Source organism: Caretta caretta, chromosome 1, assembly GCF_965140235.1.
Source record: "Caretta caretta isolate rCarCar2 chromosome 1, rCarCar1.hap1, whole genome shotgun sequence".
Taxonomy (NCBI): domain Eukaryota; kingdom Metazoa; phylum Chordata; order Testudines; family Cheloniidae; genus Caretta; species Caretta caretta.
Window position 1 is genome coordinate 39,579,879 of NC_134206.1, and position 72,089 is coordinate 39,651,967.

The 72,089-nt window shown below is 43.3% G+C and overlaps 1 protein-coding gene and 1 long non-coding RNA gene across 2 annotated transcripts; one reads left to right on the top strand and one right to left on the bottom strand.

The window, feature by feature from the left end:
- Window positions 1–15,596: 15,596 nt before the first annotated feature.
- Window positions 15,597–18,592, bottom strand: LOC125620963 (E3 SUMO-protein ligase KIAA1586-like). Its single transcript, XM_048817275.1, has 2 exons — window positions 18,346–18,592; window positions 15,597–18,248 (listed from the first exon to the last, which is right to left on the bottom strand). The coding sequence occupies exon 2, from the start codon at window positions 17,284–17,286 to the stop codon at window positions 16,144–16,146; it is 1,143 nt and encodes a 380-aa protein (XP_048673232.1). The 5' UTR covers window positions 17,287–18,248; window positions 18,346–18,592; the 3' UTR covers window positions 15,597–16,143.
- A 7,484-nt stretch (window positions 18,593–26,076) lies between these two features.
- On the top strand, window positions 26,077–30,972 carry LOC142069388 (uncharacterized). Its single transcript, XR_012665192.1, has 4 exons — window positions 26,077–26,317; window positions 28,423–28,475; window positions 29,070–29,136; window positions 29,909–30,972. It is a non-coding gene; the product is annotated as an uncharacterized LOC142069388 (long non-coding RNA).
- Window positions 30,973–72,089: the final 41,117 nt, after the last annotated feature.

A 72,089-nucleotide genomic window follows, 5' to 3' on the forward strand; every position in this document is an offset into this window, starting at 1 on the left:
TCCAAGGAAAGTTGTGCCATCCCCATCACTGGAGGTTTTTTAAGAACAGGTTAGACAAACAGCTGCCAGGAGTGATCTAGGTATGCTGGGTCCAGCCTCAGCCCAGGGGACTAGATTAGATGACTTCTTGAGGTCCCTTCTAGCCCTACATTTCTATGATTCTATCCTTTTGCTCCTCAGGATGTGTGTATAGGGGCTCCTATTGATTTCAATGGAGGAAAACTTATTTTTACATTAGTTCTTAATTATAAATAATTCCTATGTATTTTTAATATATGGAAATCCAAAGGCTGCAATATAAAAATGAAAGTGTTTCTAGATCCAGATTACATAGTCCTTGATTTAGCAAACCATCTAAGCTTGTGTTTAACTTTAAGCACTTCCTGAAGTCCAATTGACTTCACGTATTTAAGTGGGACTTCAGCATGTGCACAAGTGCTTGGTTGTATCAGGTATATCTTGTTTATTACATATTGCTGATGCAGTAGCAATTGGGCTTCAACAGCTACAGAATCAGAGAGTAGAGAGCTGCTAACTTTTAAAAGCCTGAAGTAGTCAGATCTCACTCACACATTGCTCATTGGGAAGAAAGCGGTCAGGACTCATTGGATATAGAGTTTTTCACTTCTAGGATACTGTTGTGAATCCTAGCGAGGACAGGTAGTTACCAGAAATCATGACCATCCAATGGCTGTTTGGTGGCTTAAGCTAGATGAATTGATAGGCTCTCTTCAATTGCTAGTGCAATGATGCCCATCAAAAACAAAAAAAACCCACCCACTACTACAAGTGGTGTCTTCACTGGTGTTTTCAAAACAATGGCCAAGGAGTCAATCAGCATGAAGATACCCCTAAAGGTATTCCTTCTAGGGTTGACCTACACTGTTGGGGTAAAGTGAGGAAGCTTGTTCTATACATTTCTTGTCTACACAGTATTCTATAAACAAAGAGACTATTTCCCACAGCGGTCATAGGAACATAGAACTGAAAGGGACCTCTTGGGTCATTGTCTAGGCCCCTGCTATCACTTTCACAGGTAACTCCTTCCAGAAACTTATCAAGCTTAGTCTTAAAACTAGTTAGGTTGTTTGCCCCCACTACTCTTATTGGAAGGCTGTTGCAGAACCTCACTTCTCTGATGGTTAGAAACCTTCTTCTAATTTCCAGTTTAAATGTATTTATGATCAGTTTATACCATTTGGTCTTCTGCCAACAGTGTCCATTAGCTTAAATAACTCTGCACCCTTCCTGCTGTTTATTCCCCTGACTTGTTTATAGAGAACAATTGTATTCAGAGTAACCAGGATTTCTCGGTAAACTGGGCACAAGCAAACAATATGCATTTTTTTATACACCTAAGCGTAAATGTATATATCTAGGAACAAAGAATGTAGGCCCCACACACTTACAGGATGGGGGACTCTAGCCTGGGAAGCATTGACTCTGAAAAAGGGTTGGGGGTTGTGGTGGATAATCAGCTGAATGTGAACTCCCACTGTGACACTGTGGCCAAAAGAGCATATACAGGGGAATCTCAAATAGGAATAGAGAGGTTTTACCTGTCTATTTGGCACCGATATGACCACTGCTGCAATACTGAATCCACTTCTGGTGCCCACGATTCAAGAAGGATGTTGATAAATTGGAGAGGGTTCACAGAAGAGCCATGGAAATTATTAGAGGATTAGAAAATATGCCTTATATGCCTTAGTGACAGACTGAGCTCCTTGAGTCTATTTAGCTTACTAAAGAGAAGGTTAAGGGGTGATTTGATTGCAGTCTATAAGCATCTCCATGGGGAACAAATATGTGATAATGGCTCTTCAATCTGGCAGAGAAAGGTATAACGATCCAATTGCTAGAAGCTGAAGCTAGACAAATTCAGACTGGAAATAAGATGTATATTTTTCTCCATCATTGACAAAAGTTTAAATCAAGGTTGGATGCTTTCCTAGAAGTCGTGCTTTAGGAATTATTTTGGGGAAGTTCTATGGTCTGTTATACAGGAGGTGAGACTAGAGGATCACAGTGGTTTCTTCCGGTCGTAGAATCTATGAATATCCCCCCTCAGCATTCATTTTGCTTGGCTAAACTAGTCAAACTCTTTCAGCCTCCTCTCATAAAATAGGCTCTCCATTCTCCGATCATCCTAGTTGCCCTTATTTGCATCTGTTCCAGTTTGAATTCACTCCAGTACATTTCATAAGCAATTTTTAAAGACCCATCACGTATCCTAATTCTATATTCTCATAAAAAGATTCCTCAGTACCATCCACAGACAATAGTAACCTCTGGACTTCACTTCCTGCATCCAGAAAGGAGATCTCCAGCTATCGTGCTGAAAATTTAATTACTGATAAAATGTTCCTGTCAAGGTTCCTCCCCCACTCTGAACTCTAGGGTACAGATGTGGGGACCTGCATGAAAACCTCCTAAGCTTACTTTTACCAGCTTAGGTTAAAACTTCCCCAAGGTACAAATTAATTTTATCTTTTGTCCTTGGAATAACCACTGCCACTACCAAACTCTAACTGGGTTTACTGGGAAACGTAGTTTGGACACGTCTTTCCCCCCAAAATCCTCCCAACCCTTGCACCCCACTTCCTGGGAAAGGTTTGGTAAAAATCCTCACCAATTTGCATAGGTGACCACAGACCCAAACGCTTGGATCTGAGAACAATGAAAAAGCATTCAGTTTTCTTACAAGAAGACTTTTAATAGAAATAGAAGTAAATAGGAGTAAAGGAATCACCCCTGTAAAATCAGGATGGTAGGTACCTTACAGGGTAATTAGGTTCAAAACATAGAGAATCCCTCTAGGCAAAACCTTAAGTTACAAAAAAGACACACAGACAGAAATAGTCATTCTATTCAGCACAATTCTTTTCTCAGCCATTTAAAGAAATCATAATCTAACGCATACATAGCTAGATTACTTACTAAAAGTTCTAAGACTCCATTCCTGTTCTATCCCCAGCAAAGCAGCATACCGACAGAGAGAGACAGACCCTTTGTTTCTCTCCCTCCTCCCAGCTTTTGAAAGTACCTTGCCTCCTTATTGGTCATTTTGGTCAGGTGCCAGCGAGGTTACCTTTTAGCTTCTTAACCCTTTACAGGTGAGAGGATTTTTCCTCTGGCCAGGAGGGATTTTAAAGGGGTTTACCCTTCCCTTTATATTTATGACAGTTCCTCTTACAATTTTTCAAATTATGGGGTGATTAATTCTCTCTTTTTCCCCCCAAGGGTGGGAGTAGGCAAGTATTGTTAATGGTGAATCCTAGGCTTAAAGGAAAATCTGTCCTAGCCCTGCTTTATCCGGGGAGTCCATGGGAATGGTCCCCTGAAAAATATCTGCAATTCTTAATCCAAAAAATGTTATAGGATTATAAAATAAAACCCATAATAACAGAGAAAATTACAGCTTCGCTCATATGTAAACTCTAAAGACTAGAGCAGGACTTGAAGAACACTCTGGTCCAGACAACCATTGACAACGAAAGTCTATATCAACCCTAAAGAAAATGGAGAGATGAGACAAAGATGCATCAGAAAAAGAGAAGCTGCTGCTGAAGACAGAGGAAAAAAAATAAAAGGGGGGGGATGAGAACAGGGATTATTACAATAAAAATAGAACCCTCAACACATCTTTGTTTAAAAAGAACTAGTGAAATAAATATACTGTTTCAGCTGTTTTTTCCTGCAAAAACTATTTTCTACTTCTCTACTTTTTGTTCCTTCTCTTCCCCTCCCCCCTCCAGTTTCCTGCATTCTTACTCTTCTTATTTGAGTTAGCCATTTATGATGCCCCTTTCCCCATACACTTTTGTTCAACACATGAGAGGAGAATGCAAGTAGAAAAAGTCTCTCTATTCTCTTCAGGTTCTCGTACAGCCTTCCTCACCATACTATCGGAGTGTTTTTGCATAGTGCATTAAGAGATGTGACTAACAGCTGACACATGTGGTTCTCTCTCATCCTCTCTCCAGGAGGGAAATCGTGGGTACAGTATAGTGTTTTGATAGAGTCTTTTCCTATTTTTAAAAAATAAATATGTTCCGGCTGCTCTGTGTTCATTAGAGAAGGCAAGAGCAAAGAAATGTGTGTTGTACTTGGAGTGGAAAGTGGTGAGGTTTGTGATGGTCTTTAGTTCCAGTGAGAGTTAATTCCATGGTCTCAAACCAGCACCCCAGAAAGCTCTGTCTCCTGCAAAGGTAAGTTTTACTCTTATGGCAGAAAGTTCCATTATGCCAGAGGAGCAGAGTTGTCAACCATGGTCATTGTCCCAGAGCTTTATTCCAGCAGTTTGCAAGCTGTTTTCAAGCCCCTGGGGTCTGCAGACTATATCTAAGATTTTTCAAAGGAGTCCACGCCTCTGTTCAAAGTTTTTTAGAGGTCTGTAAATGAAAAGGTTGAAAGCCACCACTTTAGTCAATCTTTTAGGTATGCTGTGCCCAGGTCATTGGGCACCTTGAAGATAAGGACTGAGACCAAGACTTGATACTCTATGGGAAGCCAGTGTAGGACAGGTTTGTTTTGCTTGTGGTAGCCTGTGTTGCTGAGGTGACATACAACAGCATTCTGTACTAGTTGGAGTTTCCTAAAGACTGATGGCTTCATGTCCCGGTGTTCATGCATTGCTGTAGTCTGCAGGTTAATGTCAATGAAGTATCCAGGAGCATTCCTGAACTACAGATTGAACTGACCAATTGTGGACATGAACCTTCAACCAAGGACGACTGCATCATGGCCGCAAGCTCTCCAAAGTGCTATTCTCTGCCCACCAGCATCACCTCTGTCTTACTCAGGTTCAGCTTGAGCCAACTGTTCTTCATCCATGAGCTGATTTCGCCCAAGCGCTGGGCCACCTTTGTGTTAGTGCTCTGGTAGTCATATGCAGTGCAAGATAATTAGAGCTGTGTGTCATCTGCATATTGCTGGCACTTGAGTCCACGTCATCTAATCAGTTCTCCTAGTGTCTGTGTAAACTTTGAGTGGCCTGGAGTTTACTATCCCTCTCCCAGCGCTTCAACACAACTTTTAGACAAAGTCCATGGGAGACCCAGAATTCAGCCACTGGGGATTTTCAGCAAGGATTGCACAGGGTCAGCCTCCTCACAAGGAAGCCCAGAAAGAAGAAGAGAAATGAACTTAAATCCTAAGTACCAACTTTATAAGAATAAAGATAATAGCTTAATTTCTACTAAATGAGGCTACTTCATGATCCACACACAGTAGCTTCACAGTTATATATAAATATAAAAAAAAAACAAATTAAATCTAAACAGGTCAGTCCTCACAGAAACACAACGAGTTTACCTGAGACACGGTTAGTGTTTGTTCATCAATTCTGTACAGTCTGTTGAGTCAAAAGCACTGTAGCAAAAACATCCCTCCTGTTGTCTGCAGAAGTCTGCCATTGGAACCTCTGGTGGACTGTGGAATCACTCAATTAGCTAGTTACCTAATTAACCAACCAGTCTTACGTGCATAAATGAATAACCCCGTTACAAGAAAAACACAAAACTGAGAATAGCAAAATATAGATGACTTTTTCTGTACCATTGCATTTAAATAAGAAAAGAGCTTGTGAACCACACTGGTTAAGACAATTTGACTAAAACAATTTAGCTAAAAAAATCAAACATTCAGAATATACAATTAAAAGGAAAAATTAATTTTCTCTCTCAATTTCCCCTTTCTATAACAAACATTGCCAGTGCTTCCCTGTTGGAAAGTTAACAATATCACTAACATGGTATAAAACACTCCAGAGGTAGGGGGGGAAACAGTCTGCTTCTGCAGTTAAATTTCTCTGAGCCCAGCACATAGGTCATTTGTCCTTTTGTAAAGTAACTGCCCTGACTACTTGCCCTCAGTGCAGTCTATTAATCCAGCTACAGGAAGCCTATTGAGCATGCCCAAAACTACCATACCCAGTTCCAGAAACTTCTGGGCATGGAATGCTAACTGTGCATCTGCAGAGCAACAATGAGGCAAACACATTCCTCCACACGCACACACGCCACCTTCATCTCTCTAGATCTCTTTAAGACAGCTCTCTCCTTATCAGGCATGTGGTTACACTTGCATCCTATTTGTGCAGTGTCCATCACATAGGACACATTTAGCTCTGCCATGGGCCAGCCTGGTCTTGTGGACTTAACTTTCACCAGTCCTTTAGTTGCTGGGCTTGTCTCTTCTCTTCCCCCAAAGCCCGTGACTGAGTAATAGTTCTTCCTCTCTTTTCTCCAGCCAAGACCCATATGGCTTAGTTGCCAGCTCCCTCCAAGTCACTTGGTAGCATCATAGCACTCTCTAGTTCCTGAAATTTAGACTCACATGATCAATTTACCTTTGCAATGGAAGAAATGTTAACCCTTCAGTGAAATTTTAGATTTTGTGGAATCTGGACTCCTCACCTGGGACAAGAATCTACACAGCTGTGCAGTGATTAACATTTGTCTACGTAAGCACTGTAGCTGCAGTGTTAAACTTTTTAAAAAATATAAACGTGAAATTGGAGTGATGCAGTGCAGAGCTGGAAACAGAAAAAGCATTTGATTTTTCATGGGAGTACGTTGGGTTCTGAAATGAAGCACAGCAGATGCTGGAGGAAGACTGCCCAGCTCTCCGAAGAAGTCACATGCCTCTGCACTGTTGTGTTCTGGCGAAAGGCCTGAGCAGAACTGCGTGTAAAACAGTAGCCAGCAGAGAGAAACGTTACCTGAACTTTTCTGAAGAACATGCTGATAGAAACAATACCCACTGAAGGCCTGCAGACTGCTTACTGCAGAGCCCACCAGACCTGTCTCAGCGGGGTTGACATAGCCCAACCCATTGTAGCAAACAACTAATATCAACCCTATCCTAACGTCACCAAAGCATATTTCAAGCAGTGCCCTCAACAAAACAACCCCTCCATTAATTTTCAGTAGTTACAAAGTTACATTTGCCTCATTCTAGCAGTGCCTGGTAACCACTGTAGTTAAGGTGAAAAAATACTTAAGGGCACAACTGTGACTTTGCATCAAGCCCTGAGCAAGGGGCAGCATATAGCTGCACTGCCCCAGGAGCAGACTGTGCCACAATCCAGTTCCTAATCTAGCTCCTGGTTCTCCCAGTCTCCAGGGGGAAGTAATCTGTACCAGCCCTATACATGTTGTAGTTCGCATGCCAGCTCAAGGCTCTCCCTATTCACTGTCTGTCCTGCCACTCCCCACCCACATACACGAGAAGGGGAGTAGCAGCCCATGGAGGCTGTTTTTCTCCTCCTTTTCCTGTGAAATAGGTAGTCCATGCAAAGACGAAAGAGGCACTTTACTTGACCAGTAAGGCAGCTCACAACTGCTCCTTAAGGTTACAGAAGTATTAATTATAACCTGTTTTCACATGCTTATGACTTTCTGAAAAATGTGTCTATGGGTTGATATTTGCCATGCTTATCAGCCTGGGGTGTTTGGTTTGGGGCTTTTTAAAAGGAGAGGGGAGTTTGAGCAAAGCCCTTTCATCTGTTTTTGAGTTATTGTGGGAGAGTGTGTGATGAAAAATATGTGTCCATTATAGAAAGAAAACCAAAGCTAGAAGCTGAAGCCTGAGATGTGGCCGGGGCATTGCCCTCTTTCAAAACTTTGTTTGGCTTGAAAATAAATTGGTTTTGATGTAACTAGGTCTGACAATATGAAAACTGTGCATTGAGCAATAGCGAATTGTGTTAAGCCTACATGTATGCACCTACAGATTGATGCACGGTGAATGTGTGAGCAGATAGTTAAGTGTGTGAATAATTAAAGGCCTGAGGCTGTAAGGTGCCAAATACCCTTAAAGCCCATTGATTTGGTACCCTGCGAGATCAGGTTCTTAGTGCACAGCTGGAAAAAAGAGGCAAATCACACACACAAAGAACCCTATTAACGTGGGAGTACAAGGCCCATTAGACCTTTACTGCCATCTAACCCAACTCTGGACTTGGCCATCCAACCCAGAACACTGTCGTCTCGTGGCAGAAGCTGTCACAGAGTGATTCCACCCTTGCTCTATGGGAGGTTGTTGTGGAGTCACTTATGGCATGGGAGGCAACAAACTCATGCTAATAAGCTCTCTGTCCCCAGGTTACCATCTGTACTTCTCCGGCCATGGTGGTTACAGCATAGGGCTATAGTAATCACTTTGAAGCAGCTGCATGGGAGATATGGACAGAAGTAGGGTCCCAAATATATGCCCCTCCTCCAGACAGAACTGGCATCTCTCCAGAAGGGTTATGAATGGGTGTTTCTCCCCCCATAATTGCCACTGGGGATCTTTGCACCAGTTGCACTATCTTCTCTCCCAGCTGATGAAGCCAGCTAAGGCCGTGAAACCCACAGGCCCAAGAGCTGTAGAACAAGTGCCTTATATGCACAGCAAACATATTTTTGTCTTTTGTTTTTAAAAAAAGACCCTAGACCATTAAAGCAAAAATTGTTAAAGCAACAAAAATGAAGGAAATGGTAATGTTAGTGCACGTGTTTAGTCTGTTCCTGTAGTTCTTATTAAAAATGCTGTTATTATTGTTTAAATCCAGGGGTGGCACCAGCCTCTTCCCGGTGTGGGGCGGGGAGGGAGGCTGAAGTGGGCCAAACAGAAAATGGGGGAGCTGTGCCCCCCTGGCCACAAGGCCGTGCCCCTCTCTGTGACCCCACCCCCACCATGGCCCTGTCCCCTGGTCAGATTGGAGGCCAGAAGCAGGAGCTAAGCAGTGTGGGGCGCTGGCTGCTTGCAGCCGGTAACGGCTGCCTGGGCAGGGGAACCCAGCTCTGGAGTTAGCAGAGCCCACAGGAAGCAGGGACTGTGGGGAGCAGGGCCCAGGAGCCTGGGCTGAAGCAGGTCAGTCCAGGCTGCTGTGGAGAGCCCCTGACCCTCCTTTAATCCGGGGTGGTGCACTCCGGCAGGCAGGGATATGGGCTGGGGGGTGTTCTCGGGCACCCCAGCCCCCTGCCTGGCCTTACTTCTCTGCCGCTGCTGAAGCTGGACGCCAGACTAGCAGTCACAGCTCCCTCTGCTCTGCCTTTAGAGCTGGATGGCTGGAGAGCAGCAGCTGCTATGGGGTGGCTACAGGGAGGCTAAGGCAATTTTGGGGGTGGCTGTAGCTCCCACAAGTCCCCCCCCCCCCGCACCACTCCTGTGTAAATCATTAAAAATGTATGCCATAATATATACCCAGAGGCACAAAACCTCACCCAAGGTCACATGGCAGGTCAGTGACAGAGCTAGGAATAGAATTCAGGTCTCATGAGTCCCAGAGTAGTGCTCTGTGCACTAACCTACACTGCTACATTTTCCTGATTCTGTTCTTAACCGGGCAGATTTAACATGCCATTAACAGTCTTTTGCATTTAATAAAAAATACATTAAAAACCATTGCTAATTGCTTTAGCAATGAGATTAAAGCCCTTAGGACTGGAGAGAAACATAGTAACAGAGCCTGATGAATATCAGGGTTCCAAAATGTTTGTTTGTTTTTTTAAATGCATTTATTTTTGATGGACACAAAGGAAAGAAAAAAGCCACGGGGCTTACATTAGAGATAAAGGCAAAGTAATTTTAGGCAGACGCAAAATGAATATTAAACCAAGCGTTGCAGTTCTCAGTGACACTGCCTAGAACTAGCCCTGCATCCCATATTAGATGCAATGGCTTTTAAAGAAGAAATGAATCAGCGCTGAAATGCATGGCTGTAACACACTATAGTAGTGGTCACAAAATTAAGAATGCAATTGGAACACACCATGGAATGCTCAAAAATAACCGTTTGGTATCAGAGGTGTGTAAAGAAGCCCTCGGTTTCCCTAAACGGGTCAGAACCTTTGAGGGTACATCTTCACTAAGAAAAAAGATGTTTTCTAAATTCATGCTAGCTAAAACATGGTAACCACTACACGGTAAAATCCTAGTGAAGACAAGTTTTCACACAAATAGTTTTCACACAAGTTAGCGGGTTGAGGAAGCTGCCGCAAAGTCTTTACCTCAACCTGTTAACTTGTGAAAACTGCAAACTCCCTTGTCTTCGCTAGGTTTTGACTGCGTGTTCGTTACCACACTTTCTTAACTCCTACTAGCTAACACACTTTTTTTCCTATTAAAGTCAAGGCCTGAGAGTTTTGATCCCATGTGTTCTAACACAGAGCATCGGAGGTATCCACAATACTGAAACAGATGAGATGCCCTGACAACTTAAAGCTAGAAACAGCAATCACCAACAGTGCCATTGGGTAGAGGAAGATATAAAATCACCTTGTATCCAGTTTAAAATATAGAGCTTTCGGGGTCTGGATCTCTGTTGCCCTGCACCTTGTATAATCATTTACATCAGTGCCTGGGGGTATATAAGGCTGCCCCGTGGTACTGGTATTCAGTTTTCACTCACTTTGCACCAGTGTAAATGACTACACAAGATGTAATGAAACAGTGAACCAAGCAGATAGAACATGCACTGTTACTGCAAAAGAGAGGAGGAAGAAACAAGAATACTGAACTTCTATACTATGCATCTTGGGACTGAGCTGACGTCCATTGAAGTCAGAGGGAATCTTCATCCTCTAAGCAACAGTCCTGAAAAAGCTAAGGTGCATCACTCATCCTTCCAACCATAGCCAGTCAGCTTTGCAGTTGTTGGACAAACAATATCCTAAAAGCAACCAAATGGTATAAAATCCAACCAATCACTGAAGTGTGTTGAAAATCAGAGGATTTGAAACTGAAATAGTTGTAGTGCATGAATTTTGAAAATAAATGGCCCCCTGATACTCCTGAGCCCCACAGTGTTACCGACAGTTGCAATTTTATCATGAGTTTCATGGTCTTTGGTGTTTTTTCTTAAAGCCCCATGTCCTGGAATCAAGTGAGAATGCCAGCTTTCATTTAAAACAAAAAAATAAGGGCTTGTCTACATGGTCGGGTAATCCACATTACAGGGGAGTGATTTCTAAAGCGCACAAATGTGTTGTGCATTAATTGGTCTGGGTAGATGCTGTTCGTGCTGTTTCAGCACTATGTTAAAGGGTACTAGGGAACCTCTACTGTGCACCAACAGGGTCTACATGGACCAATTAACGTGCATTTTAGAAATCACATCCCTATAGTGCAAATTACTCTACTATGTAGACAAGCCCTACATTCTAGCTCTCTTGTTTGTGGAGAAAACCTAAAAGTGTCCAAAGTGAGTTCAACCTAAAGGTTCAGAAAGCAAATGTTAAAAGGCCAAAAATTATATATAAATAAAGTCATACTTAATTTGCAAAATTGCAGATCCCATAATATTAGGCTTCAATCACAATTTTGATTTAAATAGCTTACTTTGCACAGGCCACAGTTTTGCATACATTTTGAGGTTTGCAACACACTTTTTTCCCCATTAGTATAGTAGAACCCCATCTATCCGAGCTGATAGTGCCTGGGGTTTGGTAATATAGTATCAGCAAAATGTCTGGTTATCAAAAATGAGCAGGCATGATATAATACTTGAGTGATTCTATAGTTCCACAATCTTTTCTTCAACAAATAGGCCTTCTCTGGGTTTTCCAAATCACTGCAATGAATTTGTTCATTAAATTAATTAAGTACTGCAACTATATTATTACTTTTCCACTATTTTCCATGTCTTGTCCGCAACTCAGCCACAATTATTTGACAATCATCCCACAATTGAAGTATGGCCAAATTTATAAAGTCTCATGATTTTTAAGAATCAATCTCAAGATTTTGGGCGCCTGACGTGATTTTTGAATGCTCAGGGTTGGCAATACTGCATTTAAGTACAGATGATTATATGAAACTGCTAATCCTCAATCATCATGATAGAAAGTCTTTCATGCTCTACCCACTGGAGTTATTTTTATAGCTGTTGGTTGGTTTTTAGTTATTTTTGTTTTAAATTGCTCTCACTTAGCAGCAGTTTGATGTTATTTAGCACACAATTAAATGGGGGAAATGTATTTAGTCTCAAAACCTTTGAGAGACAGGAAAATGCAAAAGTTACATTTCCAAAAAGCAATGTTAACTTGGTCATATTACGCTTGTTGTTTGTTTTATTGTATACATTTTAGACTATATAACTACAGATTTAACTGAAAACAGTAACAGGAAATAATAATGCAGCAGGGTGGCATTGCTTTTGGAACCTAGATTTTTACAATTCTAGACTTTGTAAGGTTTTTTTAAAATAAAAAAGGTCACAAATCCCCAGAGAGGACTATGTTCATGTCAAGTTTAAAATGCCAAACTTCAGCCATTTTGGCTGTAATTGTTTAAAAAAAGAGAGGTTAGAATTATTTTCATTTATTATTAGCTATTTTTTATATTACATTGGTGAATAGAGACCTCGACTTAGGTTGGGGCCTTGTTGTGCTAGGTGCTGTACAAATATATGGTAAAAGACAGTCCCTGCCCCCAAAGAGCTCACTACCTAAATAGATATGGAAGAAAAGGGTAGGGGAATGGAACTATTATTATCCTTATTTTACAGATGGGGAGCGGAGACACAGAGATTAAGTGAAAAGAAAAGGAGTACTTGTGGCACCTTAGAGACTAAACAATTTATTTGAGCATAAGCTTTCGTGAGCTACAGCTCACTTCATGAATTGCTGTAGGGCACGCAGGAAATTGGTGGCAGAGCCTGAATTCAAATCCTGACTCAATCTAGAGCCTTAACCACACAGCCTCTTTTTCCATCTCACAGTGGGAAAAGTATATTCTTCTCTCACTCATAACTAGGACCCAGCGAGGTGAAAAGGTCTGAAGAAGAGCTCTGTGTAGCTCAAAAGCTTGTCTCTCTCACCAACAGAAGTTGGACACTGTATATATAGGTAAAAAGGAGACAGAGGGAAGCTGACTGAGAGCTACAGCTGCCCTGAATCATAACCCAGCTCCAGGAGGAGAATGAGGGACTCCTGACTTGGGAAGAGAGAAAGTTTGAGCTATAACCCAACTCGGGGAGGAGGACTGATGACTCTTAAACTCGGGAAAGGATGCTTGTTCAGTATTAACTCCAGGGTTACAAGAATGGTTGGGCTCTGTAAAATGAGATAAGAAATGAGACCCTGCAAACAGGGATGTTAAAAGACACCAGAGTCCCACTCATGGGACCTATTCAAGGCAGCAGAACTCTGAGGTCATATATTGTGGGCCTAATTCTGCTTCTTGCTTACACTGGTGTACGTTGGGAGTAACTCCATTTAAGTTTATGGAGTTATGCCTGTGTAAGTCAGAAGAGAATCAGACCCTGTCATATTCAAGTCTGAGTTGTTTCTTTGCTTTTAATTTTAATGTTTGTACACCTGGTGTGATATTGGGAGCCTCCCTTCTTCCTCTTGAACACAAACCTCTGAAGATGGAAGGCTGGATAGGTAGTTTGCTGTTTAGAGAGCAAAACTGGTAATGTTTGGTGCTACTGCACTATTATGATCCCAAGAACCTGGTGGGCAAGATTTAGGGTGGAGTCATCTTTTGGGTAGATGAAAGCTGCCCCCCTGCCCATTTTTTTGTGCTTATTAATGCTTATTTTGTTGCATTCAGATACCATGGTGATGTGCAGAATATATTATAGAGTAGACTAGATGAGATGATAGCTGGACATTTTTCTTGTAGGGTTAAATTGTGATTTTAGAGAGAGCCTTAAGCAAAGGTGGTGTGTAAGCTACAAAGTAGCTGGTAAATAGCCCTGAGGAAACACTGACTTAGACTCATTTCTGAGTAATAATTTCTCCCCTATTTCTTCCTCGGTCTGGGGCAAGTAATTTGCTGTTGTCCTATACCAGCAGGAAATTCTGACATCCCCACACCCGCTGAAATGCACTGCCCACCAAGTAGAGGGTAGGGCCAAGACTGACCCATTTCCCCACTCCTCCCTAACCACCTGCTCCAGAGGGAAGCAAACAGACATGCAGCACCTGCTTACTCCTATGCACCTGGGCCGAACATCTGGGTAATCCATGTACGAGGAGCTCTAATTCCCCATTGCCTCTTTGCATGGGCATGTAGTTCAGGTCACAGTCTAGCCCTTAGCAAATGCCTCACTTGTATTTAGCCCATGAAAATAGTTCTGACCTATTTGTACTCAAGAGGTAAGAACTAGTGCAGAACTAATGCAAGCCTCCACAGAGAAAGTGAAAATTAGTGCAAATTCCCCATTGCTCTTTAACCTGCAAGCAGAGGAGAGACATTTTCCTCTCTAACCTGCACTGTAGATGTTTATTGTATATTCTCTGTTCATTCTTTGGGCGGAAAAATACAGTGATGCCAATGGGTGGAGTTCCCTGACCAGCATGAATGCAGCATTGATAGATTCATAGTTTAAGGCCAGAAGGGACCCCGAGGCCATCTAGTCTGATCACCTGTATAATACAGATCATAGAATTTCACCCAGTTGCCCATGCATGGAGCCCAATAACTTGTGTATGGTTAAAGCATAGCTTCCTGAAAGGCATCCAGTCTTGACCTAAAGACATCAAGAGTTGGAGAATCCTCACCTCCCTTGGGCAGTCCTTTCCAGTGGTCAGCAGCCCTCACTGCCAAAACCTTGTACCTCATTTACAGTCTGAACCTTCCTACCTGCAGCTTCCTGACATTGGTTCTTGGTATGCCTTTCTCTGCCAGCCCTAAGAGCCCTGCAGTACCTGGCATTTTCTTCCTGTTAAGGCACCACACAGTACAATCAATTAGAACTGTACAGAGAATAAAAATTCCATTTCATGGAGGATTTTGAAATTTGGTTTTGCTTCAGTTGGGAATAAAACCTCAAAATTCTAAAACTCTCTGGAAAAAACCCAAAACCCTTTGTTTTGGATTGATAACATACTTAGTTTTGACAAGTTCACTTCAATGTAGACTATCTATGTATATCTATATATATTTATCTATAGATTGATAAAATTAATACAAAGTAAAAAAATTGAAAATGTCATTTTGAAAGGAAAAATTGAAATACTTTGTGCTAAAGTTGTCAAAACATGATGTTTGCACATCATCAGAACTTTGTTCCCTTTTTCCTCTGAAAAGAAATTTGTCAATTTCACAAAGTGCTTTGATTTCAATCGACCTGCATTGTCAGTGAAAAAGGATTCCATCTAACTTTTTCTGACCAGCTCTACTCTCCTGACAGATGTGGGCCTAACAGATGAAGCTCTTCAAGTCTCCCACTGCAAGGCACTTTCCCCAGCTTCAAATAATTTTTGTGGCTCTTTTCTGAACCCTCTCCAATTTTTCAACATCTTTTTAAAATGTGGGCCCCAGAACTGCATATATCAGGGGCTCTCAAACTTCATTGCACCACGACCCTGTTCTAACAACAAAAATTCACTACACCACCCCAGGAGGAGGGACTGAAGGTTGAGCCCAATGGCTTCAGACCCAGGCGTGGGCAGTGGGGCTCAGGCTTCAGCTTCGGCTCTGGGTCCCAGAAAGTCTAAGCCTGCCCTGGAGACCCTATTAAAATGGGGTCCTGACCGATGTTCCTTCTAATTTTTGACAGGCCGTGTGTGCAAAAAATGTCTTCTGTGCAAATTTTTGAAGCAGAGTTCAAATTTGTGCACCATGAGGCAAATGCTCCCAAGCGAGTAAAATGCTTATACATTTAAAAAGTTTTAATTTGCAATTTGTGATAAAAATAGTTTTACACTATGTTATTTTAGAAATGTCATTTTAAAATACTTAGAAAAAGGAAATTTAACCATTCTTCATGAAGCAGAAGTTAGTTTTAAGCATTATGCTTTATGATCTTTTTTATAGAAAATCACGAGCATATATCAAGCACATATTAATCATGATCATTATCAGTCCATAGGCTTCTGCCCATTGGTGTCCACTTTCACCTTTCATTCTATACACATGTCCGAAAAGATTTTGATAAACATATAATAAAGACAATTTAATAAATATGCCCATTATGTCAATTTATATGGGTTTTCAGATAGAGACATCATAAGTAAAAAAAGAAAAACAAGAGTTTGTGTTTTACATTTAAAATTTTCCTAAAAAATATCAATAAATGATTATCAGCCAAGAATAAGATATGTAATTACAAATGCATTTTAATTTCCTTATTGGTCGAAATGTCAAGGACCGCTAAACTAACCTTACTGTTTTTCCCTGCGATCTTTTTCATTTGCCCATTCAATATAAACTGTCCAGATCTATCAGTCCTCCATCCAGATGGTAACTCTTAATACACACCAGCATGTCCAAATGATCTACTTGTAAACGACTCCGTAGTTTGTGTTTTAGAGTGTTCATTAAGCTAAAGCCATGCTCACAGTCTGCACTTGATGCTAGGAATGTTCCTCCAATATCCATCAACTTTGCAAGCTCCTGAAACTGTTCGTTCTGGTGAGCAAATGTCACCATATCTGGGAAACTTAAAACCAATTGGCTTTTGATTCTTTCGGTTAGTGCAAACTTGAAGTCATTGTACTGACTGACTATAACAATCTCTTCAGCAATAAAGTCTTTGTATTTTGAACATGGGGATTTGACCTGATGAATTCCAAAATTGAAGTCACGTTTAACTATTGCTTCACAATCAAAAGCGGACCACTCCTGGACTTCATCCTCTGGAAACCTGTCTGCCAAATGTGCACACAAGATGTTTATGAAAGTTATTATGGAACTGGTATCAATTTCACTATTTTCTTGAGAGCTCATATCTAAGAGAGCCTTAACTTTGTCACTCCATAAGACTGAATCTCCAAGGTACTGTCTTCTGATCTTCTTCAGTTTACCTCGGGCAAGGTGAAATGCTTCAAGAGATGTAAGGTCCCATTTCTGGAGCAGCGTGGATAGTGAAGCCAGCTCCAACAAAACGTCATTCAAAACTTCTAATGTTATTCGGTATTCCATGGTATTCAGCTTTTTGTGGCAGTATTTAGAAACTGGATCAGTATCTTTGTCTTGCTCAAAATATTCCAGAAGAGGATGATAGTTGCGAATAATTGCTCCAAGTGCAAAGTGCCTAGATAACCAGTGCACTTCACTGAGTGGCCTGAAAGCCACTGACTCACATTCAGAAGTATCCACTCTTTCCTGAAATTTGCATTTTCTCCTGGATGACCGACAGAACACTGTGTAGACAGTTCTCATTAAGGTATCGATGTCTCTTATCAGCTTGACCTCTTTCCATGCTTCAGAAATCCCCAAGTCTTCCCGGTGTGCAACGCAAGGTTGCTGGACTAAGTGTGGAATATCACGTTTCAGCTGAGCCGCCACGCCATTGAGTTTGCCCAACATCACAGAGGCACCATCAGATGTGAACATCAGCATTTACATTAGATCAAGTTGGTGTTTCTTATAAAATTCTTTGATTGCAGACACTATTGAAACGGCATCACATTCTTGCAATCATAATAGTCCACCAAACGAAGTTTTATAGTCTGCAGAATTTATGGATCTATATTTAAAGTAGAGTATCAAGTATCTGTTAATGGATATATCAGTGCTTTCATCAACTGCTAGAGTATGAAACATTGCTGATGCTATTTCATGCATGAGGTCATTTTGGACAATGCAGTTGATAATTACAAGACATTCAAAAGCATAATTTTTACTTCTCCAGCTCGCTGGTATGCGCACATACTTTTCCATATGGTCATTAATATCCTGAACAGAAAGCACTGAGCTGTTCATTCTAATAGACAACAACACACTGTCAATTAGTACCTTGATTTCTTCTGGGTTTGAGCGCTTGCATTCAAGATAATTTGTCTCCTCTGCTTTTCAGCTGGACTTTCAAGAATCATGCTAAGCAATCCGCTCCATAAGGAAGGGTTTTTGTTTCTAAGTCTTGTTACACCATCTATATGAGACTTACTTGACAGATAACACTTTAAGAAATCCAACTTCCATACATCATTCCACATTCTTCCTGTTGAAAATTCTCCCGAAGCTCTGGCATCTCAACAATATACACATCATATGTGAATGTGTGAATATTTCACGAAGGTTAATAAGCATTACGCTCTGTGACTTTGGTGTAATCATCTCTATAGTCTCATCCAGCCATCCAGATTTAAATGAAGTCACTGTTCTTTTATGCTTTAGACATCTAGACAGTGACATTTTGGGATTGATATTTTTACCAGATTGGTTTATTTAAAATTAATACTTTTATTATATGGCTACTATTTCAATGCACTTGACAGTGTGACTCGACAAACGGGCAAACGGGAGATCATTCAGATCAGGATACCGGAAGTTTGTGCATAGCTCCGATCACGTCCATGCATCTGCGGCAAAAAAACGTGGAAAAATGGTAAAACAGCATGAGTAAATGTATGAAGTCCAATGCCTTTGAAAGATTTCAATCATGAAAACAACACTTACCTTTGTTTATTTCTGGGAAATCTTTGCAGTTCCTTAGCAACTACGGCCAGGCATTTTGACTTATTCGCACATATTTGAGTTTGTACACAGCCAAATGAACAGACTACAAGGAGATGTGTGGGGTCCCGACCCACACTTTGAGAACTGCTTGCATACAGTATTCCAGTATATTCCAGAATATGCATCGTCATCTGCAGTGGAGACTGAAGAGAAGTTTGCATATAAACTGATAGTTTCATAAAGCTCTAGCAGTGGAAATATAAAAGTGGCTTATGGAGCCTGCATCATACTCCTACAAGACACTGACATGACATATTATAACATCTCCTTGGAAACCACTGCAGTGTGTGGGCTGTCAGTACATATAAGCCATTCTACAGATTATATATTGTGGAACTATTATAATGACAGTATGCCATGAAATCAGTCAGTCAATAGGACTTTGCATTTTGCTTCTTAATGCCTTTCTATATGGCTCCTGCTAAAAGTACTTTCACAGTGATTAACTTTCTAACTTAAGTATATGGGGTGTTTGAATCTCAAAAGAATGCAGCAAACAGTCCACATTATGGACTAGGACTAATAAATGATTTCTAATTTAGCATGTATAGGTCATCCAGGTCCCAGTTCAGCACTGACTGCAATGGGACTTAGTCACTTCCTTAAGTAGCCTGCTGAGTATGTGTGGGATAACATATGTGCTTAAAGTTAAGCATGTATTTAAGCGCTTTGCTGAATTGGGCCTATGTTAGATATTTAACCTGATTAAACTGCTGCTTTATCTGGCTTTCTAGTCTCAGACATATTCGTGGGACATTTCACATTCAGACACTGAGACGCAGCTTTATTGTTTTGGCTTTAAGAAGCAGTAGCATTTATTTAACTTTTTGCGTATAGGGTCATAGATCTGCATGGTGCTTTATATACAGCAAAATGAGACAATCCTTGCCCCCCAAACCATACAATCTAATATGTGTACGACAAGACCTCCGTAATAGTATCTCCTCCTGCATATATACATGCAGGAGGAGATGATATGGGGGGTGGGGAATAAACAAAATAAAGTCTTGACGTTGCTAGTTTGGTAGAGTATGCACCAGGTTCCATCTTCATTTTTAAAAAGTTACACCATAAAGAAGAAAAACAAGGCGAACCCATTTTTTTCTCCTCTGAGGTTAACTTTAACAAGGACCAAGAGTTATCACCAACAAATCCCCTCCTCTCCATTTCCCCACTACAGAAAATAATGATTTCTTCACAAATTTTCCTTTCTCGCTTTCCCCAACACACACTGTTACTATATACTGTTTCAGTTCAGAAGTTCAGTGAAGCAAGTTTAATCTGTGTGCCAAATAACAAAGCTGTAACAAACTGGCTAGCATGTCTGGCCATGATCCAAAACTCATTGAAAGCAATTAAAAGATGTCCATTGTCTTCAGTGGGTTTTGGATCAGGCCCTGTGTATGCACTGCTCTCTACTGGACAGAATAAGACTTACTCAACTGAGTCACTGGTAGAGCTGGGTGACATTTTCTTGTGCAAAACCGTTTTTTTTTTTTGGCCAAAAAGTGTAGAATTGGATCCATCAGAACAATTCACGGCTCTGTTTGATTTCGCTAATTGTTTTGGTTGGAAAAACAATGTAAGAAGTTTGGAAACAATTCATTTCATCATTTCCAGAATGAAACATTTCAGTAGTCATTGGGGACATTCTGTTTGAGCTCTGCTTGATCACAGAGATTTAGAGTAGAAAGAACTGATTTCTGTGGCCATGATGTGCAACAAAGTGACAACAGTTACCTTTCTAGATGGCCAAGGAAGTGCTGGAATATGCTATTTCAATAAGTAATTTAATTCATATTTGTATAATGTTTAGAAAATATAAAGCTCTATAGGATTAGGGTTTAGGACCTGATTCTGCAAAGATTGATGCATCTGCTGAACTTTACGCACTGACTAATCCCATTAGCATCAGCGGGACTACTCACAGTGTGTGAAACTAAGTATTTGTGTAATTCTTTGTAAAAACAAGGGCTTGAATATCACTATTGTTATAAGTATATACTCAGAGCCAATGTGAGATCATTTCAATCACTGTTGGAAATACGGCCCCTCCTGCCCAGTCTCCATTATAATGTAATTAATGTACTGTTCAGTAGGAAAAGGTGCAAGAAAATTGCTCAGATAACATCTAAAACTACAAAGCATCAGAAAGACTGACATGTATCGCATTGAAATGGCATACTTTTTGCCTGCGTGCATATAATTTAGTGGGTAATTTAGTGGACCAGCTGCAGTGAGGACAGAGTGGATTCTGTAGAAATGTGGCTTCAGTACATTCACCACAAAGTGATCTTTTATTTTTATATTTTGTGAGTGTAACTCTCCTGGAAGGTGCTAGAGCAAAAGCACTGGAGAATGAAGTCTTCTGTTCCTTCAGAGTGAAAATCATCCCTGTGCAGAGGGACAATACAAGGTCTATGCACCAACTAAATCCAAATTAAACCCTATTTTTAGGGCTTACAGACGTGGTGCACAGGACTTCTGCTGGCCCTTTCCACAGGTATGAATTTCATTCACACATCGTGGACAAGCAGCAGTGCTAACTTCTCCATCCCATAATACCCACCAGCATTGGTTGACCCTACACAGGCAGAGACCACCTCTAGGGCTGAGGGAATGGATGGTATTTTAACTTTTTCAAACCCATTTTACTATAGTGAAATATTTGCAATGAAAATAGGAACTGTTCAATGAATGACAGCAGTCCTGGGACTTCATGGGTGAGAAAATCCCTTGTTCACCTTTTATATGAGGTGTGAGCTCATGGAAACTTGGAGCACTTTGCCATTCCCCTCCCAAACACCCAATCACCATTTTAAAACTTTACAATGTCCCTCAGTGGATGTATATTAGCACCACTCCCCGGCTTGCAGACACTTTCAGAGAAGGTGAATTAAAAGCGTGAAAAAGAAAAGACAATAAGACAGCGATCAATGAATAAGCACAAAGAAAAGTGGTGCTGGGCAGCCTGTTTTCATTCTGTTGCAGCTCTGTAGGCAACATCCTTCACTGGGGTATCTAAGAACTGGTCAAATCATTGCACAGTTGTTTTACAGGTGGAAGTAACATAGATGTTTACAGTTCTCTCAGCCTTAATAAACTAAGGTGTAATTAATAAAATAGGAAGGAAATGTATTTAAAAAAATAAATGGCTGAAGTTGACATTGAACAGTCATTAATTACTATTATTTACATTATAGATTAGGGCTCCATTGTGCTAGACATTGTACAAGTAAAAGATTGAGTCCCTAAACTAAGATTGTGAACGCTTAAGACAAGATATTACATATAGGTAAAACCAATAAATCGGGCTGGGGGCTGAGGGAAGGGAGAGAAGGAGACAGCAATGTGAGCCTGTATTTTCATAGACTATCTGTGTGTGGTTTAAGCATAGAGGTTCTTTGTTCTGTTGTTCTAGATAAGCCCTGCAGTGGAAGTATTCACAGCTTGCTTCCTGCCAAGCTGTTATCAGCTGGAAGGACTCTATAGATGTCATGGCAAAGTGAGTGGTGTCTGAGTAGTGGCTTTACTGATCCACCTTGTAGGAGGGTGTCCCACAGATAAGAGGATGCACATTAGAAAGTATGAAGATGGTTCTAGAAAAAGCTGATGGTTGAGGCTGGCAATGTTGGAAGTTGATGATGCAGTACGAAAATAGAGCAGATAGGTAGTGACGTGGCCAGAATAACGGGCCAGGAAGAACACACTTTCCGTACAGTAGTACTTCACTCACTGGAAAAAATACCCATTCACTGTCAATTGTAAGCCCTTCAACGTAGAAACCATCTTTTTGTTCTGTTAGTACCAAGCCCAACAGGGCCATGATCGGGCCTGTAGGTGCTATCGAAAAACAAATATTATTAATGGCAAGGGGACCGATTTCTTTTCAGTTGAGTTCCCAATTTTGGTTGGATGTATTCCTGGAAGTTTCATCACATGACATTATCTTTAATTAAAGATTAATCTTTAATTCCTGGAGACTCCAGTACAATCTTGGCGGTTTGACAACCATGCTTTTCAGGCATGTCTGCAGGATACAGCATCTCCTTCAGAAAAGGTGGGGAAGATTATTTTTTAACTAACAAAACAATGTGGAGTTTTTTAAACTACTTTCTTTTTGTAACATGCTCTAAAGCTTTACACTCTGGAATGTGTTAGTTTAAAGTCAGTGAATCAGGTTAATCAGCCAACCTGCACAGCAGAAACATTTTCAGATTCTGGAGTGACCACTAGAGGATGGTTCAAGACAAGAGTGCTTTCAAATAGCAGTAATGTTGTTAGCATCTCCAGGGATCTTTGACATTGTGCCATAGTCAAATTCATCCCTTGTCTCTACTTACATCAATAGAGTCAAACTAGGGATGAATTTGGCCCACGTATTTTATAACCAGTTGCTTTTACAGACAATGAATTATTCCAAAAGTAAAATACAGCATATATTTAACCTATTTTTCATAAAAATTCTATTGCTTCTTGCAAATAGGTTATATTATATGAATACATGTTAGTATACTCTGTGTGTGTGTGTGTGTGTGTGTGTATCAGCTGGTATATGAAAGCTCGATTATGCATAATTTACAATTCCCTGAAATTGTTTTTGGAGTGTTTTTTCTAATATAAATCATTAATAGCTTTAAGGTGCTTTGTCAGCCTCCAATCATCTTGTTGTTTTCATATGATTTTTAATTAGCTACTTTTCCTGTGACTTTGTCACAATCAACTATATTTAATCTTCTTGCAATTAAACCATGGAAATGTGGAGGCATTCTAAAACCATATTATATCAAATGTAATGTAACTTCATGAATTAATTAGAAGGCTACATTTTCACCTGAGATCCAAGAGGTGGTTCTCAGATAAGCAGCTCAAATGAAGGATTATTTTGCATGAGGTATAGAAATGTTGATCCTTGTGTTGCTTTTTTTTTCCTTTTTATTTCAGCGGGACTAAGGCCAGAGGGGCACCCCAATAATACTGCAGCAAATGGATTTCCAAAAGACATTTGTTCTGTTGGAAAAGGAGGGGCCTTTAGTCTAATGTATTGTCTATTGCCTCGACTCTTGCTGAAATTAAGGTTTGTTTAGGCAAAACAAAATTTCACCTGTTACATAGAACAACTGATGGATGGGCAGCAGCCAATGCAGATATGGAAGCCAGCAAACAGATATTATAGCTACACCCTATATATAACTATATTGAGGCTATTCATCACTAGAGCTAGTAAAATAAAAGCTAATTATTTGTCCAGGAAATTTTGAAAACAAACACATTTTTTCCAATCCCTTCTCCCCTCAAAAAATTATTATAAAATTATTTTGACATGAAAACTCTGACTAGCTCTCTTTAACACCTGGCAGGACCAGGCATTAACTGACTTGTAGCAGTTATCATCAAAGCTTGCCAAATAACTGATATTTTGGGTTGCAGGCAATTCTGGAAAAAAAACCCTATCCTTTTGGGTCAAATGAAATGTTTTGTTTGACCCCAAACCTAATATTTCATTTAAATTTTGAGCTTTTTAAAATTATTTTTAATGAAATTGAAGGCAAAGTAAAATGCAAAATGAAAAGTATTTCAAATCAGATCAAAACGTTTCATTTCAAAAATGAAAAAAGGGAATATTTTGAGTTCTTCAGAATCTCCCCCTCCCCGCCAAAGATGAACAAATTGGCAAAACTGACACACATTTGTGAAATATTTCGGTGTCACTTAATCTTCATTTTTTCACTGGAAAAAAGTTTCAGCTGAAAATTTTCACGTAGCTCAAGTTATCATGCCTTGATAGAAAGTTCTAAATTCATTACATCACCTCTAACTTTTGGTATAGAATGTTATTGAAAAGCCTTTACCAAGACCAATTTGTGTTGAATAGTCATTTAGCTCATCTACTTTGACTCCAGAACAAACATAAATGCAAAGCAGATAATGTTGGTCTTAGTTAAGATAATGATATACATAAATTCAGGTTGGATGATAAGTTTGTGTGTAATGTAAAAGCTCAACACAAGGCAAAAGCAACTATCCAAAGAAGGATACTTCAGAGATGACCTCTTAGCAATAGGAATCTTGGAAACAGGCCATTAAAGTGGATTTCTTTTTCCAAGGATTTCTTTAATGCTGCATGTTATATTCACATCTTTCACACTGAGATGCATGAAGTTCTCCAGGCTTACAAAGTAAACAGTATAATAGAACTTGGACATCCACAGAAACCCCAGTTTGGCTGAGGTTTCAGAAATAGAGAAGCTTTCAAAAAGGGGAAACAGTATCCACATCATATGAAATATTAAAGAGATTCAAGTGAATTCCTAGGAAAAGACAAGTGATTCATCATCTAATCATGCTTCTAATAACTAATGTAGGCTGCAAAAATGACAGCATGACACAAGCTATCAGTTTAATTAAGAAGAAGTAGGATGACATCAGCTATGAAAACAAGGGAGAGGAAAAGATTGTTGGGACAGTACCTTTAGGGAACAAGCTGAAAATTTTAAGCATACGGTCAATGAGTCAGCAGGAAGAATTAACATCGCAAAACATATGGAAGAGAGTAAATCGCAGTGCAGTCTTATAGACTATTTGTGTTGCAGCCTAGCATCAGGGAAGACAGCTCATTCCCATTACCTGAATCTTGCACGTAGTTCATAGAATCATAGGCCAGGGTTTCAACAAGTTTTTCCCCACATAGGGTTTTAAGAGGTTTTATTATTTTTAAGCAATGACAAGGTGCTTGATGTTGAGAGAAGCAGGATGGTCCAGTGGTTAGGTCATAAGCCTAGCCTTGAGACACCGGGGTTCAATTCCCTGCTTCACTATAGACTTTGAGTGTGACCATAGGCAAGTCACTTAGCCTCTCTGGGCCTCAGTTCCCCATCTGTGTTTAAACAAAACAATAATAATAGCACTTCCCTACCTCACTGGGTGTTGTGAGGATAAAGACTGTGAAGTACTCAGATACTATGGTGTTGGGAGCTCTCTAAGTATCCAAGATAGAGACAGAGGCCCAATCCCCAAGAAACTTAAGACAATGGTGAAAAAGGACAAACAAAACAATAGACACAGAATTCACTGGGCAATCAGAGGGTGGAAGCACCACAGAGAGTTTTTTCCCCTGCAGGATCACTTGATTATACAAGACATGGAGCATGATACCGCACAACGTGTGAACACCACAAAGTCACTTCCAGAGGCCAGCCACTAATATCATCAGACCCTTCCCTCAGAAGGCAACTGATAGGTGCTTCTTCCAAAACCAAGAGCAACCTAATTTCACATTAGTAGACTGAACAACCGTGTATATCCCATAGGGAGAGTGTTCACGTGCCAAGATTCAGAAAAATATGCCACACGAAGGCTTGAAAATGTGAGGAGCAGCCAGCTCCATTCCAGGTAGACCGCTGCCTAGAATGAGGCTTGAGCCCACCAGACAGATGAAAGGTTCCAAAATATCAGGGGAGTGTAGCATTCATACAAGGTTCATGCACTTGGCAACATTCAGGGCACACCCGGAGTGTTGTGTAGGAGCAGTGCACACACGGCTCCTCTCCAGGGCATGAACCTTGGAATCTCGCCCAGATGACATGAACCGTGGGAAGCCTCCCAGGACTGGGCTCAAGGCCCGAGAGCAAGGAATGCGGTAGATAGAAACTGGTAAATAAGAATGTTAAACAAAGTCATTGTATTCTTTTTATCTGTTGGAGAATGTAATGCGCGGGGGGAGAGAAAGAATAAAGGAGAGGGTGGAAAGCTGACAGGGGCAGCCGTCGGCAGACCAGCCAGCTTGCTTGCTTAAAGCTTTGTGCTGTCTTGTATTGGACCGCAACAACTGGCACCCAAACGTGGGGGCCTCAGCACTCACCTCACCCGGCAAGGATTTCAGACACGTCACTCATCCACTTCGCGGATCCCGGTGAGTATTTTTCGTTGTGGTAAGTACGGGAAGCTCCCTCTCTGCTTTGCAAGTGCAACACCGCAATGAGCTACAGTATTTGCTGCATAAGGCTCAGCATGATTGCCCCACTCGAGAACTCACTCTCCTGCTACAGGAGGTGAGTGCCCAATGCCCGTGGTACCTTGAAGCCGGAACCCTTAAGCTAGCGGACTGGGAGCGGTTGGGCCAGACATTGCACAAAGAGCCTCAGGCGCCCGTGCAGGCTTTACAAGCCTGGCACCTCTGCCGCGACGCGATACAGCCTGTCACCTCGGAAAGGCCCTCCCTCGCGCCAATAGAGAGGCTGGTGATCTCGCCACTCCCGTCCGCTCCTGCAGCCATCCCCCCTCCTGGCGATGCGACACAGCGTGTCGCCTTGGAAAGACCCTCTCCCGCGCCAATAGAGGGGCTGCCGATCTTGCCACCCCCGTCCACTCCTGCAGCCATCCCTCCCCCTGCTTCGCCCCCAGTGCCTCAATTACTGCTGCCTCCTTTGTCTTCCCCTCTGGAGCCAGTGTGTGATCACCGTCCCCCCGTGGGGCCCCATGCTCCGAGGTCCCCCGGGGGATCGTCCGCGTCTGCTCAGGGGCTTTCGCTGGTGCAACAAATGGTTCACGCAGCGAAGACTCGCCCAGATCTTACAGCAGAGGAATTAGCTGATCTGGTCTCAGTTTGCCCGGTGACCTGGCAGGATGATGGCCAGGGCAACCAGCTTGCAAACTGGGTCAGTTTGCCTTACTCGGTGATCAGAGACGTAAAGAAAGCGATTCGTGAGTTCAGCCTGACTAGCACGTATGTACGTGGTCTCATTGAAGGGCTAGGTACTGGGTACACCCTGGTCCCAGAAGACTGGAAAGCGCTGTTGCGCATGATGCTGACGCCCAGTCAGTATGTTATTTGGCTTAGTGAGTATCGGCAGATGGCGGAACGCCAAGCCCAGGTATATAGAGAGCAAGGTGTCATTTATGAGCACTTGGCAGGGGAGGGCCAGTTTGCTACCATTCAGATGCAGTCTCAACTCCCTCAGGCCGTCTTCCCCATTATTTCTGCCTGCACCCAGCATGCTTTCCGGAAGGTCCCGGATTCAGGCAAGCCTACCAAAAGCTTTGCCAGTATCCGTCAGGGTGCATCAGAGTCCTTTATGGATTTTACCAAAAGATTGCAGGAGGCTATCCTGCGACAGGTGGATAACCCTGAGGCAGCTCAGGAGATTCTGTTAAAAATGGCGGTTGAAAATGCAAACGAGGATTGCCGCTGTGCTCTCCAGGCAGCACAAGCCGCTGGCGTTCTAGAGCTGTCGGACATGCTGCGGGCGTGCCAAAACATCGGCACACAAGCACATAAAGCTGGGGTTCTGGCCGCCACCCTGTGGAAAAGCAGGAAGGAGGGGAAGCGTTGTTATCGCTGTGGTAAGGAGGGTCACTTTCAGCGGGAGTGCCGCTCATCGACGGCGCCCGCCCGCCCCTCAAAGAAGTGCCCCAAGTGTCGGAAGGGCTATCACTGGGCTAATCAGTGTCATAGTGGGTTGGGAAACCGCACGATGGGTCCCCCCCCGAACCCAGGACCAAACGGGTGTGTTCCCCACTCAGACAACTGTTCCTCTGCCTTAAAATCCATAGACTCCATGAGGGCGGCGACTGCCGGAAGTGCAGGGCTTGATTTGATTATGCAGGAGGATGCTGATTTTCAGTTGCCGGGGGAGGTTTGCGCCATACCTACACAGGTGACGGGACCTCTCCCTGCCGGATTTGTGGGTCTGGTTCTCCCTCTCTCACACGCTGGGAAACAGGGTTTTTTTGTCATCCCAGGGGTCATTGACGCCGATTACACCGGCGTTATTAAGGTTGAGGCGTGGACCCATCTTCCGCAGTCGCTCCCACGTGGACGGTCAATTGCACAATTGATTTTAGTCCCCTATCATGTGCCAGCTGCAGAGGATCGAGCCCGGGGCGGAGGCGGCTTTGGATCGACGCTGTCTCAGTCGCCACCTCACGACACGTCCTCTCCACTTGTTGCTCTAACAATGTCGCTCCGCCCCTCGAAACCTGAGTTAACACTTCTTTTAAATAATTTTCCTTTTACAGGGCTGGTGGACACTGGAGCTGACATTACGGTGATTCGTGATCAGGACTGGCCGGTAGGTTGGCCAACAGTTCCTTCTAAAGAGTTGTGGGGGATCGGGGGTAGCAAACCCGGGTGCCAAAGTTTGTCTTGGGTCACGGTCTCTAAACCAGGAGGCCGTGCCCTTGCTACAATCCGCCCTTTTGTGCTCCCTATCCACCTCAGTATTTGGGGCCGTGAGTTACTTGTAAAGCTAGACACCACCCTCGATATTAATATATAATGGCCCCAAATCCTCCCTCACCCACCTTGCCATCCGCATTACCATTGGTATGGCAATCCTTAGAGCCCGTATGAATTGACCAGTGGCCCCTCCCTCTAGAAAAGCTGAAAGCGCTTCATTCACTTGTGCAACAACATTTGCACGCACAGCGCTTGGAGAGCTCCACTAGTCCTTGGAACTAGCTGCTGTTATTTTGGCCTTTCAACTTTTTGCTGATTGTCCCTTTAATTTAATTGTGGACACCCATTATGTTTATTAAGTAATTGATCATTTACCCCTTGCCCTCATTACCCCTCAGGTCGATGCGGACCTTCTTCGCCTGTTTTTGTCCTTACAGTATCTCATCACCACTTGTAATTTCCCTTATTTTGTTGCTCATATTCGCAGTCATACCCCTCTGCCTGGGATACTCACTGAGGGCAATGCGCGCGCCGATCGCGCATTACGTAGTCAGGTAAATTCCCTCTTTTCTGACCCCATCGAAAGCCATTCCTTTTTTCATCAGTCTGCCTCTGTTTTGGCCCGACAATTTCACATTCCTGCTGATCATGCACGTTCTATTGTTCGTTCCTGCTCCCACTGTGCCGCTGCTGCCCCTACCTTTTCTTATGCCGTTAACCCCAGAGGTACCGCAGCGAATCAGCTGTGGCAAATGGATGTCACTCACGTGCCACAATTCTGCCCCTATTCGTTTTTACATGTTTCCATTGATACCTATTCAGGATTCCTCTGGGTGACCCCACAGTGTGGGGAAGCCACTCCCAAAGTTATTCACCATTTGCTAGCCTGTTTTGCTGTTATGGGTCGCCCAAGCCAGATAAAAACAGATAATGCCCCAGCCTATTGCTCCACAGCCCTCTCCACCTTTTGTGCCCAATGGGACATCCGTCTCAAACACGGGATCCCTTATAATTCCACAGGCCAAGCCATTGTTGAACGTGCAAATCGCACGCTAAAAACCTTGCTTGACAAACAATTAAAACAAGGGGAGCTGCGTCTCCGAACCTTAGGAGACATTCAGCAACAATTGCATGTCCTTTTGTTTACTTTAAATAATTTAACACTGAATACAGATCAGCAGACCCCTGCGGATTGGCATTTTCATAAGTCTGAGGTACTGGAAAGACCGCGTGTCTATTACCGTCAGCTGCCCGATCCGCAATGGTTGGGCCCAGTACCTTTAATTACTTGGAGGTGGGGATATGCTGCTGTGTCTCTCCCTGCAGGACCGTTGTGGGTTCCGGCCCGGTGTGTGCAACCGGCACTGAAACAGCATGGCGTGGCACCAGAGGCTGTCGAACCCCATACCGGAGTTTCAGCTGACCTTGGAGGAGAACGCGGTGCCTCCTGGGTCGACAATGGCGGGATGGAGACGGAGGAGACGTAGCATCCCAAGCCAGCCCGTGACATGGGGAGCAGTGAAAGCATTGGTCGCTGCGGCTCAATGAAGACTGGCAGCAAACCAACAGTCAGAGACTCCTGAGACTCTGTTTGTGGCCATTCTCGCCCAAATCACTGCTAATTCTGTATTGATCGTGTGCCTTATGTGCCTGCTATTTCCTGTAGGGGTTGACTCGGGAGCGCCTCCTCCGTTACGGGCCCGAATGACATATAACCTATGGGAAAGATTGACTTTAATAGTAAATGTTACCCACTTTTGTTTATCTGATTTTGTAGCAGCTGAAGAATTGTTAGGTACGTGCCTTATTCCAGTATGTTGTCACCCTGAGGAAATAGGGAATGAGATGATACTCGCTGCTTATGCGAACCTCTCTTCCCAGTACTCTAGCATGGCTAATTGGGGCCCGGCCAACTACACTTTACCTTCTTGGGCTTATTTTTTGCTGTTGCTGTTTGCAATGTATTTCCTTTTTGTTAAGGCTTTGTCGAGACCCGCCCTGGCAGGCTCCACGAGTTATGACCTTGTTTGTCTGGGAGTTAATTGGCTTGCAAAAGCAAATTGATGGCTACCATGAGATGGCCGAGCACAAATAAACAAAAAAGGAGGGGATGTAGCATTCATACAAGGTTCATGCACTTGGCAACATTCAGGGCACACCCGGAGTGTTGTGTAGGAGCAGTGCACACACGGCTCCTCTCCATGGCATGAACCTTGGAATCTCGCCCAGATGACATGAACCGTGGGAAGCCTCCCAGGACTGGGCTCAAGGCCTGAGAGCAAGGAATGTGGTAGATAGAAATTGGTAAATAAGAATGTTAAACAAAGTCAGTGTATTCCTTTTATCTGTTGGAGAATGTAACGCGCGGGGGGAGAGAAAGAATAAAGGAGAGGGTGGAAAGCTGACGGGGCAGCCGTCAGCAGACCAGCCTGCTTGCTTGCTTAAAGCTTTGTGCTGTCTTGTATTTGGACCGCAACAGGGGAGAAGTCTTCATTTGTTTGAGAAAGTTTTGGGAGTGAGGGGGAATAGGCTTCTAGTGGGAAACTGTCTTATGACTTTAACTGCAACGTCATTACTGCTGCTCTGTAACTCTAGGGCACCTGACTGACAGGCTATACTGTGACAAGCACAAAGGGAGAGCCAAATTATATACTCCATTCCCAGCACAGTCATACCACAGAGCGTCCTCATAAGTCCTTCCTTGCATTGTAGAGAAGTAGCTGAAAACAAGAGCTTTAACATCTTTACAAAAACAAAGTTCAGGCAAACAGAATCAAGGAGGCCTTGAGCTACAACTCTAAATGTCCCGCAGGTCTGTCTACATTGCAATTAAAAACCTACCATGCCAGCTGAATTGGGCTCACGGGGCTTGGGATGAGGGGCTGTTTAATTGCAGTGTAGATTTTCCGGCTCGGGCTGGAGCTCAAGCTCTGGGACCCCCCACCTCACAGGGTCCTAGAGCCCAGAGTCTGAACATCTACACTGCAGTTGAACAGCCCATTAGCCTGAGCTCCATAAGCCTAAGTCAGTTGGCACAGGCCAGCCGTGGTTGTCTCATTGCAGAGTAGAGGTACCCGCAGGGGGTTAGCCTAGTACTACTGACATCATCACAGAGACAGTGTACAACTCCCAGGCAACCAAAACTCCTGCATGGCTGTAAATGAAGGATCAGGATCTACCTCTCTAGATCACATGCTATGGCAAATTATTTTAATCTTAAACACATCTCCTAAACATAGCATAAAAATCCAAAGATAAAATCACACTATGGACTCAAGTCCAGACTAGAATAAAGAGAAATTTTAACCAAATCTAGCACCCTGGGGGACCTTACAGTGGATTTAATCTATACTGTGTGCACATCAAGGGCTAGAGAGCCAAGATGGGGGAGGGAATGTCTTTTACTGGACCAACTTCTGTATGAGAGAGAAAAGCTTTTGAGTTTACACAGAGCTCTTAAAACCTGAAGAAGAGCTCTGTGTAAGTTCGAAAGAGTGTCTCTCTCACCAACAGAAGTTGGTCCAATAAAAGACATTCCCTCCCCACCTTGGCTCTCTAATATCCTGGGACCAACATGGCTACAACAACACTACATCAAGGGTTCTCCATTATGTATTTTAAGAAAGCCTGCCAAGCCCTGCTTGCTCTTTCCCCTAGGGTAGGTGCTTCCTAGCCAACAGCTGTAACTACACTGAAGACAAGATGACAAAGTTACCCTGTATTCAGCAAAGCTATGGTCACATGACTCCTTAGACCTTACAGCTACGGACTGACTCATGACGACAGGAAACACCAAGCACATTCTTTTCTGTTGCACATAGGTGCCAAATTTTGTGGCAGTTACATACATTCATCTCTCTTGGGAACCAGAATGTTAGTTTCGTCTTATTCTATGGTCTTAGGCAATCTTTGTGCACTGTTTTGGTTTACTGGAGGCTGTGACAATGAAACCATTGTCAGCTCTAGCCAAGAGTTGTGTCCAGGATTGTTCCACACCCTAGAACACTGTAGCTCACTGACAGCTGCATTTAGGTGGTCAGATAGATATTGGTTACCCAAGCAACCCCCCTGTTATATTTCCTAAACAACTAAGATGTTGGAAGTCTGAGGACAGTTGAGGGGAATAGTTTTGGAAAAATAAAAACTGTTCTCCAGTCACACTGATCTTGCATACAATGTATACGGGTAGAATCTGATTATTAAACTGTTTTAAAGTCTCATCATTTCAAAAAACTGGCTGGCTGATGGGATCTAAAATTTTAAACAGGTATTTTATGGCCCCAGTTTCCCTTACTGAATTAATACTGGAAAATAAGGTGGGCCAGCCCTGTAGAAGTGAAAGTGAATTAACAGACAGGTCACGTAGTTGCAACACGTAGTTCAGTGAGTGCCACAATGTCCCCAGTGTAGGTTCCTCGCAAGCAGCCAGTCACAACTTATGATTGTTTCACATTTAAATGCTGGTGAAACAGATAGTGTAATTGAAAAATATGATGAAGATTATGAAAAGCGATGGGTCAGATCCTGAAGTGGCTCAGATCAGTATTCTGTAGCACCTTAAATTCACATGGCAGTATTCTGTGTATATGCAGTACCTACTTCAAATTTCATTGCAATAGTCCATAAGGACAAGAGATTAGTGTGTTGCAGAGAATGATATTCACAGACTCTCAGTATAAGACAGTTTTCATAACTATGATTATCTTCTTTTAGATTCATATTCTGTAACCTGAAAGAATTCCCCAGTCCTTTTAACTTCAAACTCAGGTTTCATTATGTAGAGTAGCTCCTATTAATCATAGATTTGTTACATATTTAAAATGTCTACCTTGTGAAAAGGTATGGGTTTCTATAGAAACAAGTGTCTTCAGCAGGAGAACAGCAAAGTGTAGCTGGTCAGGCGTAGGTATAATTTTGTATCAAATGACGTCATGCATTTCTACCTTGACAAGGTTAATTGTAAAGTTCGCTTTTTTTCAATCAAAAACCTGCTGAACTGTGCCTGCTGAAGTTAGCCTGAGCACACAGAATATAACTTCACTGAAATGCTGCAGATCACTTGTTATCCTATCAAAATATTAAAAAGTTATGTTTTTGTTTGTTTTAAATATTAGTACAAAATGGGTCATCTTAAATCAGTCTGTAAGTAACAATCATTGTGATAAGAAGGTTCAGTAAAAACCACTGGACCTGATTCACATTTCACTTTAACCAGTTTTACCGCAGTGTATCTCGATTGACTTCAGTAGAGCTACTCCTGATTTTTGTCGTTAATTCAGAGGAAAATGAGGCCCAATATAATTTAACAGCTTAATCCAAAAAGTTCAAGTAACACTGACTGCTCTGTGACACAGGAAGCATGGGACCTAAATTTTGAGCCTAAACACCTGGCAGTATAAGAACCAGAACAGAGTAGAATGAATAGAAAACATTGAATACTAAACCAAATTCACAAGGCTGGCAAGCTAACAAAAAAGCTAGCAGTAGACTTACACAGATGTAACTGAGGGAAGAATATGGTCCAGTTTGGATAAAAATGGATCAAAATACCTTTTTGGCACCAACCTCAAGTACCATGAAAATACCTACAGCCAAAAGACGCTGTTAGTAAAGCAAAACAAAGAAACAAAACTGTACATTTCTATTATTTGTATTATGGTGGTACCTAGGAACCCCATAGTACTATGTTCTGTACTATGCATAGTAAGAGACAGCTCCTGTCCCAAAGAGATTACAATCTAAATAGTCAAGACAAAGGAAGTATTACTATTACAGTTTTACATGTGGGGCACCCAGGCACGATGACATTAACTGACTTTTCCAAGGCCTCACAGGAAGTCTGTGATAGTGCCAGGAATGAAACTTCCATCTCTAGCTAGGAGTGTGATCAAACCAGCAGACAAAGAGGGCACCATTGTAGTCCTCAACCGTGACTACATTAATAAGGCCAATCGACAACTCTCCAACAACACCTTCTATAAAGAACTCAAAGAAGATCCAACACCACAATTTACCCAGGAACTTAAGAATATAAAGCAATCAATTTGCAAACATCTAGAAGATAATAAGATGATAAGTAACAGTCAGCATGGAATTGTCAAGAAGAAATCGTGTCAAACCAACCTGATAGTTTTCTTTGACAGGCTAACAAGCTTTATGGATGGGGGGGAAGCAGTAGACATGGTATATCTTGACTTTAGTAAGGCTTTTGATACTGTCTCGCATGACCTTCTCATAAAGAAATTAGGGAAATGCAACCTAGATAGAGCTACTATAAGGTGGGTGCAAAACTGGTTGGAAAATTGTTCCCAGAGAGTAGTTATCAGTGGTTCACAGTCATGCTGGAAGGGCATAATAAGTGGGGTCCTGCAAGGATCAGTTCTGGGTCCAGTTCTATTCAATATCTTCATTAATGAGTTAGATAATGGTATAGAGAGTACACTTATAAAGTTGCAGACAATACCAAGCTGGGAGGGGTTGCAAGTGCTTTGGAGAATAGAATTAAAATTCAAAATGATCTGGACAAACTGGAGAAATGGTACAAAGTACTCCACTTAGGAAGGAACAATCACTTGCACACATATAAAGTGGGAAATGACTGCCTAGGAAGGAGTACTGTGGAAAGAGGTCTGGGGGTTAATAGTGGACCATAAGCTAAATATAAATCAACAGTGTTGCAAAAAAAGCAAACATCTTTCTGGGATATATTAGCACAGGGGTGGGCAAACTATGGCCGGGGGGACACATACGGCCCTTCAGATGTTTTAATCTGGCCCTCAAGCTCCCACCGGGGAATGGGGGGCTGGGGCTTGCCCCGCTCCATGCATGCTGTGGCTCCATGTGGCTCCCAGAAGCAGCGGCATGTCCCCCCTCTGGCTCCTACAGGTAAGGGCAGCCGGGGGCTCTGCACACGGCCCCCGCAGCTCCCATTGGTCAGGAACCATGGTCAATGGGAGCTGCAGGGACGGTGCATTCGGACAGAGCAGCATGTGGAGCCCCCTGGCTGCCCTATGCATAGGAGCTGGAGGGGGGACATGCCACTGCTTCCGGGAGCTACGCTTGAGATAAGCACCACCCGTATCCTGCACCCCTGACCCCTTCCTGTGCCCCAACCCCGTGCCCTAGCCCTGATCCCCCTCCTGCCCTATGAGCCCCTCCATCCCAGCCAGAGCACCCTCCTGCACCCCCAACCCCTCATCCTCAGCCCCACCCCAGAGCCCGCACCCCCCAGCTGGAGCTCTCACCCCCCACTGCACCCCAACCCCCTGCCCCAGTCTGGAGCCCCTTCCCACACCCTGAACTCCTAATTTCTTGCCCCACCCCAGAGCCCTCACCCCCTCCCACACCCCAACCCCAATTTCATGAGCATTCATGGCCCCCCATACAATTTCCATACCCAGATGTGGCCCTTGGGCCAAAAAGTTTGCCCACCCCTGTATTAGCATGAGTGTTGTTAGCAAGACACGAGAAGTAATTCTTCCTCTCTACTCCACACTGATTAGGCCTCAACTGGAGTATTGTGTCCAGTTCTGGGCGCCACATTTCAGGAAAGATGTGGACAAATTGGGGAAAGTCCAGAGAAGAGCAACAAAAATGATTAAAGGTCTAGAAAACATGACCTATGAGGGAAGATTGAAAAAAATGGTTTTGTTTAGTCTGGAAAAGATATGACTGAGAGGGGACATGATAACAGTTTTCAAGTACATAAAAGGTTGTTACACGAAGGAGGGATAAAAATTGTTCTTAACCCCTGAGGATAAGACAAGAAGCAATGGGCTTAAATTGCAGCAAAAGCAGTTTAGGTTGGACATTAGAAAAAACTTCCTGTCAGGGTGGTTAAGCACTGGAATGAATCACCTAAGGAGGTTGTGGTGTCTCCATCGTTGGAGATTTTTAAGAGCAGGTTAGACAAACACCTGTCAGGAATGGTCTAGATAATATTTAGTCCTGCCATTAGGCAGGGGACTGGACTAGATGACTTCTCAAGGTCCCTTCCAGTCCTATGATTCTGTGAATATCATCAAATCCTTCCCCAAACAACTCCAAGAGAAACTCTACAAACTTATCCCCCATGAACCCACTCCAGGGGCCATCTACAAGCTTCCCACAATACACAAACAAGCCAGACTCATCATATCTGGCCATGGCACTTTCACTGAAGGAATATTGAGACTCATAGAAACCATCTTCAAACCACTCAACACATCCCCTGGAGCCACCCCCCTGCCCATGGAGCCTGGCTGCCATGAAATGCTCCCCAAGGTGCTCCCCGGAGTACTCATCCCCTTTGGCCACCTGCTTCTCAGCAGCCCATTCACACCCCGCTCACCAGCCGTGGACCTGCCATTGCAGCTGGGTCACTCTCCCCACACTCCCTGCGAGCAGAATGGAACCACCCCTTGCTTCCCTTGGCTGGCCTGCACCAGCCCCATAGCTGCTGGGCTTATGGTTGCACAGCCCGAGCTCTGCGCTTTATGCTGAAGTCAGAGCTGAACAGCTGATTTTGAGGGCAAGCGTTGTCTATCGTGGCAAGTGTGTAATGAACAGGCTGGAGTGTACATGCACCATGTACCTCTCCTGGTTCTCCTGGATGTCATGGTTCCTACACTGCTAACAGATAGCAGAGATTCTCCGTTAGCTCAGGTATCAGGGCCCTGTGCTTTGGTGCAGGTGACGGGGATCTGTGAAGCTCTGCAAGGCTGTTGTGTGCAGCACAGGGGCACATGGTGGTCCCATCTGGCTGTGGAACCCTCACAACGGAGCAGCACCTCCCCGAGGCATTCCTTCGCCTACCCAGTGAGCTGTTCAATGCAGTGAAAAGGCTGTTACAGAATAGAACAGGGTGAAATAAAAGCTGGTCACTGTAATTTGAAATCCATGGGTGACAGGGGCCATCATTTCATCAGCAGCTGTGAAAAACTTGAGCCTCCAGACCCCTCAGCTGGAATTGCAGCCTGGGACTCCCCAGTTCCCTGGAGCTGGCCGCACATGAGTGCCAGGGGGCACTCACTGCCATGTGAGGCTCTAGGAGGCCTTTGCTCCTTGCCATTGCCATGAAGTTGTGTCTAAGGGGCAGAGGCCATCCCCGTGAGCAGCAAAGGCCCCAGGACAGCACCGACCCTGTGAGTGGCCTGAGCAGTGCCCCAAGGGTATGTGTCAGTGTGATTGTGACAGGATCCCCAGGGTACATCCTGGATCTGGGGTACCACTGTGTCCCCCTTAACTCTCCACCCCAGGCTGTCTCTCACAATTCTTTGCTAGTGACAAGCAGCAAACCCCTCCAGGCCCTGTTATCACGTAACCTAACAGTATGTGGAGCCAAACACCCAGCTAAATTGCATGAATGCTCCCTAAGCCACTCATGAATCACACAGAGAAAGGCACCAGCAAATCTCTCAAGCCCCCCGCCTTGCACCCCTGGAATATACCATCTTGCCCTGTCAGAAGCCTGACCAGTGTAAGTGTATTAACTAGTCCGCACCTCCCTTGAGGTGGAGAGGACACACACTAGCCTTTGTAAACTGAGCTGAGCTTTCCCAAGCACTTCAACCAAAACACACTGTTTTAGGTAAAATATAAAACAGATTTATTAACTACAGAAAGAGAGATTTTAAGTGATTACAAGTGGTAGGCACAAAAGGTCAGAGATAGTTACCAAAGAAAATAAAAGTAAGCACACAGTCTAAATCTTAACCCTTATTTAGACTAAGCAGTATTTGGATCAAGCAGTTTTCTCACCCCACGAGATGTTGCAGTTGTTGATACACAGGCTTCCTCTCTCTCCCCCAGTGCTGAGAAGGGCCAGACCCTGGCGGGCCACACAGTTCTGCCAGGGATCAGCCCTGCACACAGGTTAGGGAGTGTGAGCAGAGCCAGTGGCGCATGGCCAGACAGTGGGTCTGGGGAAGGAAATAGCTCCATTCTGAGCTAATCACCCACACAGAGGGCCAGTCCATGATGGCAGCAGATCGTTGTGGAACCAGGACTCAAGAGGGTGTGAGAGCGGAAAAGTCCCTTTAGTGCCACATCCTGAAATGAGGGAGCACTCTTGTGGCAAGTGCCCTCTATAACAATCACACTAATGCAGTTTATAATCAGACTAGAAATTAAATTTTGTTTTTAGCTGACACGGCGCTGAGACCCCATTGTGCTCACATTGGAGTCGATGGTAAAACTCCCGTTGACTTCAGTAGGGGAAAGATTGGGTCACTGCCTTATTTTTATAGCTCCTTTCATTTAAAAGGAAACTCAAAGCACTTAATAAACTTAAATTAATTAACAAGCTATATACCAGATTCATCACTAGCTCTGCTGATCCAGACTGCAAACATGGCAAGGAATGCTGTCTGTCTTCAGTTTGCTAATAGACATCACCCCTTCCTCTTGGATAAAGATCTAGTCACAGTGATCCATCTGTCACCTTCAGACTGAATCAGTGTACATCACTAAATCTGGGACTGAAAGAAGCAACAAAGAGGTTCCAGCTGGAGAACTGGCTGCTCTGCAGGGAGGAGGCTGGCTGCGGGCCACCTCAGGCATCAGACAGTGCTCCACCCTCTACCTTGATCACCTATCCATTGAGGTCAAGAACCGATACGCACTACTGGCAGCAGGAGAAGAGGAGCAGACCCCAATGGTTGGGAGATAAGCCACTTGCCCCCAAGACTTGGAGGCTCACGGCAACTACCCCCAAGAGAGTGGTGGTGGTTGGAGACTCCCTTCTGAGGACCTGACCTGACATCCTGGGTGTATGCTATTTGCATCTGCGACACTATGGAAAGGGTGCTGAGGCTCATCTGGCTCTCTGACCATTACCCCCATGCTGCTCACCCACATGGGCCCTTATAATACTTCCAGATATGACCCTGAACAGATCAGTAGTGACTATGGGTCTCTGGAAGCAAGGGTGAAGGAGTTGGGACTGCTGGTTGAGAGTAAGGGCCCAGATAGGGAAAGACACAAGGCCAGCTCTAGGATTTTTGTTGCCCCAAGCAAAAATTTTTTGACAGCCCCCACTTTTTTTTGTGCCCCCCCCAACTCCACCTCTTCCCAAACCCTTCCCCAAATCCCCGGCATGCCGCATTTCCACCCGGCATGCCGCATTTCCTCCCCCCAATTGTTTCCTGCGGCTCCCCCACTGCAACCCCCCACCCTGTGGCCTGGCCAGTGCCGGAATGCCGCCCCTAGAAATGTGCCGCCCCAAGTACCTGCTTGTTTTGCTGGTGCCTAGAGCTGGCCCCGGATGGACACATCCTGGAGATTAACGCCTGGCTGCACAGATAATGTCAATAGGAGGGCTCTGGCTTCCTCAACCATGGGATGCTCTTCCAGGAAGGAGGACTACTGGGAAAAGAATGTGGGTCCACAACTTAGCAGAGAAGGAGCGCTAATAATGGATGACACTTGCTTTGCTTCGCTTCAGTCCTCACTAAATAAGGTTAATTGTGATAAGATACTTATCACAATTAATATTAACAACAAGAGGGAAGGAACACAAGCCAGAAGAGGGAAGGAACAGGTTAAAAATATGTAGATAAGTTAGATGTATCATCAGCAGGATCTGATTAAATTAACCCTAAGGTATTTAAGGAACGAGCTGAAACAATCTCAGAACCATTAGCAATTATCTTTGAGAATTTATGAAGATGGGTGAGGTCCCAGAGGACTGGAGAACAGCAAACATAGTACCTATCTTTAAAAATAGGAACAAAGAGGACATAGAGAATTATAGACTAGCAGCCTAACATTGATAGCTGGAAAGATAATGGAACAAATTATTACATAATCAGTTTGTAAGCACCTGTAAGATAATAGGGTTATAAATAGCCAACATTGACTTGTGAAGAACAAATTATGCCAGACATCCTAATTTCCTTCTTTAACAGGGTTCCTGGTCCAGTGGATGAGGGGAAGCAATATACATGATAGATCTTGATTTGAGTAAGTCTTTTGACACAATCCCACATGATATTCTTATAAGCAAATGAGGTCTAGGAGAAATTATCATCAATTGGGGGCATAACTGGTTGATAAACCATACTCAAATAGCAGTTATCAATGGTTTATTATCAGGCTGGGAGCCTGTATCCAGTGAGGTCTCACAGGGATCTGTCCTGGATCCAGTACTATTCAATATTTTGTCTGGATTGTGATCAGGACACAGGGCAGTCAGGCTTGATGGTCAGAGCCATGGGAGATGATCAAACCCAGAGATTAGAACAGAGCCGAGCTGGAGTCCAGAATCAGGACCATGGGATGCTCAGGAGGCACAGATGAGAACAGCAGTAAGAGTCAGAGCCAGGGATCAGAAGCCAAAAGCCAGAGCTAGTTAGGGAGCTGGAGATGTGGTCAGGAAGCAGATCTAGGGGTGTAAAGAATGGAGAAGGGTAGGAACTGAAACCAGCACAGAAAGAAACAGGATGAACTGCAGCTGCAGACACAAAATGCATTGAGTAGCCAGCAAGCTCTGGAGGCTGCTGGGTAAAGTAGTAGCTAGCTCCACCCCCCTACCAATCAGGAAGTGCAATCAACCAAGCAGCGCCTTCCAGGATCAATTGTGTCCAGTGTGTTGCTAGCAGACTGGCCCTGCAGCAGTTGGCTCCCTGGAAATTTTTATTAATGACTTGGATAGTGGATTGCAGAGTATGCTTATAAAATTTGTGGATGACAGCAAGTTGGGAGACATTGTGAGCAATGTGGCTGACAGGATTAGAATTCAAAATGACCCTGACAAATTGGAGAATTGGTCTGAAATCAACAAGTTGAAAATCAATAAAGAAAAGTGCAAAGAAGGAAAAAATCAACACAGGGAATAACTGACTAAGCAGTAATACTGCTGAAAAGGATCTAGGGGTTATGGTGGATCACAGATTGAATAAAAGCCATATGGGGTCATTAGGAGGGTTAATGAGGAGACATTGGATAACCTATTTTAAGTATGCTGATGACACTTAGCTTTAGATCTACATTTCATACTAGGCTGAAGAGAAAGTTGAGAACCTTTGGGTAGAGACTGAAGTATGGATGAGAGCAATTTGGCTGTAGAATTGCAGTATAATTGCTCTGAAGTACATGAAATCATTATGTAATGCTATTGCAATTAAATTATCTCACAGTGTAGAGAGATGAATGGTGATGAGACATCTAGACCAGGATTTAGGGGGCCTAATTCTCCCAAGGCAGGATACTAGTAACTTCCAGTGATGCCAACAGGAGATATTCTTATCCAGCGGATGGAGAATTGAGCTCCAAGACTGGAATTAGTGAGAAAATGGGAGGAAAGGGTTAGTGTCATTTAAACTGTTTCCCCCAGTGTATGCTAGTGTTAACAGTTGCAAACAAATACGTTTCTGCTTTCCAAAATACATATGGGGATACCCCATATACTCATGTATACTTCTATGCATGGGCACCCTAGAAATCAAGATTATTATAAACCAAGTTATTCTTCTGCATCCCAGGCTATGCTCTATGCAACTTTCAGTAAGAAAGGTTGGTGTGAGATGAAGATGTTGAAGGTTTGCATACCTTGAATTTTCCTTAATAGTAGGTCAGTTCCCTTTGATCCATGTTGATTTCAGGTCAGACAGTCCATGGAGATTTTAATTTTTAAATTAAAGGTCTGGTTATAGCCTAAAAATTTAGGAAATTCTGAATGAAACTTCAGTTTGATCCTAAACTGTGTTGATTGGTCTTGCAGCACAGAGAACAATATACAGTGGGTGTCATTTGCCTTCCCAGTACGGGTAGACAGATATGCACTAGCTCTGCTCAAGCTCGCCTGTTAAAAATAGCAGCCTGGCCACAGAGGCTCGGATGCCCAAGTACTTACCCAGGGGGTTGGGTACAATTGAACTTGGGCGGCGAGCCTAAGACCCCACCCACCACGCCCCACTGCTCTTTTTAGCACACTAGCTTGAGCATAGCTAGCACATCTGTATACTTGCACTGGGAAGCACATACCCAGGCCCAGCTGCAGTGTAATCATACCCTTAGAAACAATCAACATTTACCACAGTGTGGTTTGTGTGGTGTTTCCAGTACACAGAATGGAAAGAATCACAAATGTTGCAATAAACTTAACTGTCATAGATGGTAAATCTTTATAATTTTTTTTGAGTAGCACCCACTGTAAATAGTGTTATGAAGATATGCATATGTCTAAACTGAATAACTACATGACCATATTGTCCTAATAATCCCTCCTTTGGTTGCTTGTTTGTTACCCTCACTTGTGTTCTGTTTAATTATAGATTATAAAGCTCTTTAGGGCAGGAACATAAAATTTCCAAAAGTACCTATGGTACAGATCCTGAAAGATATTTAGGTGTCTCACTCCCACTGAGGGGAGTGAGGTACCTACATACCTTTCAGGACCTGGGCTACATGATTTAGGAGCTAATGTCCCACTTTCAAAAGTGACTTAGGCATTTATAGAAGCTTAGGCCTGGTGGAAAGCCAATGAGACTTAGGCTCCTAGATACCTAAAATCACTTTTGAAATGAGGCTGAGGCATCTAAATCACATAGGTGTTTTTGAACATTTTATCCCTTGTCTTTCACTTGTTTTTGTGAAGTATTTAACCACTTTTGGCTGCCATAAAGATAAATAAATACTATCTCTAAGATGACACCCTGATCTCATACCCCTTGCTGTACCTGGGCATTGGCCCTTAAGACACGTTTTCTAAAGGTCTCCACTTTGTGTAGGTGCAGAACATGAGCATGATCGAGCCCACAGCTCCATGCCTCGTGAGGTAAACAGGCACAGTCACCCAGTCTAGTTGCACACATGTGGGGCCATACCGCTGTAACTTTTGTGCATGCATGAATCAGAGGCTGTTTGCATGTTAATGTAATGTAGGGGAAATTGGTGTTTTAATAGCAAGGGTTATTGGTGCAGATGCAGTTATTTATAAACCATTTCATTGATTCAAACAGGAAAGCTTGCCTGTACAATTGGGGTATGGAGGGCAGAGAGAGAGAGAGAGAGATTAATGGTGTTTTTTTACATTTTACCGGTGTGTATATATGGAGATAATGAATTACTAACTTCTCGAGTGACAGTGTGCAGGCACCCATGACTGCAATTGTACATTTACTTAGCAACATTGATACGTAGAAGGAGGCATTTCCTGAGTGCCAATTAAGCTGTGCTGCTCTTAGTGTGAGAAGGAATATATACCAGGGTATGCTGAGACAATGTTTAAAAGGCGATACCTCACCGAGGGGATGAGAGGAGTGTTACAGGTGGCTCTTCCCTTTCCAACCCCCTACCCACCTCCCCATCCTGAGAGCCATGGGAAGCAATTTCAGCCCGTGCAGCACAAGTCAGGGAAGTCCTTCCCCTGTTCTGTGGCTTGAGCCAGCTTGTAAAGGCCCCGTGGAGTCTATTACACCAGAGGGGATCATCCAAGCACAGCACGCTCGCCTCGTTCACTCCCATCCAGTACAACTCCAACATGCCTCAATTCTGGCTTTATGCCAGGCAAGGATTTCCTTAGAACAGCTTTTAATCTCCTTCATGCTGCCAGAGCGAAAAACAGAGCAGTGGAGAATCAGGCTCATGGTTCCTGTTTCAAACAACTTACAAAGCAGGGAGTTGCACCAGTCTTCTCCGGGAGTCGCACCAGTTTAACTAAAGATGTGAATTTAAACCAAAATAATGAAACCAGTGCAAACCTATGCAGACACGCTTATTTCAATTTGAGTGGCTTATTGCAGTTTACCTAGTGTCCATTAAGAACTGGTTTAAACTAAACTGAAATAAGCTACTCTTAAACCAAAAAGAATGTCCACACATGGAGTTGGCACCGACTTAACTAAACAAGTTTAATTAATCCAGTGCAAATTTGTGTGTAGACATGGCCTAAGAGTTAAATACTGGCAAGTGCAGAGGGAAGGGAAGTAACATAAAAGTAATCTACACCGAGTTGTTGGTATATGCCTTTTATTTCTAAGGGTTTTCATTTAGTTATTTTGCTTATTTTAATCATTTATAAATCATAATGGGTCATATTCTACCATCTTTAATTGGTCGACATTTCCGCTGACTGTTTGACACAGGAATTTAGTATAACCAAGTGCTATTAGAATATGTCCTTATTCTCCCTTATTCCTCTGTTTGGCTGCAGATGACAGTTTAGCCAGATATTATTCCTTTCCATTGGTATTATTTTCTTTAAAGATTAAAAATAAAAATAGCTTCCATTGTAAATGATATTGTTACCCCAAAGGACAGAAACTCAAAGATGAGGCTGATGTTCTGTCTCTTCATGCTGTGTTGAGAAGGACAAAAGCCCAGAGGCATGTGGGAAGGACGGAGTGACATTCTCATTTGGAAATTTTCTGAATTCTGTTAGTTTGTGCTAACTGAAATCCTGAAACATGCAGCATTTAACAGGACAGTGTCAATACCAAATAGAAATCACATTTCTGTCTGAAAATTATTTACCTCCTAGTGTTACACATCAAACCATAGCTGAGTATAAATGAGAGGGATTAGAAAGAAAAAAATCTCTGTTTTTCTTCTCATTTTGCCTGTACCTTTCACAGCACTTAAGCAAGGGATGATGCATCAGTGGCAGTACCACAGGAGACACTGTGCCTCAGAAATATTCCCCCTCAGGCACACTTCCATCTTGCTCCAGTGGAGTAGAAAGTAATTTGTTGACGGCCTATACCAGCAGCCAGTTATGATCCCCTGTGCCAGCTCAGCTGTGCTTCTCACCCTTCACCACCCATCTCTCCTGGAGGACAAAGCGGGGTTTGGACAGGGCTGGTTCTCAGCGATACGGTGAGCTAGCACCTTCCTCAGCTACTAACTTGTTCTCCAAAATCTCAGCTTCCTTTTTTTAAACGAAAGTCGTCATTGTTATGGTTGTTAAGAAAGCCTCAGAAATATGAACCAGGTGTAACAGATTGTGATGGGGCATCTGCCCCACACTGGCAGAAAAGGGGTTAAAAGCAGCCCTATGGAGGCAGTGCAGGAGACAGCCAATCTGAGAAGGGCTGAGGGGAGTAGCCAATCAGGGCAAAGCAGGCCCATATAAAAAGGGAGCTGCAGGGCAGCAGAAGGGAGTTCTCTGCCAGGAGCCCAGGGAGGAAGAACTGGGTCCCTGAAGGGCTGAGAGAACTGCCAGCACCCTGGACAGAGCAGTGCTGCCAACAGGGGCTGAGGGAGCAAGAGGCAGTTCCTGGTTGGCTGTTGAGAGTTGCAGATTGAGGCCCTGATGCAAGGGCAAGGAGGGTGCTTGATCCACATGGGAAGTGGTAGACCATGGACTGCAGTTTGCCACTGAAGGGTGTGGCTGGACAGTAGACTTCAGGTCCCCCCAAAAAGGGGGGGGGCATAGAGAGTGGCACAGCAAGAGTGCAGTGTCATTGAAGAGGATGCTGTGGTCCTTGGAGTGACATGGGCCCAGGAACAGAGGTGACAGTACACAAGACAACACCCAAAGAGGGTGCAGTGCTAATTCCTCAGACAGCCAGCAGGAAGTGCTACAGTGGTGAGTCATCCCTCATCACACAGATGTCTATGTGAGTCTGCAGAGAGCTTGGAACAAAGCTCCAATGGGTGCAAACTGCCCCATTCACAGTATTGCCAACTCCAACTGTTCAAAATAATGAGATTGGCTTAAAAATTAAGATTTTAAAAAGTTATAAATGGTGGCTTCTCTTTATTGGCATTTTGGATTTTGAGCATTTGCCTGTCACATTTTCAAGATTTTTCACTGCCACCACTAGAGGGAGACATTTACTTTTTAAAATACAGCTGAGAGTCTCATACAAATCCATAAATGGGGCACTAAAAACCCCCACCATATCTTGTGAGACTCATGAGAATTGGCAATCTCTGTTAACTCAGATGCTGATGATTTCAGTGTCACCATTGTTACCTCTAATTCCTTTCGTGTAGGAAAGGAGAGGGAGGCTCACAGGCCTCTGCACAATTTACAGTGAGTGACCCTCTCATTTTTGTGCCATGAGTGTGTGGCGTTTGGGACAGCCTGCCCACTCAGGAAGAAGCCTAACCCAAGAAACTTCGTAGAGCCTATGGGCATGCCTGCTCTACCAAGGGGCATCCAAGCTCCAGGGGTGCTCAGATAGCATGCATAATTCTGTTTTTTGACAATATTCATAGTCTACGGCGAGCAACATCTCATTTTGGTGACTTGTTGCGTGTGGAGTTTATTTTGTGGGTGGAGCCTGGAAGAGCCCCATTGTCTATACTTTCCAACTGTGACATCTCTGAGAAGGTATTGGGGGTTACAATGTCCCACAGTTCTGGATGCCCAGTCAAAGTCTGGGTAACCTACCTCTCAGTGAGAGCCAATGGGATTCTAACTACTTGAGGCATGTAGTCCAAGTCGCTATCTATCCCGACTTGAGTGGCACCAAATTTCAAATAGTTTTGTTCAAATCTGCATAATCTAACACTTACGTTTATAGATAAGGTGCTGCTCATCTAGCTGTATAACTTTATGGTCATTAGATGTTTGTACAGAGACTAGCCTAGCAATAAGGCCCCTTGATCAGTGATTAGGACCGTTTGATACTACTTCATCGATAATAAAAAATACAAGACACTGCAGAGAGATAGATACAGTCACATGTCTGGCAAATCAATTCAAGACAAAACTAAACATTTATTTCATTCAATTTTATCTGAAATGATATTCTGCTCCCTTGCTCTCTCTATGAGCTTGTCTACACAGTGGGGGTAATGCGCCTACAGGGCTGTGATTTCTAAAACACACTACATGTTGCACATTAATTGGTCCATCTATACCCTGCTGGTGCACCCTAACTGTTTCCTAATCCCCTTTAATGTAGCACTGTTTGAAGCAGTTCTATATTAAACCATGTTAGGGAACCTTTATGGTGCAGTATATCAGAAATGTATCATACACCCATCCAGGTACTACCCCTTAAAAGGTTATGCAGACTCAACCATCTTTCATTGCACAGCTTCCATAAAAGGTTCCTGGCTTCCTCTTTGTAGCCATAATCTGCAATGAAGCTCTTCAAGTGAAAGTCTCACAGTGTAAACACATACATCCCACCTTAACTTTCTCCTGAGAATGAAGACACCTGAAAAGTATAACTTCCTTCCAGGGTCTGCAGTGAGGGATTTGCAGAGATCCTGCAATGAGTCCTCATTACAATCTGTCTCCCTCAGGATTCGGCTCTTTTCATCTGTCTTCCCTGAGCGAAGGCAGCAGAAAGTGGCTGCTATTAAGGATTTGAAGGATTCAGGACAAAAATCAAGGGACTCTTCATTATTTCAGCATAAAGGGCTTTACAAAACTGCTGAGGCCCTCTCCACTGCCCTTAAAATCAATGTAGCATTCTATAACAGTTTTTAAGGGGTTAAAAACTGTCCATATCTCCATATCTCCATTTTGGTAAGTACATCTTAAGAAAGGACATACAGGGTTAGGCCAATGCTCCATGTAGCTCAGTGGCCAATGACAGATGCTTCAGAGAGAAAAGGACAATTGAGTGATCATCCCATCATCTAGTCCCAGCTTCTGTCAGTCAGAGGTTTAGGGACACTGTGAGCATGACATTGCAGCCCTATCCATCTTGGCTAATAGCCATTGATGAACCTTGTGATGGGTTCCCTGTGGGGTGCCACCTGGAACTGGGGTACTACTGAACCCCCTGACCCACCAACTTGGGCTCCCTCTCTCACTGTACTGCTGTGACAAGCCAAAAAGCCCTCAAGCCTGCACTTTCACTGTCATACATGCAGGTTGGGACACACTCAGCTGAAGTTACAAGTAGGCTCTCTGACCAGCTCGTGCATGGGAAAGCTACTCCCAGCTCCTCAGATATGCACCCCCTCTGGAGTATAAACCCAAAATTATACCGTCTTGCACTGCACAGGGAACTGTACAGTATAAGCTCATAAAATTTGCCCCCTCCCTCAATGTGGAGAGGAATATGCAACAGCCTTTTGTCCCTAAGTTATGATTCCCACAGACAGATAAAGCCAAAACAAGCTTATTAACTACAGAAGATAATGTGATAGCAAACAGATCAAAGCAGATTATCTAGAAAATAAACAAAAAATGCAAATTAAACTTAATATACTAAATAGGCTATGAATAGCAGATTCTCACCCTAAGAGATAATACAAGCAGACTACATATTCTTAAGGGGCAAGCTGCACTTGCTTTACAGCTTGGAATCCCCAGGTGTTTTTTTCACAGGCTAAACATTCCTTTAGCCTGGGTCCACCACTTCCCCCAGTTCAGTTTTTGTTCCTGAGGTGTTTCCAGAAGTCATCTTGGTTGGGGAGTGAAGAACACCAGATGATGTCACTCCCTGCCTTATATAGCGTTTGCATTTGACAAAACTGCAGATTTTACTTCCTGGTCATTTTGAGAATGCCTAGATCCCAAGCTATTTGTAAATTCAGTTTGATTGTTCTCTCATCCTTATTGCAGATGTTGCTTTTAATGCTTTGTTCCCAAAACTTGGTTCCCAGACCAGTCTGTGGAAGAATACTGACAACCCAAGATGGAGTCGAGACATGTGATCTCATCACATGTCCTTGCAGAGTCATAGCAGCCATCATTCACAGACTTTCTAGAGCTTTCACAGGAAGGCTCATCAGGTGGATGATAAGCTTCTCCTAAGACCTATTGTTTTTTCCTAAATGCCCATTACCCTGAATAGGCCCTTCCCCACCCACTGTCTAGACTGAAAACATCTTGTCTAGTGGGCGTTACCCAGGTGTAACTACATTTGAAATACAGATACATAGTCAATATTCATAACTTCCAATACAAAAATGATACATGTATACAAATAGGATAATCCTATTCAGCAATCATAACCTTTTCAATATCTCATGACTTATCTTGCATAAAATACATTATAATGTTATAATCATATCATAATAGTATCACTTTGAAGAATATGGGGTGCAGTGTCAAAGACCTATCCTCCATGAACTTATCTAATTCTTTTTGGAACCCTGTTATATTTTTGGCCTTCACAACATCCCACGGCAATGAGTTCCACAGGCTGACTGTGTTTAGAACTACTTCCTTATGTATGTTTTAAACCTGCTACTGGTTCTTCTGTTATGTGAAGGGATAAGTAACACTTCCCTATTCACTTTCTACACACCGTTCATGATTTTATAGACCTCTATCATATCCCCCCTCCTTTAGTCATTTCTTTACTAAAATGGACTATTCCCTTCTCTTTAAACCCAGCCTTCCAAGCCTTTTATCATTTCAGTGATGAGTTATGCCATGATGAGACTTGTCTGAACTTGTATCTCTTTTTATAATCAAAAACCTAGAGCAAATATTTGGCTACCCAAATTAAATTAAAGATGAATGGATAACTAAGGGCAATCACTTCTACTCTCAGGGTTATGTGAATGTAATTTTATCTATAGTTTCTTTTATCAAAGAAGTTGTGTATAGAGATGATTGGAGAAACAGCAAATGGTACATGGACCCATTCTACCATCTGGATAGGCTCTGGCTCTGCAGATCACAACATTTTCCAATGACACAAAAAAAACAAAACAAGAAGTGTGTGTGTGCGGGAGGGGTAATCAATGGGTCTGATGATCTCACCTCAGTTTTACACAGTTTATCTACAGGGACTGCATTGGCTGATCAGTGACTGGTGCTGGAAATATTGAGGAAACAATTAGTTTTCAATATTCCTTTAAAGTACCATGACAAAACTTGTTTTGGCTTTTTTTGCTGGCAACTGATTCTTGGAAATAACACTGCAGATTTCAGTTCCTGGTCATTTTGAGATAGCTTGGGATCTAGGCAATTTATAAATTCAGTTTGATCTCTCATCCTTATTGCAGACATTGCTTTTAATGACAAAGGTTACAAGGCCCTCAAAATTCCAGAAGGTCTGCAAGTGGGGGGACATCTAAAGGCCTGAAAAAGTGTCCTGTGTTTTTACTACACACAGGGCTTAATTTGTGCCAGGGCTTTCTAGGGCTGAGCCCAAGCACATCTCGGTATGGCAGCTCATAGCCTGGGCACCTCTGGGCTTGCTGTGTCAGTTATGAAGGTAAAAAAAATTGCTTGAACCCCGGCACCTCTTTCATTACAAATTAAGAACTGACTATCCAACTTACTGGTGCTTCAGACTGGCAGTGCTACCTTGAATGACAATTTTCCATGAAGAGTTTCAAGATATATGGTGCTGTTCTTCATGGTGTGGGTCATTATTCCTAGCTTTGCCACTGTCTTTTGTTTAAGCTTGGGCAAGTCACTTACCCTCTCTAAATCTCCATTTTCTCCACTATAAAAGGGAAATGATGATGATTATTACCTACTTCATAGAGTCTCATGAGGAGACATTCATTAATGTTTGTAAAATGCTTAAAATCTTCAGATGGGAGACAAAATGCAAAGTTCTTTGTTATTAGTACTGTCTGACATTATGATATTGTTCCATTTTCCTGTGGGGTATACAGCGAGGGGATATAGGAACAAAACCACTGGGGATCAGACATAAAAGTAGGAAGCTGTACCTGGCTGGCCTTGGGTTGTTTCTATTTTTTTTAATGTTCAGTCATGTGTCCTGATGCTCTCATCCTATTCCTGCATTCTGATGCAAATAGACATTGTAATGTAGGCTCCTAAAGAAATCTGCAACCAATGCAAACTCCTTGTGAGTTACTCAAAACGGTCTGTACATACATATTGCTTAAAACCTTTTAAAAATCAGTACCCCCAAGGGAACATTCTTGGCCAGCAATACACTTCTTGTTTCTTTTGCCACACCACCCTGAATATTTATGAGGTGGCATGTGATTTGATGGTATCTGGTTCCATATGTAATGCTGATGTCATGTGTTTTAAATTTAAAATGCCAGTTCCACTTTGCAGTGCATAATAATTTGTTTCTTTGGCAGCCTATAAAGAATTTCACTGAATCTTGGCATTTCTAGTTGCAACAATGTGGAAATATGGGAGTCTTATTGAACTCTAGGAGTTGCATCAATACTAGCACAAGTTATATTTCATGCCTGAAAACACGCACAGAGATCAAAGTAATGCTATGCCCTTCCATAACACCGTCTATTCAAAGCACTTTACCAATAGTCATGCATGCTGCCCCTCAATATCCATGAGGAGGATAAGTATCATTATTCAGTTTAAAGATTGGGAAACTGAGATACCAAGAGCTGTGGAGGGTTACACAAGACATCTGTGACTGAGCTGTGGTTGAACCCCACCCTTATGGTTTCTAGGCCTTGGTGAAAGCCACAAGACCATCCTTCCTCCTGAGGGCTTGTCAACACAGCCCTGCAGTTTGGACTATGCGGATATGAATTCCTGTGCATTTTAGCATACTGCACCGTAACTCCTCCATGTGGGTGCTACAGGAGCAAACTAAAGGGCACTGTAGTGGAAAGGTGTGATGACTAGCTGGTCTAGTGGTCAGGTCATGGCCCTAGAGTTTCTGCCAGCTTAGTTGTCCCACAGATAGCCCCGGCTGCAGCCTCAGTCACCCCTACATGCTCTGATTGCTCCTCCAGACATTCTGTCACTACAGAGCAATCAGGAGGGGGCAAGGCAGAGGGACTCAGACCTACACACTTCACCAGGTCCAAATCCAGGGCCATAGGGAATTATCAAAGCCACCCCAAATTATGTTTTCCCTTGGGTTACTCCGTACCAGGCTGGAACATCTCAGTTTGGGGTGTGGTCACAAGTTTAGCAGATTTGCCTCAATCTCTTAGTGTCCTGTTCAGTTAGTCTCAATTAGGGCTTTCAACACCCAAAAAGGGAGGGATAATCCAAGTCCTTGCACTAGAGCAGCCCGCACCAAGCTGTTGCCACAGCTCTCAGCATCAGCCTTGCTTCCTGATACCACATGCAGTTCATTTTCTTCCCTACACCCCACCCTTTTCTCAATTACCACTGTCTTTTTAAACTATTCCTCCACTAGGAACATGCCCTGCACCTGTTGAGGGGTGGGGCCTCCCTAGCCCAGGATAGCTCTGCTCCCAGCCCTGGTTCAGTGTGGGGCCTGTAGACCCCATCGCAGGTACATCTCTACCCTAATATAACACAACCCGATTATAACACGAATTCAGATATAACACAGTAAAGCAGCACTCCGGGGGATCAAAGCAAGTGCGATATAACGCGGTTTCACCTATAACGCGGTAAGATTTTTTGGCTCCTGAGGACAGCGTTATATCCGGGTAGAGGTGTACCTAGTTTGTGCTAACATAGTCCTCCTTTTCAAGAGGACTACATTAAACACAAACTAAGTGTCTTTAGTTCCGATCAGCAGCAGCCACTCCAGGGAGTTGCAGCAGAGCACACTGATGTGCCTTGCAGTTCATACCCCCATAGTCTGAACTGTGGGATGTGGAGACCTAGCCTGAGAACAACCGTTGTACTGGCACTAATTGGCTACCCCTTTTCTAGGTGGTGTTCTCATTAAAGATGGGTCAAACCCAGAACCATTTATACAAACCCTCCTGAAGATGGGAAGTTCTCCTCAAAAGCCCTTTGGGCTCCGTTCATGCCCATATCTAATTATAAAAAGAAAAGGAGTACTAGTGGCACCTTAGAGACTGACCCGTTTATTTGGTCTCCAAGGTGCCACTAGCACTCCTTTTTTCTTTTTGAGACTACAGATTAACATGCCTGCTACTCTGAAACCTGTCACATCTAATTATATTCCCATTTCCAGCACAGAACAAGGGACATACTTCTGGGGAAAAGATGCTTTATAGAGATGAGCAAACTGGATAGGATAAGAAAGAAAAAAAAAAAATCCAGGCCTAATACTCTGCAAACAGAATTTGAACCCCAAAGGTAACAATAACAGAAACTAGTTAGGCTTACAGTAATCGGAACAATAAAGAGATGTATCAGTTCAGTATTTATGTCAACTGAATATAACTCCTTTGTGAAAAGCAGATGAATTCTTCCATGTAACTGCATAAGGAATAGGAACAGCTTGTAAATGTAAGTATGTTTACAGTAATGCCAATGACATGCTAGGGACTTTCCAGACATTCAAGACAGGCTAGTCTCTGCCAGAGGAGCTCTCGGTCAGGGCTAGTCGACACACAGTTTGTGTACCAATTCAACTATATCGGCTGCAGCAGATGTAGTTCAGTAAGTGCAGGCCCCTGTCTATCTCAAGCAAGGGCTATATTAGAAAGCATTTGCTCATCTAGTTATACCAGCAAACCTTCCTAGTGTAGACCCAGCTTATAACAGCAAAGACATGCTTTTGTCGGTATCGCTTATACCAGTTCCCTAAGCAAAATATGCTTTACTAGGGAAAAAAAAACAATTTTATGTTGATGTACATGTGTTTGCAGTAGAGCTTCTGCTGGTATAAAAGCGTCTGTGTTTAAAATAAAAAAAACACACCCCTAGTCAACAATGTGATACCAGCAAACGTTTCTAGTGCAGACCTGGCCCCATCACCATAGTACCTGAGAGTCTCATAATCTTAAATGTTAATATCCTCAACACCTCTGTGAGAGATGATCTATTATCTCCATTTTACAGATGGGGAACTGGCACACTGAAGGTTAAGTGATTAGCCCAGGGTAGCACACAAGGAATTCTGTCTCAGAGCAGGCAATTGAACCCAGGTCTTCAGCTAATGTTCTGATCACTGAATCATCCATCCTTCCTAGTGTGGATGCCGTTATATGATGTGCTTATATCAAGATAGTTTATTCACATAAATACAAGCATCTTTCTAGCAGTAAACCATGCCAATACAAGGGGTCTGCACTGATTTAATTATACCTAATTCTAAACCACTATAATTAAATCAGTACAAAAACTGTGTGGACCAGCCCTAAGGAGCAATAAAAAGAATGCCAATGAAGGATAAAGGGAGAGAAATCAAAACAATAGTCAACTAGACACAAATAGATGCAGAAAGGAATTATCTGTAAATATTTATTTGAAATAACTGGAAATTATACAGAGAATTTTATTTATCTGTAAGGTCAGTAGTTGGCAAAGGGTCTGGAAGGATGAAATCACAATATACTACAACTCAGCGTATCATATATTGACTTCACTTGTATATGCACCACTTGGTTTTATCTTTGACTAGAAGCAACGTTATCAGTTGAAGTATTCATTTATCATGGTATATGAACAAGATAAGTGCCTAGGAAGGTTGATTAGACAAGACTGAACTTTCTTATTATTGACCTAACCAAAACCAGCAAGTACCAAACAGCTTATTCTCATGAAATGTCTAACCTGTTCTGCAGACCAACGAGATTTCAATAAGCCTGAGCAGACAGCCAGCATTTAGACACACTTCTGAATCTCTGCATTTATGCCTCAGAATATATACATAAACTGGCTTTTAAATTTCACTTGCTCAGAAAGCACTCATCAAAATGTAGAGGTGAAAGGCCCATTGGTAAGAAGCAATGGAATTGTCATGGCTAGTGCAACACAATCGACAGTGAACAATTTATCTGCAAATGTAGCTTTATTTATTTTTAATAATTGTCCACACACAAAAAGTGAGTTTTGCAGATATGATTGCTATTCACAGATGTTAGAAAAACATGTGAACAAATTTCAACCTATAGATTGTGATTTAGTAGTTGGGGCCTAGCTTGGTTAGTGTAGCCCATATGGCTATCCCTAGGGCTCCGTGTCTGTCACAGAGGTCACGGAACTCATGGATTCCGTGACTTTCTGTGACTTCTGCAGGGGCCAGTGTGGCTGACCCCAGGGCCATCCAAGCAGCTGGCTCCCAGGACAGCCACACCAGCTGCTCCTGGAGAGACCCCTGGGACAGCCACACCAGCCGCTGCTCTGGCGGCCACTGGCAGCGGTCCCCGGGCAGCCAGCTGGAGCAGCTGGAGCCACTGGCCCCAGGGCCCCCCCCAGCAGGGCCCCCCCTGCCCCCCCACGAACCTTCCCCAAGATTTTAATCACAAATATTTTTAGTAAAAGTCATGGACAGGTCACGGGCAATAAACAAAAATTCACAGCCTGTGACCTGTCCATGACTTTTACTAAAAATACCTGTGACTAAATCGTAGCCTTAGCTATACGGCATATGCATAGCTTCCTCAAGCTGCCAACTTGTTCTTCAGAATCTCACTTTACTTTTTATTTTAAAATGTAAGTATCTAGCTGGTATAGTTCAGAAGAAAACCTCAAGTATTTGAACTGAGTGTAACTGATGCAGAGATGTCATTTGAAGAGCCAGGAACAATAACTCTGAGAGGTGTGAACCGCCCCATTCCTCTCAGAGAGTTAGCTCAGATGCCCAGTAGTGATGATTTAACTGTAACACAGTCCACTTTTTCACTCTTCATGTAAGAAAGAGAAGATCACAAATCTGCACAATTTACTGTGAGCAATGTCTCATGTTAGTGCCTCAAATGGGTAGTGTTTGGGACATCCCACCACTGATGTTTTTTCCCCCCAGTCATGGAGCCAAGTCCAAGAAGCCTAGTGAAGCCTAGGTGCATATAGAAGCCTCAGGATAGCTAAGATCAAGGAGCCCTCTGGAGGTCAGACAGGTCTTTTGAAAAGTTGCCTAATCTACTGTGGGAGGCATCTCATTTTGGTGACTCACATGTGGAGAGCTTACTTGGTGGGTGGAATTTGGAACAATGCCACCACTTTTCTTTTCTAATTTGACTTAGAATCATAGAATATCAGAGTTGGAAGGGACCTCAGGAGGTCATCTAGTCCAACCCCCTGCTCAAAAGCAGGACCAATCCCCAATTAAATCATCCCAGCCAGGGCTTTGTCAAGCCTGACCTTAAAAACTTCTAAGGAAGGAGATTCCACCACCTCCCTAGGCAACGCATTCCAGTGTTTCACCACCCTCCTAGTGAAAAAAGTTTTTCCTAATATCCAACCTAAACCTCCCCCACTGCAACTTAAGACCATTACTCCTTGTCCTGTCCTCTTCTACCACTGAGAATAGTCTAGAACCATCCTCTCTGGAACCACCTCTCAGGTAGTTGAAAGCAGCTATCAAATCCCCTCTCATTCTTCTCTTCCGCAGACTAAACAATCCCAGTTCCCTCAGCCTCTCCTCATAAGTCATGTGTTCCTGACCCCTAATCATTTTTGTTGCCCTTTGCTGGACTCTTTCCAATTTATCCACATCCTTCTTGTAGTGTGGGGCCCAAAACTGGACACAGTACTCCAGATGAGGCCTCACCAATGTCGAATAGAGGGGGACGATCACGTCCCTCGATTTGCTCGCTATGCCCCTACTTATACATCCCAAAATGCCATTGGCCTTCTTGGCAACAAGGGCACACTGCTGACTCATATCCAGCTTCTCGTCCACTGTCACCCCTAGGTCCTTTTCTGCAGAACTGTGCCTAGCCATTCGGTCCCTAGTCTGTGGCTGTGCATTGGGTTCTTCCGTCCTAAGTGCAGGACCCTGCACTTATCCTTATTGAACCTCATCAGATTTTTTTTGGCCCAATTCTCCAATTTGTCTAGGTCCCTCTGTATCCTATCCCTGCCCTCCAGCGTATCTACCACTCCTCCCAGTTTAGTATCATCAGCAAATTTGCTGAGAGTGCAATCCACACCATCCTCCAGATCATTTATGAAGATATTGAACAAAACCGGCCCCAGGACCGACCCCTGGGGCACTCCACTTGACACCGGCTGCCAACTAGACATGGAGCCATTGATCACTACCCGTTGAGCCCGACAATCTAGCCAACTTTCTACCCACCTTATAGTGCATTCATCCAGCCTGTACTTCTTTAACTTGCTGACAAGAATACTGTGGGAGACAGTGTCAAAAGCTTTGCTAAAGTCAAGAAACAATACATCCACTGCTTTCCTTTCATCCACAGAACCAGTAATCTCATCATAGAAGGTGATTAGATTAGTCAGGCATGACCTTCCCTTGGTGAATCCAAGCTGACTGTTCCTGATCACTTTCCTCTCATGTAAGTGCTTCAGGATTGATTCTTTGAGGACCTGCTCCTTGATTTTTCCAGGGACTGAAGTGAGGCTGACTGGCCTGTAGTTCCCAGGATCCTCCTCCTCCCCTTTGTTAAAGATTGGCACTACATTACTTTGACTTCTGTTTGTATTACCCTAGTCAGTGCTTGCAGGTCAGTATTCAAGTTTTATGACTGATCAGCTAAGCTAGGTGGTGGTGGTTTTTGTTCTGTGACTAGGTCACCTAGCCTTTCTAAACATGCTGAGGCCCTGACTGATTCACTGGGGCTTTGATTCTCTTGGGGGGAAGGGGAGAACACTTTACGGAGAAGGAGATAAGAGGAGAAAAAGGCCTAGGAAATTTTGATTCTTTCAGTCCTTTCCTCTTTTCTACAAAAAAGGGCTTTACACATAGCTACATGCATGAAGTACATATGCAAAAATACCTGGGTCCCTTCCCAACTGAAGGAGAAAGAAAGACATACAATGTAAGGCCAGGTCTATCCGTAGAAGTGCTTTGCCAGCAAAGCCCCTCGTGGCAAAGCAGCGTGCACCAGAAAAAGCTTCCCCCAAGGATTTGAGCTTTGCTGACAAAAGGCTGCTTTTGCCAGTATATGCTGTGACTACAGGAGGTTTCACTGGCATAGTTATGTTGGTTAGGGTGTGATTTTTGGAGTGTAGACCTGGCCCTAATGTGGACTCATCTTAAATCAGCAAAACTGCACTTGAGGCTGCTCTAACTGGAAGCAGGTTGAAAGAATAATGTGGCCCAACCACATTCTCTCCTGCCTCTTTATGCTTCTATCATCCCTGGCAGCCCTCAACACACCCACTGAGCTGGGGGAAACTCCAGGCCAGGGAAATCTCCATTCCTCCACTTAGGACAGCTTTACAGCCTTTTCAAGCCACTTCAGCAGCACAAAGGGGCTGTAGCATGGACTAGGATTTAACCCAATATGGTTCTCTTCAATTTAAGGCCCTGCCAACAACCCACTCTTTTAAAAAGTATTTTGTAAGTGTGCATAAGCATCCTGGAGTCATTTGCTTGTTTCTTTTTATTTTCCATCTGATGGGAGCTCACATAAAACCAAATTACTGACCCCCAATTAAACCCACGTGTGATAGGATATACTCCGCTCCCCCAGCTCTGAGAAGGCTGAGGTAGGTCAGGTTGGCCCAATTAGACAATTAGGCTGCAAACTGGGGGAATTAAGAGTGAAAGGAAAGCCCGAATTATGAGGAAGCTTACCTGAGCAGAGGTGGCAGGGTTAGCATAAACCCAGAAAGATGGCTGCTGTAGTAAAGGCTGCTGGGAGGAAGTTTGCAATCACTCTCTGTTTAGTAGAGAGGAAAGGAGATGGACCCTGGGGGTCTGGCCCAGAGGGCAGGGTGTACTCTGAAAAGAGCAGGGTGGCGAGCCTGTGAGATGTGGGGTAGGAAATAGTAGAGGGAGTAAGCAGTAGGGCTGGGGACTGAATGGACTTTGGCTGTGGTTGCAGGTTCCATGGGCTGCAATCCAGTGTCAAGGGTGGGCCACAGTTCCCCTGCCTGCCACTGGGGGTGGGGTAGTGAACTGGAAGACTGCCTGGGTCACTGCAGGAGTGAAAGGGTCAGGGCATGAGGAGGACTGCTGAATGCCTCTTGAATAGAAGAGACTTTGATGGACTCTACCCTGGAAGGGAGAAACACTGAGTGACCTGGACGGAGCACCGAGTCACAAAGAGGCAGCAGCAGCTCCTTGGATGAGAGAGGGGTCTGTGGACCAAAAGCACGCTGTCGTTCTGGTTCTTGCAACGGGGGAAAGGGTGTCAGCCTCAAGGAGCTAGTCCCAGAATGGCCAGTGGGAGGTGCCATTCCAGCAGTAAGTAGAGCGCCCCTGTCATATCATGTAACCCCGTGAATGCCGTGGGATTGCATGAGTACAGTTAAGGGTTAAATTTGGTTAATAATTTTAGCTGTCTCCAGAAAAAGACCCAGAAAATGAGGTTTATTTTCCATTGCACACTAGCAAATCCTGTTAGTGAAACAAGCCTGACTAGTTTAACTAAAAACTAAATTGGAAAAAATATTCCTTTTATTCTAAACCTGGTTTCACAGATTATAGAGCATTTATCTAGAGCCAGTCTGGATAATTGTAGTTTTAGCCCCTAGATAAGTAATATCATGAACAGCTGGTAATAGTTTTCACTCTGAAGATTCATCAACACTTTGCCTTGACAGCATACTATAAAAATTGAAGTTAAAAGGAATGTAATTTCACATCTCATCAAAGAAAAGAAATTTGTTATAGCGGGTTGGGGGGGAAAAAAGGTTATCCATCAAAAACTTTCTAGGCTGAATCACGCCACAACTGGGAATCTCTGCTGTCATATTTATGGATCAATTCCCATATGTAATAATGCTTAGCACTTGTACAGCACTTTTTATCTTAGCACCCTCCATCTTCAAAGCATTTTACAAAAGTTAACTCATTAGTGCCTGCAGCACTCTGACTTGAGCTGGAGAGGTTAAGTGACCTGCTCAAGGCTAGAAAGGGAGTCATTTTCAGAACTGGGATTGTATCTCAGGAGGTGTTCCTATCTCCCCGTCCTGTACTTGGATCACACCACTTTCTGTGAATATGTCTGTGATGGGGGTGTACTCCCCACACTGGCCATGTAAGAGCTGAATTGGGCAAAGTGGGCCCAATCAGCCAATTAGGCTGTCAATGGGGGAAATTTAGGCTGGAGAGGAAGCTAATTAGAAAGCAGCTTACCTGTGAGGGAACAGGCGGGGCTTATATATATCTTGGAGGCTGGAAATAGTGTGGGAACGCAGCAGAGAAGAAGCTGAAGTCTCCTTCTCTGAGAGAAGGAAGGGGAGAAGGAGTCCAGGGGTGAGAGTAGTGAGGTTGGTTCAGGACCTTAACTGTTCACAACAGGGCCCTGAACTGGAACCCAGACTAGAGGGTGGGCCCAGGTTCCCCTGCCAGCTACTGAGTGGCAACATGGGGCAGTGCAGAGAAGACTGCTGGCAAGAAGAGACTGACATCCCCTCCGGAAAGGGAAACCACATAGTCACCTGGCTGGAGGGCCAAGTCACAAAGAGGAGGCTGCAGTTCCTGGAATTAGAGGGGGGCTGCAGAGAGAGACAGAGTGCAGCCGCCAGAAGTGGCACTGGTGTAGCAGAGCTAATCTCCAGAACTGCCAGGAGGCAGCGTCGTCCCAGGGTGAGTAACACTTCCAGTCACGATATCACAATCTATCTATTTTAAGATTGTATACTGCTGCCCATCAATTATCTGAGCACCTTCCAAATCAATAGCAAAGTACTTAATGGACTTTATGGAGTCTCTGGCACTTCTCCATTTTCAGGGTAAAAGCTCTGCTTGGAGTACAGTTGGTGGGTTTGCTTTTTAAAAATTAATGTACTTTTATTTTTGTTCTAGGTTGATTGGTTCCAGGGAGTTTTGGGGGTGGTTGAGGGATTTTGGCTGGGGATCTTTCAGTAGAAGAGGTGTCAGTTTTGTAAGTGTCATTTTTATCATGGAAAAGCCTTTTTAGAAAAATGCTGAAAAACATTGCTCTTAAGTTTGGACACTGAATTTGCTTGATCCCCTCTAGAAGTTTGTTCCATAGTCACATCCCGTCCACTGAGCATCCTTTGTCCCCAGCTTTCACGCTCTTCATCCTTGGCTTTGTACCCAACCCATTGTTCTGTACTGGCATTTTTAAGCATCAGCTCTGGAATGGCCGTCGGTAACCATTTGCTGAGTGCAGGAAAAAAGAAGGTGCTATCAGCCAGGTCTTTGCCTCGAGGGTTACAATAAGTTTATAGCAAAGTAAAATAATTTAAAACAATCCAAGAGTAAACTGAAAAAGTCCTTAGCTTGGGGTTCAACCCGTATGTGGGAAGCCCAAGTGTGGATACCAGTCCTGCAAAACAGTCTCCCTGCTCTGTTTTCCAAGCCTACTCTTTGCCTGCACTCCTGTTTGAGAGGTTTTAATCCTTCTGATAAGTACCAGAATGACAACAGCCAGAGGATGAATAATATGATTTAACCCATCTCCAAAGATAACAAAGTAGTTCAGTCTTGAGACCCATTTGGCTTTTGGCCTCTTTGTTCAGGTCCTTGATAATCCCTCTGCAGGACATTTGCTTTTTCTATAAGAATGGAGAATCTGAGTGGAAGCACAAGAAGGAAGTTTTGGCATATGTCAGTGGAGAGCTAATTGGAGAGTTTGAACTCAAGTTAGAATGTGAACTGTGTTTTTCGCGGACAGCGCTGACAAAACAGTCATTTGTATGTGAACCACAGGCATGGAAAGTATGATCATTCTTAACAAAATTCAATCCATACTACTGAAAACAAACCACATGCAGGAGAATTAGCCAAAACAGTGGCCACCTGGTAGCGTCTATAAATGATAACAGAACTGTATCCCCGACTTTCAGCATATTATGCAAAATGGGGGGAAAGTAACGCATGTGCTTTAAGGAGCTGTTGCCCCCAGGCAATGGATTCTTTGAAAATTTGTGAGGCATTTTATTTGCCCTATTGCTACATGCCATGCCAACTACATGTACATAAAGATTTCCATTTTTCTTTTATTAATAAAGGATAACCCCTCCCTTTTTCCTCCTCTATTCATATCATCTGGTTTTATGAAACAGGGATTTCAGGTACTTTGGATTTATATCCAGTCAACCTGTGGAACTCTCTGCCAGAGGATGTTATGAAGGTCAAGACTATGACAGGGTTCAAAAAAGAACTAGATAAGTTCATGGACGATAGGTCTATCAATGGCTATTAGCCAGGATGGGCAGGGATACCAAACCATGCTCTGAAGTGTCCCTAGCCTCTGCCAGAACCTGGGAATGGGTGACCGGGGACGGATCACTTGATGATTACCTGTTCTGTTCATTCCCTCTGAAGTACGTGGCATTGGCCACCCTCATCAAACAGGATACTGGGCTAGATGGACCATTGGTCTGACCCAGTATGGCTGATCTTATGTTCTCATATTAATAATTTACAATTAGTATCTTTTTATCCAATAGAAGCCACAAATGTTTCACAAATTAAAATGATCTATAGGACTAACTTCACCCACAGCTAAAGTGTAGCATGTGGGAAGAAAGATGGCAGCTGTTTAAAAAGCACAGAGAAAGGCTATTTAATAGGTTTGGGAAGAAGTAAAGAATTCTGGCCATATTTTCTAACCTGGGTGTGTACAGTTAGATGCCTAAATCCATGATTAGGCACCTAGCAGCTCTCACTGAAGTTATTTTAGGCCACTCATTTAGATGCCCAAGTCTGAAATTGGGAACCTAGCTTTAGACCCCCATTTTTGTCCATTGGAATTGGGACACTTAGGTGTCATTCTCCGAATGACAGTCTAGCAAGGATGTCATAGCTAGCACCTCTGTTACTGAGACAAGTATATGTTACACATATCTAATGTGTGTAACCTTTTCTCCATTGCCGTCTGTTTCTGCTCTCCTGCTTCCCCTTATCCTCCCCCCACAAACGGGGGGAAAAAAAAGTAAAATAATAAATATAAACCTAATGGAACGTATGCTTCTACATAGCTAAACAACCACATGATTTTCATTGGTTATAATCCTTGTCTTTTTCCCCTGAAGCCAACCACCGCTGTCTGTCGTCGTCCAGTGTTTCATCAGTTGTTATTAAGCCAACATCATGGGTAGCAGCATCGGGGGCAGTAAACAGTCTGCAGTGTCACTAGTGCTCCTCCCACGCAGAAGGGTTGGGAGTGGGCAGGGAAGGGACGGAGCTTTGGCTCCATCTCCCTTAACGCTTCGCCAGCACAGTTGCAGCACGGGAAGTAATCAGTGCCAGGAATAGGGCTGGCACAGATTATTTTCCCCCAGGAGCAGGCTGGGAACTAGGAAGTAGACTGTAATTCAAAGAGACAAAATCAGGTTCCCAGTCTGCTCCTATGGCAGTGTCCCATGCACAGGGCTTGTGGGCAAACCAAAACAGAGCCCTTAAAAACCATCCTCTTAATTCTGCCAGTGGTTTCTCTTTTACTTAAGAGTGTTCAGACAGGCTTATCATATGGCTGGGACACAGTCTCTCCAGCAAAATAAGGGCGAAGCTGGAATATTTTGATCATCCTTTTTTAGACTGGTGCCATCGTTACCCCATGTATTTCAATAAATCTCCTCTCTGGAATGTGTTGCCCTCAATGCCAGAAGGAAAGTTAAAATACATTCTGTTCATCACTATTCACCTCAGCAGGTCAGAGCAGAACTTTGATGTAAACTGAAAGGCATTCACACAGATCGATGGTTAAATGAAACACATGCTTAAAAGGCTCTTCAACGTTAGGCTTTATTTTTATTTGACAAGTTTTAATGACATACACATGACAAGAGTTACAGGAACAGAGCCAACCTACTGTACGATACAGCTTGATTTAATACCCAACATGACCTAAAAATATTAAACAAAAAGGAGCCATTATCAATCTTGCCACATCAAAATATTTAACCATTTTCAGGTGATAGCATGCATATTTGTGTTTTTCACTTTAAATGGATTGTTTATCATTCATTGCAAAGAAAATGTGTTGTCTAGCTGTTCTAAGGAGTTCTCTAGTGGTAAGGTTCTGTTGCAGCAGTGTATATTTCCTAGCACACAGAAAATAAGCTCTTTTACTACTTTATGATTTGGCAGCTCTTCATTTTTGTGGATTCCAGTCAAGTTACGTTGCTGGCTCCTCAATTCCTCTCTGTGTGTTCAAGACAGGGGATATGTTTGTGGCCAGCTACAGATGATATAATCACCTCCACCCTGTTTCTGAATTGTTATGTATCAGACAAAAATATAATAGACCATATTTCAGTAATCACTGAAGCAGTGAGTTTTATGGTTCGTCCGCTCTGAAAAACAAGAAATGGGAACATTTTAATGACTTATGAATAATTTATGTTATTAAGGCTGGAATTTTGTTTGGTCGTTTTAGGGAGTTTTCTGTGGGATTTGTGGTATTTGGTAGGCTAATTTTATGTGAAATTATTGAATGCTTAAGATTGGTTAAAACCTCTTTTGGTGGTGGCAGCTGGGGCTTTTGGAGTGGCTGGGATTTTCTCAGTTTCTTTTGGCTTGTAGCTCTTTCAGCCCTTTTTTTGAGGGGGAAGGAGGACTAACCTGCATATGAATGACTAAATCAGCTAATGTAAATTGTCGTCATAACAAAATAAAAATACCAAGCTCTTAAATAGCAGTGCTGATTCACACCAAGTGAGGACCTGGGCCAAATAAAGTAAAGATATATTGGGTCTGATTTTCCTCTTACTTGGGTTCAAACTGTAGGAACTCCACTGGAATCAATGGTGTTACACTGGTATGAGAGGCGAATTACACCTGTCAGTGGAGTTAATCAGGGTTACCCTGCTATAAGTGAGAATAGAATCAGGCCTGTTTGTTTTTTTACATATGGATTATCACTTTGCCCATTAAATGAGATCCAGTGGGTGGAGACAGGTTTTATTCTGAGAAGCAGTTGAAATCCCCTAAAGAACAGCTTATGTTCCTTTGTTTGCCGAGTTGGAACCAGATATCCAGTGACGTAGTTACAATGGTTCTAGTGTGCAGTTTGTGCCAGGGCCCACACAGTTAGGGTTACACCTGTATAGTTACACCACCATCTGCATAGGCAGATGGGTCTCGAGGAGTGGGAAGGAGCCTCTAGCTAGGCAAGGGAGCACTCTAGCTCCCTCCCCAGCTGCCCAGGCAACCCACAGCCTCTTCCCGACTACTGCCACACTGGACTCGCACTGCAGCCACCACTTCAACAGCCAGGTGTTCATCCGAAAGGTGAGGGGCCTGGCAATTACTGGGGACCAGGCAGGGCAGGGTGTGGAGAGCGGGGGTTACCCAGATCCTATTGTGGTTGAGCTGAGTAGCTCCGGGGAAGAGTTGCACAGGAGAGTGGGGCAGATGGACAATGGATTCCCAGCCCAAGGGGTGGAGGAGGCCAGGGGAAGGTTGCAGGGGAGGAGGTGGAAGCAGGTGCCCAGGCCTGGGGTGCAAAAGGCCAGGGGAGGGTTGTCCAGTACATCTTGCCCTGAATGGGGTAGGCTCAAACCCTATCCAAACAGTGTGTGTATCACAGAGGAATGTATGATGTTACAGATGTTGGTGTGGGCTGGCTTTTTATGTAGGTCAAGTACCATTTCTACTATACAGAAGCAGACATACCATAAGTGCCTGACTTAGATAGTAATGTAAAATGGAATCCGTGTCATGATGTTTGAAAAATACTGAGGATGTAGATGTTTTGTTTTAAATTGCATGGCACTGTGGATCCTTGGGTTTGGTTTCTGTGTTCATACAGTTGTGATAACATTTGTTTGCATTTGGTACCCAGTCACATGATGAGTGAATGCAAAACAATTGCTGTTTGTGCTCAAAATGCAAGTTTTTCCATGGGCAAACTTGTGGGCTTAAGTATAAAGATTTCAGGCTTGATTCCCCACGACGTTATTCCCCTTGTACAGCAGGGGAACTCTGTTCATTTAGTGCAGTAGAGTTGCACCAGCTTGAAAGTGGAGTTACAGATATCACAAAGATTAGGATGCCCAGAATATAAACTTTTAATATTTCCATTATAGAATCCTACCTCTTAACAGTGCTGCATTTCACAGTACATCACAGATGAGAGCCACTTCTGGCTCTCTGCACAGCATCCCCACTTTGATCTGCCTGAATTCCCCACAGCAGTTGCTTGGGGGTCAACTGCAGTGAAAAGGGAGTAGGGAGGGGAGTGCACAAGACCAGGCCCCCACTGGCTCTAGCCTACAGGGAAGGTGCTGTGAACCCATCATGCCACCATTATCTGCATTCTGAGCGCAAGCTCACAAGGCCTTCTTGGCATGCCACAGCACCTTCCATCGGCATCTGCCTTCCTGCCTAGGAGAGAGGAGCCAGCCACAGGAAGAGACAAGGTGTGCTACTACCTCAGTTCAGCCACACCCTGCACTCCTGACCTGAAAGCTGCTCTCAGCTACCCGGAGCTACTTTCTGCTGTCATCTGCCTCCATAGTGGTGGTGAGGCTCATGAGCACCTTGCACTCAAAGCAGAAGAGCTGCAGAGCAACCAGCAGCACAGGGAGCTACTCCTGAACCTCTGTTTGTGAGAGGGCAGCTGGAGGGAGACAAGGGAGGCTGAACCAGGAAGAGGGGAAGCAAGGGAGAGTAAAGGGGCTGTTTGGTTGCACATCACACCATAACTGACAGATTAATAGGTTTTACAGATTTTTAATGGTGAGAATTAAATAAACCAGTTTTGCAATGTGATTTACCGGAAGAAAACTTTTCCACAGAACGGGTTTTATCGTGGAAAAACTCTTATAATCTGTTAATTATGGTGCAATGTGCAGTAAAACGAGGGTGTTCCACATTTAGGTCATTTGTCCCACATGTCAATGGCTTGTGGCATGCATGGAGGTTGAAAGGTATGCATAGAATAAAAAGGGATAATCTGTGCCAGGTACATAATTTATAACATATGCTAACAACCTCCACGATATACGATCTCTTATGAGTACATAAGTGTTCAAACAACTGGTGCAAAACTAAATTTCTTGGAACTCAGGAAGTAGACAAGACAATTAAACATTTATTTAGATGGCTAGAAATTCTGAAAAATTAAACCTAGGCACCATTGGCACAGTTTTAAGTATGTGCTAAGTGCAGCAATACAGTTTAAAATAATCCCCCACTAGTAAGACAGGCACCTCAAATCCTCCTTCCCCTCAAACAATGCCTCATCCATACCCCCTTTCCAGAGGGGAAAATATGAGCTTTGCAACATGTCATGAAGGTCATCTGCTTGGGGCTAGTTTGGGCCACAGGAGGGAGAGAGAACACCCTGCTTACAGTCTCCTTCCTCTCGTACAAATGTGGTTCCAGGTTGAGTGCCTCTGCTGCTCTCACTGGTGGCAGTTTGGGATGGAATATGCATCGGGCTTGGTATAATATTTTCAAAGCCATGAAAGTATCACTAATAACGTGCCAAAGTAAAGTGAAATCCCATGTGGCGTCTCAGTGGCAAAAAGAAAAGGAGTACTTGTGGCACCTTAGAGACTAACCAATTTATTAGTCTCTTAGGTGCCACAAGTACTCCTTTTCTTTTTGCAAAGACAGACTAACACGGCTGTTACTCTGAAACCTATCGGTGGCAAAAGTAAATCCTATGGGAGACCTCAGTGGAGTTAACAGCAATGAAAAGGCCTTTCATCCTGGTTCAGCTTCTGTACAAGGACCTGGATCCTTTAGTACCTTCCTCTTCCTAAAAGGAAAGACTGGAGAGAAGGCAGAGTTATACCTCTGACCAGGACGCCCAACGACTTGAGGTACACGTGCATGAGAATGGAAGAACTTGCTCTGCGTAAAGCACCCAAACACTGACTTCAGTAAAGCTGACCTCAATTCAGTAGAGTTGCATCAGGGATGAATTTGACCTACTGTGCCTTTACTCCCCTTAAATGAACAGAATGGCCTATTCTTGACATCACAGGTAAACTGTATTATCCATGTTGACAATAAAGACCTTGTGTTTTACATAGGGCAGAAATATCTGACAATACTGCAGCTGAGACTTGGAACTACTGATCTGTGTTTGTCTGTGAGTCTCAATGGTTCGTGATGAAGGTCCTGTCTCCAGACAAAAAGGCTTTGGAGAGAATTGTACCAGTGTCCTTACCCGCTAGGCCTCACCGCTTACTTTCTGTGGCATATTCATAAATTCTCAGGCCAGAAAAGACCATTATGATCATCTAGTTTGACTTCCCGTAATACAGGCTGTAGAAATCCAACAAAATAATTCCTAGAAAATCTTGCTTTTAAAATTGTCAGCTATGTAGAATCCACCACAATCCTTGGTAAGTTGTTCCAATGGTTAATTACTCTCACTATTAAAAATTTACACCATAGTTCCAGCCTGAATTTGGATTGTGTTGCATCTTTCTCTGCTAGATTGAAGAACCTGTTAAATATTTGTTTCCCCTGTAGGTACTTATAGATGATGATCAAGTCACCCCTTAATCTTCTCTTTAAGATAAATAGACTCAAAGAGCTCAGTCACTATAAGGCATGTTTTCTACTCCTTTAATCATTCTCGTGGCTGTCTTCTGAACCCTCTCCAATTGATCAGCACCTTTCTTGACTTGCGGACACCAGAACTGGACACACTATTCCAGCAGTGGTTTCACCAGTGCAAAATACAGAGGTAAAATTTGAGCTCCCTTGTTTATGCATCCCAAGATAGCATTAGCTCTCTTGGCCATAATATTGCACTGGGAGCTCATGTTCGGCCCATTATAGGTATGGTCGTTGATTGTATAACTCTACATTTGGTTGTATAAGAACACACACTGGGCGCAAGCAATGTACCATGTGATCCAGGCAGCTCTGAATCCTCCATTATTTACCGCCCCCACCTCCCCGATTTTGTGTCCTCTGCAAACATTATAATGTTTTCTTCTAGGTCATTAATAAAAAATATAACGCATCATAGGTCCAAGAACCAGTCCGTGGGACCCTACTGAAAACAGACCCACTTGATGACATTTCCCTGTTTACAGTTACATTTTGAGACTTATCAGTTAGTCAGTTTTTAATCCATGTAATGTGTGCCATGTTTTAATCAAAATGTCATGTGGTACCAAGTCCAAGTATGTCAACACTATTACCTTACTCGACCAAACCTGATCCAAAAAAAACATCAAGTTAGTTTGCCAGGATCTATTTTCCATGATGATTTGCATTAATTACATTGTCCTCCTTTAATGCTTTATTAATCAAGTCCTGCGTCAGCCACTCCATCTTGCCTGGGAGCGGTGTCTGGCTGATAGGCCTATAAGGACTCTGATCATCCTGTTTTACCCTTTTAAAATATCGGCACAACATTATGGGACATATTCTAATGCCTTTGCTCACATTGAATATTGCCTGCCTTGCAGTCCCATGGAGTAAGGTGCTACTAATATGAGCAAGAGTAGCAGAATCTGACCCTTTGCAATGGGTCATTAGGCTGTCAGAGCCTGAGGGGGGGCAGGAAATGTATGCCCTTCTGCCTAAGAGGACCTCAAATTTACCAGTACCTAAACCTCCTGAGAACATTTCATCCAAGTGCTGAGTATGGTGGTACTGACTGACCTGCAGGTTCAAATAACTGGAGAATGATGTTACTGTACCTTTTAAGTGGGGAGGGGGATACATCAGAAACAGCTAAGGAGAGAGCACTGGGTCATCAGGCTCAGGAGTCTTCTCTTTTGGCAACTGGGATATGAGGAAAAACTGCAGTGTGTAAGTCCTCCCCTCTCTTGCTCCCTTTCCTCTGTGCCCTCCACAGGAAGAGAATGGATATTACTCATTATTCATATTAATCATTTATATTGCAATAGCCCCTTGAGGTCCCATTGGGGTAGGCATTGTATAAACATATGGAAAAGGGAGACCCAGCCTGAAAGAACTTACTGCAGCACTGTGGCTACAATAATGTAACTTCTGTGGCCCCATTGTGCTGGAGAGGGCAGGAACCACATAGGTCAGCTAATTTGCTAGAGTTTTCTGCCTCATGCCCAAGCATCTCCATGCCTGCCTCTCACACAGCAGCGTTATTTTTCGTATTTACTATCTGATGCATAGTGCCCAGAGGCCTCACTCCGGCATCATGGCTGAACTGAGTTTTCAGGACGACAGTGGGGCGTCTGTGGATATATATATATATTTTTTCCAAGTAGCTTCTTCCATGCAGGAGGGAAAACATGAAGGTGGTGCTTGGAAATATGCAGAAAGGGCTGTGGCTGGAGCACAACCTTGGCGATCCCTGGATAGCATAACACTCTGGAGTCCTTTACCAATGGGAGGAAGCTAAGCCAGCCCTGAGGTTTCTCTAACTTGTATGGCAGCTGAGCTGGCCCTCTATAGCACTGGAGATCGGAAGAGCGCAAAGGTGAAATACAGTCACCTTTGCTCCAAGGCCTGCAAGATCCAAGGGTCTGGCTTTTAGGCTATGCTACACTTCAAATGCTACAGTGGCACAGCTGCAACACTGCAGTTGTGCTGCTGTGGCTCTTCTGTGTAGACACTACAGCAATGGGAGGGGTTCTCCCGTCGCTGTAGATAACTCCCCTTCCCGAGAGGCAGTAGCTAGGATGCCAGAAGACCAAGGGCTGTCGATACTGTGGATTTTTCACACCCCTCTGAGCTGTAACTAGACCGCTGTAACTTTTCAGCATAGACCAGCCCTTACTATATTTTTCCTGCAGGCACTTGGTCTTATTAGCACCCTGGTCTCAGGTTATCTACCCAGGCTATCTAAAATGCATGATGGTGGTTCTGAAGTACATGCAGTCCTGTATTGATACCACTGCCCTCCTATGAGAAGACATGATGATTCCTTTCTAACTTGGTGCTTTCACTTTGGTCTCATACAGTACATGACACTTCAAGACATAAAACACAGCTCTGGAAAGCCCATGTGAATTCCTTACAATGTGCGTAATGGAAACAGGTGAAGTTTACAGTCTGCTCACATACTAGCCCAGTCCCCATTAGTTTTGAAACTCTCCTTTATTTAAATGATACATTTTTCTGACACTTAAAGTAGTTAAACAATGTGTTTGAGAACTAACATAAAACAGTATTAATACTGTTCTTTCTCTTGAGAAAATTGTTCAAATCACTATTCAAAATTGTCTTTAAGAAACTGAAGTTGTTTGGGTTAAACTGTGTGTATGTATACCTAGGACAAAATGAGATCTAAATATACAAACAATTAAGAAACAATGTACTATATTTCTTTGGAAAGAAGTTACCATCACAGACATACTGCAAAGAACTCCAGATAAAGTACCAAATTTGTATAAGCTAATACAGTAATACCAGTAGGATACAGTACATGTTAATAAACACACAAAGTCAAGATTATTTTAAGGGAAGTATTCTGAGATAGTATTTGTTTAAAATAGCCATTTAGACTAAAGCAAGTAGAAGGGCTATGACTCCACATAGCCTGGTTTTATATCCCTAAAATAAAACTCTAGAGATTTATTTTGCTATTTTTAGATACAGTATTTAAATATTGACTAAATAAATCCAGTGTCGTCATCTTATGATCAAGTCTGTTTCTATCACTTTAGTTGAAAAAAGCAGTGAATCTCATTACCCACTAGATCACAAAGGTTTATTTCAGAATAATTCTAGTTCAGATTATTTTGATTTTGTAGGTAAATGTCTTTTGTGATACCCTACCATGTAAACTAGCTAATTTTTGTGCCAGTACTAAAGACTGGTAACCCAGATACAGTAGCTACATGTATTTGCTGGGTCTCACTTTATGATAAATCTTTGGGATTTCTGATATAATATACTTTTAGGCAATTTCCCCAAGCAATTACTCTGAGTGTGGTCACTTCTTGTGAAGTGATTTAAAAAAAGCCTGTCTCTTTCCCCCCACTAACTGAATATGGTCTTCAGGAAGGCATGAATAACTTGCTGTAAGGATGAAAAGACACTTATATTCTGGTATAAGATGGAATTTTCAAAAGCACCTA

Coding starts and splice junctions, on each gene's coding strand:
- LOC125620963 (XM_048817275.1), bottom strand. CDS start 17,286: ATGCTGATGTTCACATCTGATGGTGCCTCTGTGATGTTGGGCAAACTC.